Source organism: Mustela nivalis (genome assembly GCF_964662115.1).
Source record: "Mustela nivalis genome assembly, chromosome: 17".
Taxonomy (NCBI): domain Eukaryota; kingdom Metazoa; phylum Chordata; class Mammalia; order Carnivora; family Mustelidae; genus Mustela; species Mustela nivalis.
The window spans coordinates 44,877,837-44,948,404 of NC_139036.1; the positions used below are offsets into that span (position 1 = coordinate 44,877,837).

At 50.9% G+C, this 70,568-nt stretch overlaps 1 protein-coding gene across 1 annotated transcript; it reads right to left on the bottom strand.

Moving 5' to 3' along the window:
* Positions 1 to 5,495: 5,495 nt before the first annotated feature.
* On the bottom strand, positions 5,496 to 48,669 carry MAP3K14 (mitogen-activated protein kinase kinase kinase 14). The gene is made up of 16 exons (XM_082706456.1): positions 48,542 to 48,669; positions 24,838 to 25,113; positions 23,667 to 23,736; positions 21,664 to 21,874; positions 20,935 to 21,540; positions 19,836 to 19,973; positions 14,373 to 14,502; positions 14,004 to 14,135; positions 13,434 to 13,538; positions 11,625 to 11,788; positions 11,073 to 11,223; positions 9,191 to 9,574; positions 8,917 to 9,023; positions 8,367 to 8,511; positions 7,467 to 7,567; positions 5,496 to 7,150 (listed from the first exon to the last, which is right to left on the bottom strand). Exons 2-16 carry the CDS (start codon positions 25,091 to 25,093, stop codon positions 6,986 to 6,988), a joined length of 2,865 nt encoding a protein of 954 aa, XP_082562582.1. The 5' UTR covers positions 25,094 to 25,113; positions 48,542 to 48,669; the 3' UTR covers positions 5,496 to 6,985.
* Between the last annotated feature and the right edge of the window lie 21,899 nt (positions 48,670 to 70,568).

Below are 70,568 nucleotides of genomic sequence, written 5' to 3' on the forward strand. Positions count from 1 at the left end.
CTCCCAAATCAGCTTTTTATGATTTCACTCTTAAATATGAACAGCTAAGCATGACCACACATTTGAGGAAACTGTGCACATGCAATTGACAGACCAAGAGAAAAGATGACTATAATACCAGAGGTTATTTGGGAAACAGAAAGGAGCTTTAAGTATACTCTAAAATATTGAGATTCTGAGATGTAGATATTAAGCAATAGGTATTACATCCAAAAAGCAAGAATGAGAGAAAATGTTTAAGAGGCAGTCAGTTCTGAGTTATAGAAAGGGGATCTAGAAAGAATAGAGAACATGGAAAAGGAAAGAGAAAAATTTTCATGAGCTGAATGATATGTCATTGGCTTAAGAGGGTTCACCGAAAGCCCTGCACGATAGATGTCAAAAGATCCTCTGTCAAAGTTCATTGCCCCAGGAACAAAGAATTCTTAAATGTTTCTAAAGTGGAAAAACTAGTCACCTACGAGGGGAGGGGGGTCAATTACACTGGCAGCAATGTTAGCAACAATGGCTGTCTTTAAAATTCTGAGGAAAAAGTTTTTTAACCTATAGGTTTATATCCAGCCAAACTATCATTTCAGACATGGAGGGACTCAGGAAATTTACTTCCTCTTTTTTAAAGGAAGTTATTTGAGGATGTGCTAAAACAAAATAAAGGTATAAAACAAGAGAGCCAGGAAGGAAATAGGGGTCCACCCCAGGAAATCAACTAAGTTCTGGGATTTTAACTGTATAGAGGCAAGATGATGAAGGGTTCTGGACAGTAGATTTCTGAAACAAAACCTGACAGAACAATTGATTAGATGGAGAGGGTGGAGAAAACTAAGACTATGATAAAACCAAAGAGCATAAGGAAAAGGCAACGAGAAACTCCAGGAAAAACAAAAAGCTGTACGAGAAAGAGAAGGTAACTGTGGTACCTTTCCCAGTTCTGCTGTGAACAGTAGTTAGGAGTCACAATAATGTTAAGTCCAGTTTTCAACTTTCAGAATTAACAGATAAATATCAATTGGAAGATATATTTGTGGCTTTAGGACAATGTAAATGTTACCAACCTTGAAATTTAAAAAATAAAAATACAAAAAAAAATGCAGGTTAGCATCCTTGGGAGGCAGGAGGGAGTAGAGCTGAAGGGAAGTGTCAAGGGCACTAAAAACTTCATCTTACTATGTGTGGTATGAAAAGATATTATCTAAAGTGATGAAAAATTAAGACGTAAGTATATTAAACTTACAAAGGCACCAGCAGATCTAAAAATGATGTTGGGAGAATGGAGGAGGATGGCTCCATTAGAGCAGGAAGGTGATAATGTCTAAAACTGATAAACCAAGAAAGAGTCCATGAGCTTGCAGAAAGATAAGAAGGTAATTAGGCAGAAAATGGTTCTAATGAAACAATCGTGGCTGCTCTGAGGAGTGAGATTGGGAGTGTGTTATAGGGGATACTTGCTTTTCATCACTGAATATCAAGCTTTTCTTTAATCATATGCATCTATTTCTTTGATAAAATTAAATATTGAGGGTGCCTGAGTGGCTCAGTTGGTTGAGCAACTGCCTTCGGATCAGGTCATGGTCCCAGAGTCCTGGGATCGAGTCCCACATCGGGCTCCCAGCTCCATGGGGAGTCTGCTTCTCCCTCTGACCTCCCCTCTCATGCTCTCTCTCACTCTGTCTCTCTCTCTCTCTCTCTCTCTCAAAATAAATAAATAAAAATCTTTTAAAAAATTAAATATTGGGGCACCTGGGTGGCTCAGTGTGTTAAGCCTCTGCCTTCCGATCAGGTCATGATCTCAGGGTCATGGGATCGAGTCCCACATTGGGCTCTCTGCTTGGCAGGGAGCCTGCTTCCTCCTCTCTCTCTCTGCCTGCCTCTCTGCCTACTTGTGATCTCTGTCAAATAAATAAATAAAATCTTTTAAAAAAATTAAATATTGAACCCCTGACTAAGGGCCAGACACAGTGCTAGGGCACACACACAGTTTGTGCCCTCTTGGGACTTCCAAGCCTGTGGCTGGGACCATAGAAGATCCTCCAATCTCTATTTCTTATTCTTTTTAAGATTTTTAAAAAAGATTTTATTTATTTGACAGAGAGAGAGAAAGAGAGAGAACACAAGTAGGCAGAGAGGCAGGCAGAGAGAGAGAGGAGGAAGCAGGCTCCCCGCTGAGCAGAGAGCCCGATGCGGGGCTGGATCCCAGGACCCCGAGATCATGATCTGAGACAAAGCAGAGGTTTAACCCACTGAGCCACCCAGGCACCCCCTTCCAATCTCTATTTCTTATTCCCACTTCTCCAAAGCTCTAGATCGAACTCCAGTCACTGATAGCACATTTCTCCCTAAAGGGGTGGGTCTCTCCCTTGTCAGAGACTTGGATGTCTCCTATTCCTGAAATGTCCCTTGTTTTCTATTGGGAAGATGCTCAGTACTCACTTCTTCCCAAAGACCTTCAGGACTCTACCCCATGGCATCTCCTCCAGTTGCCGCCACCCAGACCTGGTCCCTGCAGACCTTTGAGTGCAGGACTCTTGTTGATTCCTTATCAGAGGCGGGCAGACTGTATGGGCTGCCCACTTTTTTTTTTTTTTAAGATTTTATTTGTCAGAGAGAGCGAGTGCACAAGCAGGCAGAGTGGCAGGCAGAGTCAGAGAGAGAAGCAGGCTCCCCCGCTGAGCAAGGAGCCCGATTCGGGACTCGATCCCAGGACCCTGGGATCATGACCTGAGCCGAAGGCATCGGCTTAACTGACTGAGCCACCCAGGCGTCCCCAATGGGCTGCCACTTTGAATCTCTGATCCCCTGCAAATAAGAGTCTGCAAGGTGGATTCTCAGCAAAAGCCTGTGCAAAGAAACGAACTCTTCATCCCTCTCACCCTGCCAAGCCACGTGGCTTGTTCTCCATTTTTAACCACAAGTTCATATCCTGCGTGTCTAGACTCGAGTGTGGCCAACTCGCCTGTATGCCCGATCCATTTTCCTTCCTAATCACTAGGATCGTGATTACCCCCTCTCCCCTGGTAATCGCCCGCTCCCCGATAATCCTTCATTCTATCACCCAAATTAGAAACCTGTTTATTTGTGAACCCTCTCACTTCCCCAGCTTCTGACCTCCCTACCTCTGATATTGACCTTGCGCAGGTCTCTTTCCCCACCCCCACTCCTACTCATCTCCTAACACCAAACTCAACACAAACCTAGGACTGATCACCTGCCGGCACTCCATGCTGAGTGGTTCCCATACATCCTATCCTCTTCGCCACTTTATGCCCAAACAGTCACGACTCTGCTCTCATGGATGGGGAAACTGCCCAGGACTCACATGGGCTAAGAGCAGTGCCATGACTGGAACCCAGGTCTGACTGGCTCTGAACCCCATGATGCTAACCACTGTGTTGTTTGAAATTTTGTTAGGCTTCTAGCTGGACCACTGCAACCATATTTCCCTCCAACTTGGGCTACTTAATGACCCTGGAGTGACCTGCCTTTGGTCATATCCAGACAGTAGAGTGGCTTCAGAGATCCTGTATGGTCTGACCTCTGCCCTCTTATTGCAGTTCCTGGCATCCAGCTCCCTCTTTGCTCTAAGCCCAAGCTTCCCCAGAGCACAGCAGATCCTTTTGTGCCTCGGGGCCTTTGCACCTGCCTACACTTCAGTTACTTAGGAAGTCTCTCCTCTGGCAAAACACTAATCCCTGACAGGCCAACCCACCTCTCCAATGTCATCATCTGTGTAACACAGCTAGCTGTCCTAGCCATATTTAATTTTTTGTTAACTCCTCAAACTCAGGGCCCAGCACAAGAGTAAAAGCTGAAAGAGATGCACCAAATGTCACAGGGGGGATTTAAGGCATCTGCATCAGTGGGTCACCCAACGGGTTTGGGAAAGGAAAAGCTGCTCTCCGGTTGTTGGTTCTTGGCACAATTTAAATGCTGGCCCATGTCCTCCTGGGTGAGAAGGTCCCGAGAAGAAAACCCCCACTTCAGTGGAAATCTAAGGGGCAAACAGCTTTGCTCAATGTTACAGATCAGATTGCAAGGGAGGAAGGAGAATCTCAGTATTTGTGGAAGCCAACTGCTTCCTTCTGCAAAGGCTCCAATCAACCAGGAACAACTGAACGTGATTTTGGGGTTATCAGCCGTTTGGGACAATTTGTGAGTCGTTTCCTGGGCATAAGGCCACGATTCTTTCCGTGTGCCGAGAACCCCTACAAGAGTGGGCTGAATCTGCAGCCTTTACTCCAAAGTATACTCCGTGTGCAGGGCACAAGCCTGTGCACCGCGCAGGGCCGAGGCTGGCCGCGGCAGTCTGGGGACAAGGCCATGGACGTCTGGGGTCGACCTACCTTCCCCGCACCCGGGAGCGGGGGTGGGGTGGGGTGGGGCCCCGGGCAGATTCCCCGCCCCGCCCCCCGACTTTCACTATCCCCGCCCCGCCCGCCCCCGCCCCTCGGGGCACGCGCCAGCCTGCTCCCACCTGTCACCCCCATGCTGATCGAGGCTCTGTCGGGGAGGCGGGGAGCGGGCTGGTGGCTGCTGCCCCTCCGCCTCCAGTGCGCTCTTTGGTTGGGGGCCGTGGGGGGCGCTGGAGAGCCTGTGGGCGCCTGCGCCTGTGATGTCGCCGCCTCTGTGACGTCCCTGCCCCCTACCCCAAGGACGGAGAGGTAAAAAAAACAAAACCAAAAACCAAACCCGCTCAGGATTCGGGGCGTGTGGGCGGGGCAGCCGCTGTGGGGTGTCCTGAGCAGGCTGAGCCACCCGAAGCGTACTTTCCAGACGTTGGGCTGCTCTGCTCTTCTGCCCCGCAGGCCCAGAGGGAGCGGGAGCCGCCACCGGTAAGCTTGGATGGCCTTAGCACCTGCCCCTTCCTGGGGGGCAGGACCCCTCCAGGAAGCCGCTGAACCTCGAACCTGCAGCCTGCACCCCAAGGTCTGCATGTGCCCACGTGCACACAGCTACCTGAGCAAGGCTTCAGGGGGTGTGGAGCCAGACGTGACACGCGCTCCCCACTCCCCCCCAAATAGCTTCCATCCTCAGAAGGGCGCCTGTCCTGGAAAGTCCTCTCTGCTAGCTTAGGGGTGGGAGTCTCAGCTGGCTCCCAGTTCTGCTCCTTGGAAGCCAGGCCTCAGGGACAGGAGAGGATGGGGCCGTATTCATTCCAGGCTCCTGGTACACCCCCACCTCTCCACGGCCGGCCATTGCCCGGCTCTTGGCGCCCTGTCCTCCTCAGCCTGGCAGTGTTTGGCCTGGGACTTCCCTGCTGCCACTGGATGGGCTATCTTGCCTAACTGGTCTGAATCGATAGGCCAAAAGTGGGATTGGAAGCGCCCACTGGGAAGGGTGGAGGGAAAAGTGACCTCATTCAAGGGTTGTAAACAGTCCTTGCCCAAAACAAATGGCAGAAGTGAGAAGATGCCCCCCAGAAGGCAAAGGGAGGCAGCTGTTAGGATCGGAGGTTCTGAAAGCAGGAAGGCGAGAGTGGGGAACAGCCATGGCCTAACACATTTGTCATCACCCCAAACTTTATTGCTTACAAAGAGTACCACCCAAACTCTGCAGTACGGAAAGGCTGCAGCTCTTCACGTGCTGGGGGCTGGTGGTGGGGGGGGTCTCTCCCTGGGGAGCAAAATGGCTTAATGTGGATAGCTGGACAGAGGCCACTTTGGCAAGAAACCGGGATGAGCTTCTCCCGAGGAGAACTCCCAGGGGACACCCCTCACCTCCAGGAGGAGAGGCTAGCCAGCCGCCCCCACACAAGGATTCACAGTTGATTAATGCTACATGAGTCCTGATCAGCCCTGCCATCGATGAAGAGACTGGGCTGGGGTAATGGGGTATGGTGTGAGGGGGCTCATCTTAAAGAAATCTGGAGGTTTGAGGGGTCATGTGCATGGAGACAGGTCAAGATTCGAATCCCTTCACCCCATCTCCCAGCCTGCTGATGTGTGTGCAGAGCCACCGACCTGCCCTCCTGGAGGGCAGCTGTGAAAGTGCTTTGAGGTCATCAGAGTGCAAAGTGCGGTAGGCAATGCCCCCCAAAGAGAGGGGCACGGCAGGGCCAGAGTGAGTGTGAGGCCCGGTCTGTGTCTCAGGAAACTGGGGTGCATGATGTCTAAAGCCACTGCCGGGCGGGGACAGGAGGGCCGGCGCCTGCCACTTTCTTGCACACGGATCACAGCCCACTTGTAGGCCCATCTGTAGGCCCAGCTCCTAGCGGGCTGGGCTCCTGCCACCCTTCATTCGGACAGACCGAGAGGGCAGAGGGCCAGTGAGCCATGGGCCATGCCGGGTCTGTAGCCACGGCTCAAGGCCTGCTGCTCTGGGAGAGACTGGTGGCTAGCAGCGACGGGACACGTGCTTGGGGACTGAGAACCATTTCACTTAGACACCTGTGGTCCTGGCGGAAGCGGAGTCCGGCTTCGGACCTGTGCTGCTATGCCCTGATGCTGTGCTGTGGTCTCCCAGGAAGACTTCCCAGCGTCATGAGTCCCTGACTCTGTTGGGAAAGTTCCTAGATCAAAAAGGGGCTTCGATGGCCACACAAGGGGGTCAGAGGGCTCCCCGTTCACCCCACGGTAGGTACAGATGCTGGTCCGCTCCTGTACCAGACCTGGGTGTGGGTCCTCAGACACTCGACAGCCTCCCATCTGCTCGGAGGCTGCGGGACTTGCCCACTCCTTCCCGATCCAGGCCGGAAGCTACGCTCCCCTGACAGCCAGCAAGGGGCCACTAATAGGTCAGGCCAGCTCACGGGACCAGGGCAGAGCAGACCCTTTTCATTCCCCACTTACAAGAAGTGGTCTCCTGCTGCCCTCCTCCGCCCCAGGGTGCTCTCCTGGCGGGGTCAGGCAGGGCACGGGACAACCTTGTCCCCCTACTGAGCCAGGGGGTGGGAGGTCCCTGGGAGCAGGCTGAGCCCGGGTGCCAGGGGCAGAGCCGAGCACCGATGAGGCGGCTGCCTCCCTCGGAGTGGAGTCAGAGGTGGGAGGCTAGCTCAGGGCCTGTTCTCCAGCTGGCCGTGCTTGACCCTCCAGCTCCAGGCAAAGCTGCCGTCAGGGGCCAGGGTGCAGTGTAGGTCAATGCCCGAATCCGGCACCTCCATGTCATAGCGCACAGGCTGCCCGTCCTTGGTCACCAAGCTGAAGGCTGCGGCCGGGATCTGGGGGCAGAGCAGACCAGTGAGTCTGAGACTGTGGCACCGGGCTCAGAGGGTACCTAGAGGTGCCTGCTGAGGTCTCTCGCCAGTTAAGCAGGCAGTCCTGAAGGCCTAGAGGACTCCGAGACGTTCATCTTCATCCGGCCCAAGTATAGGTCCTGAGGACCTCCACTGCCACTGCCTGGCCTGCCCTGGCACCTCGGGGGAGATCTGAAGCCAGCCACTCCCTACATGCCAGTTCTCCTTATTCAAAAGCCTTCCTCCCAGGGGGCTCGGCCAGGTACACGGGCTCGAAGTCAGCGTGTACCTGCCCCCTTACCTGGCTGCTGATGCCAGTCGCGATGTCCCCCACCTTGACCCGGTGAAACTCCCGGATGTGCAGGTGTTCGCCATTGAGAGACTGTATCTGGATTTTCACACCTAGAAGGCAGGCAAGGTGACAGTCAGCAGAGTGGCCGGTGGTCCCTATGAAGCCCCAGGCAGAGGGACACAGGCCAGCCTTGAGGAAGCTGACATAACATTTAGGCTGGAGTGGCCCTAATGTCACACACCTGCTGGCTCCTCCTGGTAATTTTCTGTCAACTCTAGAACTAGGCTTGCACAACACAAAGAGCTAAGGTTGGCTCTTTTGGGGAACTAGTATTCCAAATTGCACACAAAGCAGAACGGAAGTGGAAACGCAGACTCTTAAATTAGCTTGTGGTCAACTCAGGCTGTAACGTTCTCTGAGTTGGAGAGGCCATCGGGGAGGCCATGGCGGCCTGAGGCTCCATGTCACACCGGTGCTGGGAAGAGCCGGGGAACGGGGAGCTGCTGAAACCCTCATTTTATCCAAATCACAGCCACGCTGGAAAATATCTCGTCTTAGGACTTGAAATTCCAGAGGAGGATCCCAGCAAACTTGCTTGCTGCTGATTCTTATCTTGTTCCTTGTTTCCCTTCCGAAGACATTATTTCTTGACTCCAGGCCAGGAGAGACTGCTTTGTGCCATCAGCAGCTCCTGGAGGCAATGGGCCTTCGCTGCCTGACCAGGAAAGGTTCTTGGCCAGAGAGGGCCTTTGCTCTAAACCGACCTAATGGCCACTCCAGTCTGGGCACCAGGAGCCTTCCTCCTCCCTCGCCCGCCAGGGGAAGGGAGACCTAAACTCCCTTGGACTCGCCAGCCCCAGGTGGCTCAGGTCTCGTGGAGCGGCTGAGCAGGCGAGAGCTGGGCTGTACCGTTGAAATAGCTCGGCGTGTCAGTGGGCCGCCCCCGGGCCAGCACCATGTTCCAGCTGGAGCTGCGCGCCTCGGCCTGGCTGTTCCACGAGTGCACGCCGGAACTCAGGGTGTCCCGTGAGCTCTGGGAGGCCTTTGATGGGTTCTGAAACAACAGTGGGTACGACTCAGGCCTCTGGGCTCAGGGGGCTGTCTCCGGCCTTTGGTTGGATTGGGGGCGCAGGGGCTGTGGGCCCTCCCCTGGGGGTGAGGAACTGCTCACATCCTGGGCTGGAGTGTGGCTCTACTGGGCACTTTTGGGGGGTAAACAGGGGGCTGAGCTGAGGAAGAACCCGAGCCCAAATCTTCTTCCCGCTCTCCTTACTAGCCAACCATTCCCCAGTTCCCAGGTGGGCTGAAGATGGATTGTCTCCTTCTGAGACACCATGAACCCCTGCCCTGGTGGGGAGCCCTTCCGAAAGGAAGGGGTGATTCCCTTCAGCTTCCCTTTACCACTGCTCGCACGCAGCCCACTCACCAGCGGGACACAAAGGGTCTGTGGCCAGCTTACCTTCTCACTGTCGTCGGACAGAGAGAGGCTGTCGATGCTGAGGCACGAGAGAATTTGCTCCTGCTCCTCCAGCGAAAAGGGCTGGGACAGGCTGTTCAGAAATAGTTCTGCAGAGAGACGTAGAGGATGGCTGTCAGCCGGGAGCGGATGGCCTGTCTGGGTGTCTGGCCGCTTGGACTGCAGGAGTGGACCTCCGGGGGCAGGTGCGCAGGCCCTGGGGGAGGTCCGGGCCTGCGCCCAGGGACCTGGGGGCTGTAGCCATGGCTGCCCGTACCCATTTCCAGCTGCTGCAGCTCCTGTTCAGGGAGCGTAGCCTTCCGCTCTGCTGAGCTGGGGTTTTTCACAGGGGCCGGGTCCAGGGAGGACAGAGGCATTGGCTCCCAGGTCCCAGACTCCTCCTTGCCCCAGTTCAGGCTCGGAGACTTGTTCCGCTCCGGGGGTTCTGGGGGTAGTGGAGGTTGGAGCTGAGGGGCCCCGCCTGTCGTGTCCTCAGTTGGCTGGGGCCCCGGAGTCCCAGGCGAGAGCTCCCTTGGCTGGGCGTGCGGGGTCTCCGGGGTCCGGGGAGAGTGGCCTTGGCTGGGCAGTGCCTGGGCTGGGAGTGGCGGCGGATCTCTCGGCTCTTTGCACTCTCCCCTCCAAGGGCTCCTCAGACCTCCCACTGCAAAACAGAGCACGCTTGGTGAGGGGGAAAACAGGCCAACCCAGACTCTGGGCCGGACCGGGTGGCCCTTCCTGAGCAGAGGGCTGGGAGCAAGCAGCGAGGGAGAACTCTGGTCCCACTAAGGGACACAATTTAGGAGGGCGCTGTGTGGTCTTGAAGGAGGCCTCTTCCATAGGATGGCCTTCCACGATGGGAATACGACAATATTTCTATCTATTCCATCTTCCTTCTAGGTAACAATCATAAATTTAAAAATGACAGCAATGGCTGCAGGAAAGGACTCTGTCACTAGTAAAGAGAAGATTTAAAAAACAGCCCTAGGGCACCTGGATGGCTCAGTGGGTTAAAGCCTCTGCCTTTGGCTCAGGTCATGATCCTGTGGTCCTGGGATGGAGCCCCGCATAGGGCTCTCTGCTCAGCGGGGAGCCTGTTCCCCCCGCCCCCCCGCCTGCCTCTGCCTGCATCTCTGCCTACTTGTGATCTCTCTCTGTGAAATAAAGAAATAAGAGCTTTAAAAAATAAAAAAACAGCCCTGAGGTCACAGCGACTTCAAATTCCCATGTAAACTGGCCTCCTCGACCTCCTCCTGCTCCCCCCGTCTCACCCCCCACCCCCGACAGTCAGTCTCTCCGGGGGAACTGTTGCTCTAGAGTGCGGGTGGGGGCGGCAGCTCGTCTGTGTGTGGGGGGGGCGTGTGAGGTCTCTCTCCTGTTTTGTTTATTCCCGTGATCCCCATAACCACTGCCTTTCCCTTGCCCGCCTCCCAGTGACATTCTATTATGTTTGATGTGTCCCTTAGGGTCTAATTATGTTTCTGCAAAGTGTATGTTGTTTTTATTTATCAATATTTAGTTTACAAAAAAGGGATTGTTCTGTTTACAAAAAAGGGCCTCGTTCTGTCCATTTTCCTGGCACCGCAGTTTGAAAATCCCGCCAGGCTCCTCCCAGAACACTGTCTTGCTTTCACTGCCCTTTGGAGTTCCACGGGACACACCCTGTGCGCCACCCCTTGCCCTTGGCCCCTCCGAGCTCCCACGAAGGGATGTGCCCCTGCACCCTCCTCCCCTCCCATAAACGACTCACAGGTCACCTGTGTGCAGATGTCGACAACGTGCTGTGAGGTGTCTGCCAGCAGAGCTAAGGGCCCCTGCCCCACACCCTCCCTGCCACTGGGTGCTACTGAGTTTCTGCCTTTTCTCACTGATTGGCTGGGAAGTGCCACCTGGCTTTATCTCACAGTCACTGATTCCTCATCAGATCAAGCCCCCCTCTCCATGTTGTAGTCTCTGGCCCCCTTCGGCCGAGCATCGAGGCACAGCACAGAGCACTTCTCTCCACCACTGGTCTTCCAACAAGCCCACGGTGGGTGTCATTCCCATGCTTTAGATGGAGACACCCAGGCCACCAAGGTGCTCAGAGATCAAGTACCTTGCCCCTGACCACGACACCCCACTGTCGCCTCTCCCCCCCGCTGCAGCCAGGGGTGGACTCTTACCGTGGTGCAGCGCCTGGCTGACCTTTCCCCCCAGCTCCACCGCAGAGGCCCGGCGGCCAGGCTCTTTCCTCAGCCCCTCCTGGATGACCTGGGCAGTGAGCGGGGTGCAGGAGGGCGGGATCTCCCTCACAGGCGGGGGCTCGCTGGCGATCTGTGGGTCAGAAGGCGACATGGGCGGCCTGTCTCCCCTCACTCCCAGCACCCAGCTTCCAGTTCTGGCTCTTCTCCACTCTCCCCTACCCTGTGGGGCTGGAGTTGGTCACAAAGACTGGAGAGGGCTGGGACTTTGCCAAGGAAAGGGAAGAAGGGGGCTGGGCAGACCGGGACAGGGTCAGGTGGCAAGGCCCGACCTGCCATGAACTTGAGGGGATCCCTCCCTCAGGATCTCCCCTGGAACCCGCAGACTTGGGTGGCAAGTATTTGAGTCAGGACCCCACATTTAGGATGAGGCCTCTTCCTGTTCCCATCTGCCGCCAAAGAGCAGCCCAGAGCGAGGCCACTGCAAGCCCGAGGCTGGGTGTCCGTCCTCACCTCTCAGGTGCTGGCACTGACCTTGAGGCAGAGCGGCCCCCTGAAGTACTGGGTCCACGGGTGGTAGCCATTGAGCATGTGCAGCATCATGCAACAGCTGCTCCAGATGTCCACCTTGGCGTCACAGGGCTGGCCCATCACCACCTCCGGGGCCATGTGGGTCTCCGTGCCGGGGATGTAGTCCCCTGGGAAGGCAGTGGGAGACCAGAAAGCCAACTGTGAACTCGGGTGGGCAAGAGCCTCGGCAGTGACCCCCACCCCGGGCCCCCAGCCCATTCCTGAAATACCTGGAATTTGTCTCTGTTCAAGTACCTTGAATAGAAAGGAAGCTTCTAGACCAAACTTGCCAGAGGGTAAGCTAAGTCAGGGGCCCCACTGGGAACTGGTGCAAAGGCTGTATCACTCAAAACAGGGACTCGAGGGACACCTGGGTGGCTCAGTTGGTTAAGCTGCTGCCTTCGGCTCAGGTCATGATCCCAGCGTCCTGGGATCAAGTCCCACATCCGGTTCCTTGCTCAGCAGGGAGCCTGCTTCTCCCTCTGTCTCTGCCTGCCTGTGCTCGCTCTTGCTCCCTCTCTCTCTGACAAATAAATAAAATCTTTGAAAAAAAAAAAAAAAAAACAGGGACTCGACCCTATGGACCCCATCCTTAGAATATTTTTTTTAAAAAATGGGGAGGGCCCTGGGCATTGAAAATTAGGTTGTAGGAGACTAATTAATGGTTTGATGTTTCTGAAATTTTAGTGAGTGAAGAGGAAAAAAAAAAAGAAAACTTAAATGCATAGAAAACTAGATGGATCAATACCAGATGTGAAGATTTTTTTTCCCCCTCTGGTGATTTGTATTTTTTATTTTTGCTTAATTCTACTTTCTGCAAAAGATTTTTAGAATAGAAATTATTCTTATAATAATTTCTAAAATAGAAATATAAAATTAAAAAACTCCACTAGTTATTTTAAAGTGACAGGCGGGGGTCCGTCTTCAGTCTGTTTCTTCAGAATTACCAAGACAGTCCTTTAATAACCGAATCACTTCTAAAAGACTTTTTCTTTTGGTCAAGAGGAAATAATTTTATGCTTAATGCTATAAATGAAAAAAGCAGGGCACAAAACTGGGTTATATCGGCCTTAACTACGTACAGGGTTAAAAAAGAAAAAAGTTGGCCTGGAAGGAATTACTTAAAATGTTCATGATTGTCTCTCTGGGCAAGGGGAGTGTGGAGGCTCCTTTTCTCCTCCTCTTCTATAGCACGTAACTCTATAATTGCCAAAAATTTTACAGTGGATGTGGATTATTTTAATAATCAGAAAACTGGGGGCGCCTGGGTGGCTCAGTGGGTTAAAGCCTCTGCCTTCAGCTCAGGTCATGATCCCAGGGTCCCGGGATCGACCCCGGCATTGGGCTCTCTGCTCAGCAGGGAGCCTGCTTCCTCCTGTCTCTCTGCCTGCCTCTCTGCCTACTTGTGATCTCTGTCTGTCAAATAAATAAATAAAAATTAAAAAAAAAATAAAAAATGTGAGTTAAAAACAAGCATTTCTCCAGCTACAGAGCCTAGGTCCCTCGGTCAGCCATCCTGCTGTGCTTCCAGAAACTGTGCTCAGAGGCCTAGGAGGGCTGAGGCCACAGGCTGGGAGCACAGCTCCCCATATAGGCGGTACAAGTGGGTTGGAACCATGGGGCTCTAAGGAGAAGATCTGTTGTCGAGGGGCTGAAATATAATGGAGGACAAAATGTGCTCCTGTCTCTGACTGCTCTTAGGGAAAGCACGGGAGAAGATATGGGGCCAATGCAGAGTCAAGGATGGGGAGGGTGGTGGGGGGCGGGGCTTACCCGTGACCAGTGACTTCCCCAGGCCATCAGGTTGAAGGCACACAGCATGGCCGAAGTCGCAGAGGGCGGCACGGCTCCCGTCGCTAGACAGGAGCACGTTGTCAGCTGCCAGGCCACCCCAGAGAAGAAGAGGAACAGGTGAGTCCCTTCCGGCCCCAGCCCAATCAGGACCTCCAGCGAGGCCACTGCTGGCTGACCCCAAGTGGCAGCTGCTGTTTCTGCTGAGTGTCCTTACTCATGAGGAAGGCAAGAGTGTTATCGGTTCCGGCTAGAGGCAGGCAGCAGGCGGCTGTCTGGGGTACAGGGACAGAGTTTACTCCTGGGACGCTGCCACTCAGCTCTGGTGTCCCCACCCTCCCCCAGTGGTCACCAGGACGGAGGAGCTGTGTGGGCAGCGCTGCCCACTGGTGACTACGGTGTCAGGCTGAGGGCTTGGGAAACATACTTGCCCTTCCCAGCCTGACGCAGGCCCTGCCACGGGGAATGGCGAGGCAGGCCCAGAAGGATTGGGAAGGGTAAGGTAAGGAAGGAGCCCACTGGGGACCAGAGTGGTTGGGGTGTGAGCCTCACCTTTGATATCTCCGTGCAGAATTCTTCGGGTGTGGAGGTATTCCAGCCCTTCCAGAGCCTGGCCCAGGTAGTAAAGGGCCCGGTCCTCCGGCAGACAGCCCTTCTGCTTTATGAGCTGGCCCAGCGAGCCACCTAGGAGACCAATGGCCAGTCTCTACATGGGGCATTTCCAGGCCTGTAGGCAGGCCAAGGACAAAGGGCTTCCAAGGGCAGGTGGTCAAGAAAGTAGGCCTTTTCTGCCCACGTCACAGGGTCAAGAGGTTAAAAATGGAGTAAGTGGGGACCAAGGTCAACCTGGCCAAGACCCGGGAAAACCCCAAGTCTTGGCTCTGAGCTGCGAGGGGGAAAGAGTGGTGCCTGGCTCCGTACCTTCCAGCAGTTCCATGAAGATGTTGACCCAAGGACCTTCCTTCACAGCTCCATACAAAGGGACGATTCTGGGGGAAGTCAATCCTGCACATGCCACCAACTCCTCTGCCCGAAACACTTCAATGCGCACCTGGAGGGGCCCAGAGGTAGCTGTGAGTCAGGGTGCGTGCCCAGGCTGTTTCCCTAGCATCCTGGCAGGGAGACTCCCTGCAGGGAGACTCCCAATCCCCCGTGTCGATTCTGAGGCCAGGCAGGGCCCTGGTGGGCCCACTGGACCCTCAGAGGCTAAACTGTGCACCCTGGGGGTCATGTTCAACTTCTAGTAGTTGGTTAAGGTTCTGCACTGCGGATGTGTGTGGAAACACTTAGAATCACACAAAAAACCACAACCCTTATCCAGGCCCCTGGCATGCTGCCCACGCTCAAATCTGCCAAACACAGAACTTCCCCCCCCACACCCAGCCCAAATGGCTGGGCCATTTCTAGGACGTGGGACCTTTTGTTTATCAACATCCACATCTATTTTCCCCAGAGGCTGGGTTTCCATCGTATCTGCAGCCAGAGCTGATGTAGCCAAGATCCTGGCTCTTGTCAGCACCCTTCTCAGCGCTTTTCTCAGCTCCAAATTATTTGTCTTTTCCCCTGAGGACGAAAATGTCCATGTAGACGGAGCAATCCTTGTTTATTCTGTTTGCAGCTGTTTCCCCAGGATCTGGGCCTAAGATGAGGCTTCTCAGGGGGAGGGGTTTGGCCAAGGCCCCTCCTGCAGGGACCACAAACTCCTCTGTGTAGGGGCCAGCATAGTATGGCAGGAAGAAATAGGCCTGGGAGAGACTCTGGCTTGGCCGTTTCCAAAGGTAGATCACTTTCCCTAAACTCTCTTTGCACAGGCAAACGGTGGTGACAGTGGTATCCGCTCCCGCGTAGAGTGAGGATTTGGAAGGATGATATTCAGCACCAGGCCTGACAACCCGTAGGTGCTCAGGAAATGTAAGGCACCCCCTTCCTTCCAGCTCAGATAAGAGCAGCTTATTAAACACTTAGTATTCCTAACAGTGCCGTGTCCTCCTTTCTGGCTGGTGCTGGTTCTCGTGTTAGCCTTGAGAGGCACCACCAGGGGGCGCCCGTGGCAACCAAACCAGCCTGGAAGAAATCAGTCAGGACCTGGCCGGGCTTGGCTGGGAGACCTGCAGACTTGGCAGGAGATCTGCCGAGGTGGGGCTTTTGGGCTTTTGGACTTTCGCCTATCAGTGGAAAATGTCTTCTGGTTACAGAGTATCTGGTTTGGTTCATCAACTCGCATAAACTTTGACTCTTTGTCAGTGTTTCCAGCTCTGAACCTGAGCTAGAAAGAATTCACCCTACAGGACTTGGATTAGGCGATGTCTTTAACTCTCTGGCTCCCGCAGCGCGAGTAGGGGGAGTCTGGGGCACCCCAGAGGACTCCGCCGGGCACTGCAGTGTTTGGCATTGGAGGGAAACAGTGGTGATGGCTGGCCGTGGGGCATCATGCAAACTACTAGCTCCAGACCGTTCGGTTTCGGCATCAGCTTGTGCTCCAGTCTTTAGGGAGCTGGGTTTCTGGAGGCTGCTGTGATCTAAGTACTTCAGGGGGGATAACGTGGAGCAGGAAAGGAAGGTGAGGGTGTCTAATCAGATTTCAAATTTGAGAATTGTGCAGTGCCCACTGAGGCATACATTCCATAAGTAAATAAGGTTATGAACAGAAGAAAAATTTTCTTTCCACTTTTGCATTGTTATTCAAATGACCACCAAGTCGTCAGGCTAAACACTTCTGTGTGACCTAATTACTCAGTAAACGGAACTTTTAGGTACTTGTTTTGACCTGGGATGCCATGAAAGATGACTGACACTAAAAGTTGTGAAGAACATTTGAGAACCTCTGCTTTAACTAGGAAGACATCCCTAAGTCCTTGGGAGTGTCCCAGTAATGTTAAAACAATGTTAAAAGCATTCTCACCCAGGGGCACTTGGCTGGTTCAGTGGATAGAGTGTGCGACCCTTAATCTCAGGGTTGTAAATTCAAGTCCCAATGTGGGGCGCAGAGATTACTTAAAAATAGAAATCTCTGAAAAAAAAAAACAAAACTACCAAACAAACCCAGATACAAGGGGGTCAGAGGGGACACTTCAAAATATAATGTGCATTAGGGAGAGGAAGCAGAAAGGACAGCCCTGAGAGGGGGTGGGGAGAATGTACCTGGCCTTCCTGCTCATCCCTGGACTTCAGTGCCCTCATCGGGGTCCTGGAATGGAGCCTGCATTCAGTGGGAAGTCTGCTTGGGAGTCTCTCTCCCTCGCCTTCTGCCCCACCCCCCACACCTGTGTGGTATGTGTGTATGCGCGTGCGTCTGTACGCGTGCGTGCATGTGCTCTCCCTAAAATAAATCAATAAATACCCCTCCCCCCAAACTAGTATTTACTGCCCACTTCACACACGCCGGGTCCGGTTCTAAGTGCTTTGTAAGCATCAGTGTTTGCATCTTACAGTAGCCCGTGGGGCAAGGAAACTGAAGTCCAGACAAGTGACTTGCCCAAGGTCACTGGCAGTCTCAGAGGTGGGAGTTTTGGTTATGGAAGCCTGACTCCAGACCTGCCAGCTACCCTGCTCCACTGAAGCCCTTTCCAGGAGTCTAAGCTTTTATATCCAGACTGTTTTGTTTTTTTTTCTCCCCCACATCCATTCAGGAGTGAGCATACCCCGGGGGTGGGGGGAAGTGTGGTCAGCCATTACCTAGCTGCCAAATCCACAAGCCACCTCCCTCGGCTTAGCGGCCTGCATGCTGACCTTGGGCATTGATTTCTCCTTCTTGAGAGTCTCCCCTCTTTAGTATCTGTATCCATTTTATTTCATCCATAAAAAAAGTATTTGTATCCATTTTATTTCATCTGTATATTGTATCTGTATAATCACGATTCTGTATATTCTTTTAAAGATCTCAGGAACATAAAATAGGTGAAAACACAATACGAGGCCCAATGAACAGGAGTCCAGTGAACACAGGGCTCCCCTCTTATTCTTCACCATGGAGCTATTCTCCCCTTAGTCCTGGCTCTGCTTCCTCAACATGTGTCCGGGCTGCCCTCACTCACGTACCTTGCTGATGGCGGCTTCTACCATTTTTAGGCCACGGAAATGTCCCTGCCCCATTACACCCCCAGCTCCTTTGGGGCAGGTGCATGGATTCTGCCCTTCTGTGTCCAGCCCCTGGCACGGTGGGCTTTGTTAACAGCTGGCTGGATTTGACCAAGGCCACACTAACCCAGATCAGTGGCAGAGCCAAAAGGAGGCACCCAGAACTCCACGCTTGAGCCAGATGTGTGTGTACACACACACCACATACAAGTACGCCACAGAATAGAGTTCCAGGAGCTCATGCGTTCTGTAGCTTCAGCCACTGACTTCTGCATTCAGGAAAAGCAAAACCTTAATAAAACCGCCTACATTAAACCCTGTACTCAGGGCCAACTGGCATCTGACCTGAGGCCACTAATGTTCTAGAAGGAGGACCAAGGAAGTGCTGTTGTACCACGTGCTGGGTCCTCCTCAAGGAACACCGGAGGAGGGTGCGCAGACTTTTCTGACCCCCTGTGCCCCCTGACCTCCGATCCCTGCCCCCTCCCCCAACCCTACCCTCTTAGCCGGAAACTGTTTTTCAAATCTTCCAGCTGAAAATGCTAAAGGATGCCTGTGCCTGCCCCACTGCTCCCCTCAAGCCCCCGCTGACCGCCTTGCTGGCAGCTGTGTGGGCCGTCAAAGAGCCATCCCACTTGAGGTCGTGGGGCAGGGTAGGGGACAGGGGGCGGTGGACAGTCCAGCATTGGGAGCCCACTTGGTGTGGCTGGAGCTTTTCCGCCTGCCTTGAGGAGGTGAGAAACGGAGTATCTCTCCTCTTCTACTATATCAGGGTTGTTTACCTCGTTGCCTGGACTCCGAGAACCTCAGCAGGGCAACAGCTGAGCAGCCCAGTGACTAAGCTCTCCCCAGCACTGGGCCTAGGTTTCCAGGACGCTTCACACTCTCACTGTCCTGCCACCCACCCCTCAGGAGGGACAGCTGAGCCTTCTCTGATGGCCTGTGTGTGGGGTGGGGCTGTGGCTGAGGAGGTCAGGCACGGAGCCCTGGCTTCCAGAGGAGGAGGCTGACCCGTGCACCACCAGACTGTGCTCTGGCCCAGGGCGGAGCCTGCTTGTTTGACAGGGTATGTCTGAAGTTTGGGGTAATACCTACGGATAGTCCCCTCTCGGCCTGTTACCCAGCGACCCAAACCCCCAGACTTGAACATCCTGGCCCCACACACAAGCCAAGGAAGGCAGGTGATTCACATCCCCACGTGTGTCCTCAGCGCCGAGAGCCACAGCAGTGGTGTCCCCTGTGCACAGGGCCTGAGCGGGCGGGCGGGCTCAGCCTGGTCTGGCTACTTGGTTCTTCTTTCCTCTTGGAGAGCAGAGTGTCCCTGACAAAACCTACTTGAAAACCAGATCCATCACTACACTAGCTTATGTCCCTTTATTGTGAGCCAAGAACGTGTCCCAGGGAAGGGTTTCTCATTTCTGCCTCCTGTGGCCCTGGGCACTAGCTCTGAGGCTGAGTTTGGGCCGGGGACAAGGTCAACGGAGCTGAGAGCCAGGGTAGGATAAAAGACATCTGAAGGAGAGTAGGCCCGACAGCAAGGTCTGCATTCTGCTGCAGGGCCCGGACAGGGTCCCCTGACCAAAGGAGGCCTCAGTGCCAGGCCTCGCTGTGTGGCTTGAAGCCAGGCACACGATGCTCTCTGGTCTCAAGGTCTATCACTGGGGAAATGAGGGAGCTGGAGAGGTGATTCATGCCTCTGCATCGAATCCTAGAACCACGAGCCTTCTCCCCCAGCCCCTTCCTAAAGACTGGTTCACAGCTGAACTCTGGAGACAGACAAGCCTGGGTCTCTCGATGTAGGTCGCATTTCCTCATAATGTCCACCTCCCAAGACCTCTTATTCCTGCCAATGGGAGGCAGAGCCCGGACCCAAATCAGATCTGACTCCCCAGTGCTCAGCTTCACGCAAGAGGCACCTGTTAGGTACAGGCTACTGCTCTGGTCATTACTTTCTGGCCCAGATGCGAGCACCCCCACTGTGCAGTTTAGGGGTTTCAGCTCAACATGAATCCCACAATGCCAACTGCCTTCCAGGTCTGGACTTGTCCCTGAAGGCCCTGGCAACAGGAGTGGCCCAGGACGTGGGTGCACTTGCAGACTCCCGACACACACGCACACCAAATGCGGCTCCCAGGCTGGGACATGTGGCTGACACCGCTCCCTTCCAGGGCCAGCTGACCCCAGAGTGCCCAGCAACAGCCAGCCTCCGTTAACAAGTCAGACTACGGCTGCCCGCAGATTGCCCTTGCAAGAAAGGCTGTTCTGCAGCTCCCAGAGCCTGGCCATAGCTTTTTCTTTTCCGCGTACCTTTTTGACGGCGCACTGGAAGCCGGTCTGCTTGTCTTCCATCCTGTGCACTTCTCCGAAGGAGCCTCTGCCCAGGCAGGGCTGGCGCGTGACCCAGTGGACCTCCTCTCGGTACTCATAATCCACCGGCTTGAGTTTCTGGGGTTGGCAGGAGAGAGAGGCCTGTGTCAGTGGCCAGGGCAGCAGAGGGACGAAGGGTTACAGTGAGGAAGGCTCTCTGGGCGGCAGTCCTTGCCAGGCTGCAGGGGTGGGGCCCTCATAACCAAAAACATCACCAGGTCTGAGGCAGGGCTCTGGAGGGGCAGGACCAGCGGGGGTCACAGGCATAAGGTGAAGGCAAAGGAGAGCTTCGTGGGTGGCCCAAGTCTAGCTGATCCTTGTGATGAAAGATCCTTCTCCCCAGGCTTTGTGGTTGTGGGACAGAAACAGAACTGTCAACAACCTTGACATTGAAAAAATATAGCTCAGGAGCTATAAGGTAAAGGAAGAAGGACTGTGAAGAGGGTTAGGGGGCAAATGATCATGTCACAGATGGATGGAAGAAGGCCCCCAAACTTAAGTCTGCTGAAATGACTTAAGATTAACAAAGCTCTCCAGCAGAGAACTGGGGTGGGGGGAGAAGGCAGGTTTCGGGGTTAGCACGGATGCGCAAAATCCTTGTCTTTCATAGCGGGGGTGGGGAGTGAATGTCTGAGGTTGACAGAGCTAATTCCTGTTTCTCAGAATACGCATCACTGATACAACACACACACGCACACGTGTGTGCATGGACACATACATGAGAGCGATAGCAACAATGAGCTAACCAACCAGAAGAACTCAAGATAGAAACATCTAGAAGGCCTGAGAGCGACCTGGAGGTGGGGTGGGGGATACTGCCTCTTGCCAAAGCCTCGCATTTTCCTACTGTCAGATGTGTTGTCACGCGCACGAGTGACTTCCATTGAGAGTGAAGACCCTCCCCCCACCGAGGAGAGTGGATCTGGCAGGTTTCCAGCGAGGCTCCTTCCCCCCCCAGTGGGTCCCACTTGACTGCCAGCCGCTGCTCTTGGCCCCAGAGTGGGTGTTCCATGGGGCAGGTGCGTGGGCGCTCCCTTACCTCGGTCAGCAGGACCCCCTCGCTGTCTTCCGTCTCGGGGCTGGGCTTCCGGGGCTTGGAACCCCTTGCCGACCAGGTCTTGGCCAGGCTGGCCAGGCTGTGGGCCCGGCCGGAGCTCACGCTGCCCTGCAGAGCATGCACAAGGTACTCCTCCACGGAAAACTTCTCGCGGGCTGGGCAGCTGGGCTCCAGGCGGGGGCCAGGCACCGGCTTCTGACTGTCCGCACAGGCCAGTTTGCCCAGGTGAGGGCCAGACAGGGGCTGCTGGTTATCTACACAGGTCAGTTTGTCTAGGAAGGACTCCAAGGGGTGAGGTTTCCAGGGCTGGAGAGGGTGGAATGGGAAGGGATGGGGCAGTCTGCTGTAGGGGAAGGGGGGAGCGGGCTGGGGCAGGGGGCCGAGATCCTGGGGGTGGTGGAGTTTCCACACATGATTCAGACATTGCAAGGGGCTGATGAGTTTGTGGAGTTCTGAGCGAGGCAGGGCTGGCCGTAGGCCCTCCTCGAGTTTCTTAAAGCATAGTTGGCCGAGGCCTGGCTCCTTCAGAGGCTTGGTGAACTGGAGGGCGTTTCTAACATACAGAGGGCCTAGGGGGGATTCATCCTCCTGTGGGGAAAACACAGGTGTTAGGACACAGGGCCAGTTAGGACACAGGGCCAGAGCCGAGGCCCGGGTACCAAGCTGAAGGCCCTGTGAGCCTGACATCTGGGCTGTGGCGATGGCTCTCACCTGTACGGGGACTGTGCAGCTCTCTTGCTCCGGGGTTCTGGGAAGCGGTTTGGCCAAGGCCACTCCGGCCTGAGCCAACGACTTGGAGCTCTTCTTCCTGCGTTTCTTCTGGGCTTTGCTGCGGCGCTTCCCTTTCCAACACACACGGGCCATTTTGCCCTCCGTCGCATGGGCCACATTGTTGGGGATCTGATCAAGGCTCTCGGACTGGCTGTCAGAAGGGAGAGGTACGCATGTTGACAGTGTGAGGAGGCAGGGGGATGTGACGGCTCAGGTAACTGTGGTCAGAGTCCTCAAGACCCAGAGGTCAGATCCCTGCTTGGCGAGTACTTGTGTGAATGTGGGAAGGTGCCTAAATCCCAAGGAACCTCAGTTTTCTCATTTGTAAAATGGGCATAGGATTTCCTGCCATGCAGACAAAGCTGGGGTTTAAAGGAAAGTGCTCATTTAAAAAGCCTACCTCAGCGCCTAATCCCCAAGCAAGCTTCCAACACACAACGGTTATTACCACCGTAATGGGGCGCACGGCCATGATGGGGCGCACACCGCTCTTTGGCGGAAATGGTTGGATATAGGGTTCCCTCACTGCTCTCCAGGGTGGGCTGTCCCTGGAGAGGTCCTGGGGGGCTGTGGGGGCGCACACAGGACTTGGAGGGCCACACTCCACACCGGGCATTCTCAGCTCTGACAAGGGCTTGTTTCCATAGTCTCTGGGTGGGGGACAGGGAGTTTGGGCACCTCCACCCCCATTGGTTCCTGGAGACACCTGGTTTCTGGGAATGTAAGTTGCTGCATAAACACAGACACTATGGGGGCACCGGGGTGGCTCAGTTGGTTAAGCATCTGCCTTCAGCTCAGGTCAGGATCCCAGGGTCCCTGCTCCATGGGGAGGCTGCTTCTCTCTCCGCCCTCATGCCCCCATCATGCTTGTGCCCCCTCTCTCTCCCTCTCTCTGAAATAAATAAAATCTTAAAAAAAAAAAAAAATCCCAACAACTCAAGTCTGGGCTGATGCCCAGTAGCAGGGAGCCTTCCCTCCTCAGATGGCCTAGAGACTGCCTACCACCATGGACACAAGGCTCTTGGTATTAAGCCACCAGCCACAGATAAGTGTCTGAAAAAGCCATGCTGAATGGCCGTGCAGCAGACCACAGCCTCAGCTGCCCTCCTGTGGCCTCACTGCTGCCCCCCACAAAGGAGGCAGAGTCACACCAGTCCTAAGGGGCTGCCAAAGGCCTAGGGGCTCTCAGGCAGCTGGTCTTTTGGCTCAGGCCCCTCAGAAACCCCCGACCCTGGGCCAAAAGGCATTGGGGACAGCGCAAGGCTTCCCATCAAACACTGAGCAATTCTTGGTTCAAGGGCAGCAGCCTTCCCTACAACCTTTTTCCATCACTAGCACTTTCCAAATCCCAATGATAAAAAAGTCTGCCTGTTGGTAGAGGCAGGAACTGTCTCCGAGTTCAGCCTGCAGCTGGCCAAAAAAATCATCTTTGGGGATGGGGAGCCTGGGAACAGACTGAGCCTCACTCTGGCTTCCTTTCCGTGGGGCTACCCAGCTGCGAATCTGTCAGTCCCCCTCCTGTTTCCAAACCCTCATCCCTCCTTGGATGTGTCTCGCAGGAGAAAAGGCCCCAGCAGGTTTCTCCCACAGTTGGAGCGGGCCCCAGGGCGCCTGCATTCACGGTCACGCACCAGCAGGAAAGTCACTCCTGTTCCCAGCACCCTCCCTGCTGATGGGAAACAAGGGGGAGCAGCAAGGACTCTGAGGAAAATAAAAATAAAATGTCAAGCTGATAGGACCCAGAGGCAGTCATCCACACGCCGTGAAAAGCTTTTGAAAAGCTCCTTTGGCTGACAGAGCAGTTCAGCCAGGAAAACCTGAGCAGGTTCCAAGAGCCGAACCACAGGTGCTGGAGGAGGGAGCCAGGGGTCACTGGGGAGAGCAGCTGGGGAGGGAGGCCGCGGTTTCGGTTCCCTGGGTCCCACGCGGGCTGGCCTCCTCACCTGTACTGTTTGGACCCAGCGATGAAGATCCGCTCTGAAAAGGTGGGGCTGAACTCTTGGCTGTTCTCACCTTGCGAGTGAAGGACAAGAGGTTAGATGAGCAGGAAGGAGAGGAAGAACAGGAACTGGGCGCTGAGGAGAGACGCGTCTCGCGGATACCTTCTCAGACCACCTGCCTGCCGGCCTGCCCCCTGCCAGCGCCAGCTTCCCTCGCCCCACCTTCCCAATGAACAGGAGCAGAGGGGGTGCTGAGGGGTGCCCTCCTTGCTTCACTATCCGTGCTGCTTAAGTGAGATCCATGGAACACACCCAACGCGGCAGCCGGCACATAATATCGGCTCAATAAACGTCAACGGTCGTATCCATCAACGTATGTGTATATGTGTACTAGGACCATCACGTCCCCCAGGGTTTTAATTTGTATTCTCTCATTTCTCCTCAAAAGCCAGCCAGACAGGAGTGGAAGACAGGGGAAGGATGTGGATATGTGGGAAAATGCCACCGTCTCCCCAGGCTGTACCCCAAGAAAGCTCCTTGGAGGGCAGGGGGTAGCAAGGAGCACTTCCGGCCTCAGCCAGGCACCTGGGAGTCACAGGCTCTGGTGGCAGCCACCATGCCGAGTCATGCAGAAGTACTGGGAGTGGAAGCAGAGACGACCCGACAGGCCCCACCCTGCACTGGCCTATGTCCCCGTGCTGGGCCCTGCAGGCCGAGGAGCAGGTGTTCATTCTCTGGGGCGGGGCCACCTCAACGTGGAAGGTAGTGAAGGGCCTAGAGGCCCCAGAGGGGCTTTCCAGAAGACCTGGCCTTTCCTGTCTGGGGCTTCTCCAGAGATGCTCGGGCTGTCCAAGGTCACAGCACAAGGCCGATGGCCTGCTTGACGATCCTGCCAAGAGCCCTGGGACCAGTGAAGTCTCCCGGCTCTCCTTCCCTGCTATGGTCATGATGGACAAAGGCCTCCACGCAGTCCCCAGCGCGGTGACAGCTCCCACTTCGACTCATTCTTAGCTTACCCCCCACCCCAGCTGTGTTTTGTGAAAATCTCTGATAGCAGTCACCCTGACCTCCCGCCCCTGTGCCCTGCCACCTTGGCACAAGGACTGCTCCACACCCCCCCCCCCCAATGACCCCGCAGGCCCGCCTGCCCTCTGTCACCAGCCCCGGCCCTTACATTCGGCCTGGGCAATGATGGAGATGGCGGCCAGTCCTCCCTCAGAGCCTTCCTTGGCGGTGCCTTTGGTAATCACGTCGTTCAGGATGTCCCACTTCCCGCAGAACACAGGGCTCTTCTCCACAACCTCGAGCTTGGTGACAGGGCCTTGCTTCTTCCCCATTGCCTGTGTCTTCTCCTTGGCTTTGGCAAGCTCCTTCTGCTGTCCGGCAGCCGAACCAGGGGCGCCCGGGCAGGCCATTTCCATCACTGCCATCTCCCAGGCTCACGCTCACCCTGAGGGACCAGAACAGACTAGGTTGGAGGAGAAAAGCAGGGGAGAGGCTTTTAGCCTCTTTCTGCCTCATATACTGATCTTCTAAACACCCCAAGTGGCCAAGGAGTCAACCCTTGGCATGAGTCTGCACCCCGGCTCCTCTTCCTACTAGCCACACTGCCACAAGCAGACTCCTCCACTCCACCCAACGAGGCGGGTTCCAGCCCACTTCCTCCAGGACGGCCACGGCGTGGACATCTGGGTTTGTTCTTTCTTGTTTTTATAAATAACGGCCGAATCTCTTTCTGTTGTTTTTTAATGCTGCGTTTTGCTCCCCTGGAACGCGGTGGTAGAATCCATACTCCAAGACTGCCAGTGACCTCAGGGACTCTGCACAGACCTTGCCTTCCTAGAGGACATGTCTACACCGGCCACGGTGGCTTTTCTCCAAATGGGGAAAATCAAGTTTTTGTTGCGTAGCAGGAGGTAGATACACGTATGTGTGTGTGTATAGAGATTTACATGTGGATATATACATTTTATACATTTCACATATGTGACATAATAAGAGGATTTGTAGAAAATTTGTAGAATATTTGTAGAAAGATTTGTAGAAATCATCATGCAAATGGCAGTGCCTGCACTCAGCTCCTCTCCCAGGACACATCTGTCTGTGGCCTTCCAGAAGGAACTGACAGGCTTCCTTCTGTAACGTCCGCGCTCGTTTGCTGAAAACCCCTCCCAGGTATCATATTGGTAGTGGAGCTTAATAATTAATTAGCGCGCCCAATGCCAACCTACACCTCTAGGACTCTGAAGACAAAGCACAGGGCTTCCCGTCTCCCTGGGTTCTATGTCCAGCAGTCCTATGCGTTCCCCGGAAGCCCTGGGGGAGAGTAAGCCCAGGGCTGAGACAACCTTGTGCAAACAGCACGCAGACTTGAGCTGTCATGAAAGAGATCTGCACCAATCTGGGATTGCTACCACGTGGGAACCTTTTGAAACGCTGGGCCTGCGTGCTCCCGAAGCGTAGGTCCCTCCAGGTCGGGGCTTGCTTTCCGCCAAGCCTGAGAAGGCACCACATTCGGAGAGGATTTTAATAAGTGCTCTCTGCTGGCAGGCTGGTCTAAAGCTGTGGCTAACAGATGGAGTGTCCCCTGCTGGCCGGGCACTCAGCCCAGAACACAGCTCTATTCGCTCTCGGGGCAGAAAGGCAGGCCGCGTGAAGGCAAACCATCCACCGCTGGCCCTTTGCCCTGGGAGGCTAGGAGCTGACCTGGGACGGTGGGGTGCTGGGCCTCGCTAGGCTGAAGCCCTTTTCCTACGGAGTCCATGGCCCTGCAACAGCCACGAGGCACTGAACCAGCCCGACTGGAGAGCGGTGGGTAGGGGGGTAGGAGAGGGTGGGATGGGCTGGCTGGTCACTACTAATTTGATCCTTCCAGCTCTGCCTTCAAGGGTCTGCCGATTCGGAACTCAGAGCAGCACCAGCTTTCAGCACAGATGTCCAGGCTTCGCCCTGAATGCTGGATGCTGGGGAGGGGCATGGGCAGCCTCAACGTCACCTGATGACCTTGAGAAGTCTAAGGGGTGCTCTGGCTTCCAAGTGCCCAGCTGTCTCCAGCCTCTTATTTTTTTTTTTCTTTTTAAAGATTTATTTATTTAAGAGAGAGAAAGAGAGAGGTAGTGGGGCAGAGGGAGAGAGAACCCTCAAGCAGATTCCTGGCTGGGTGTGGAACCAGACATGGGGCTCAATCCTAGCACCCTGAGATCAGGACCTGACTGAAATCAACACTTGGTCACATAACCAACCGTGCCACCCTGGCGTCCTGTCTCAGCCTCTTTGCCAGGGGAAAATGGGTCTTAAGAAAAAACCCCAAGCCCTCAGAACCTAACACTATTAAAGATGGGCAGAGAAGGACCTCAGGAGTGCTTTAATCTCATTTTCACTCGAACAAACTGAAGCTAATTAAGTGGAAACTTGCTCAAGGTCAGCCAGTCTTGTGTGGCACTGCAGGCCCAGGACACAGAATAGGCCCAGGACACAGAAGCCCTAGCTTCAGGCTGTGGCACCCCGTCCCAGAGTCTCCTGGGCTCCAGGCAAGCCCCAGGGGGAAGCTCATGCCCTGTTTGGTCAGAAGGCTCCTGAGGGCGGGGGTGGTGCCCTCCTAGCAGGGCACGGATGAGATGATCAATGTTGGCTGGATGCGGGTATCCCAGGATGACCTTCAGGGACAGGATGACCCTGAGCACCACGGATGAAGAGAAAGTCCCAAGTGAGGAGCGAGAGAAATGAGGCCAAGCCGTCAGGGCTTGCTTCGAGGGCACCAAGCTGGTCTGAGACCCAGCTGTTGTGCGGTTCACACGGCCTGTCTCGGTTGGACAGGGCTCATCCTGAGCTATGGCCCTCCGGAGAGGCTGCGGGGCTGCCCCTCACCCCCCAGGAGCCATCATGTTGCCTCGGCAGTGAGCTGGGCTGCTGGCCAGGGGCCCTGATCCTTGTCTCCAAGAGCATGCCGGGCTCCTGGGGCCCCCTCTGCAGTGCCCGGATGACTCACCCAAGAGGCTGGCAGGCATACAGAGGAACAGGCAGGCCGCTGAGAGGCTAACCCAGCAGCTGGCAGCTGAACCTGTGAAGGGCACGGGAAAACAGGCTGATCCTCACCTCCCAGGGGCACAAAATCACAGCCTGGGAGCTGTACAGCTTCTCCAGTGCCACATGACCATGACTCAGACCCTCCCTGATAGCCTCCAAGTTCAAGAAGCTATTCTAAGGATACTCTGGCCTGACAGCAGCTCTCCTACACATACACACGTCTGCTCCGTCCCTCCTTCCCCACTTCTACAAGGGGGCTGGCCTACAAAAAATAGGGTTCTGCATTGAGCCTGGGACTGCTGGCCAGGCGGCCTTCCTAGACCGGGTCTTTGCCCCTGGCTTGTTTTCTGGGGCTTGTTGCCCCAGACCACTTCCCTGCAGCTCTGCCCCTTCATTCTCCTATAGCCTGTGGGGTGTGAAGACTGAGCCAGTTGTGTCTCTGCCTTTGAAGGTGAGTTCAAATCCCAATCCGTTACTCAGTCTGGACGCTCGCCCCGGCTCCACTCTGGCCTCAAATGCATCCTGCTCCTTTGCTTGTTGTCAGAGCTGAAGATGTGGGCACTGGTAATAGCCAAGCCCATTGAGTTCACTTACAAGGCCATGGAAACCAAATGGGAAAGGAAAGGCGTGTTACTGGTTCAGTATTCTTTTAGGGCATGTACACTGCTTGTCTGTTTTCTCTGGGGCCTCGATGATCCCCTGGAGAAGTCTGGGCATATCTGTGATCTTTGGGCTTATCTGTATGACATGCCTGCTGTGGGCAAGGCTCCTGGGCCTGAGACAAACTTGGCTCCCTCACCAGCTAGTAAACCTCTGTTGTCTGTGTTGGGACTTTTTTTTTTTTAAAGTAGGCTCCATGCCCAGCGTGGAGCCCAGTGTAGGGCTTGAATTTACAACCCTGAGATCAAGACCTGAGCTGAGATCAAGAGTCAGATGCTTAACCAACTGAGCCATCTGGGCACCACCAAGTTGGGGAGTTCTTCATGTGGGTTCAAGGACAGCTTCAGGATGGTCTGTGACTCACAGAAACTATATACAGTTTGTATTTTTACAGGGAAGAGGTCCACAGCTTCCATCACATTTTCCAAGGGTCTGACATTCCCCAGAAAGTTGCTACAGTTGCTTCAGAAGATCAAGGCCATGATTCTGGCACTGCTCTACCATGACAAAGAAGAGCTCAATAATGTAGCAGTTTCCCACCTGACTGCAAGTCAAAATAACCAGATGATTCTAAAATGCACTTGCCCTAGACCTCCTGAAACAGTTGCTAGGCAGTAGGCCCAGAATCGACAAGTTCTCTGGGTGATTCTGTGCCAAGGGGTCAGAGACTACCATCTGATCCCTGGTCTATACTGTAAGGCCATGCTGTCCAATATGGCAGCCATTAGCCACATGTGACTATTTACATTTAAATCGATTAAAATTAGGAGCACCTGGGTGGCTCAGTGGGTTGAGCCTCTGCCTTCGGCTCAGGTCATGATCTCAGGGTCCTGAGATCGAGTTCCGCATCGGGCTGTCTGCTCAGCTGGGAGCCTGCTTCCCCCTCTCTCTCTGCCTGCCTCTCTGCCTACTTGTGATCTCTGTCAAATAAACAAATAAAATCTTCAAAAAAAATTGATAAAATTAAATAATACTTAAAAATCAGTTCCTCCATTATACTAGTTACTGTATTAGTGCAGATAGAGAACGTTTCCATCACTGCAAGAAGTTTGATGAGACAGTTCTTGTTTAAGGCTATGACAGTAACATTTTCTCTGACAGCGAAATTTCTGTTCCTAGGATTCTGTGACAGGACTGGAATTTAGGCTAAATGAATTGCCGATTAACTGGAAGCTACAAAAATATGTTTTATTTTGATCTTCAGTGATGATAACCTTCATATTTCAGTTCCCTTTTTTAGTAAGTGCAGCAAAAACACCAGACTAGGAACCAGAAGATCTGGGTTCTAGCCTTGGCAACTTTAAAAAAAAAAAAAAGGCAGTGGGACCGTTTCTGTCAAATGAAATCATAGCTCAACGCCCAATATATAAAAGAGCTAGAAGCACGCAAATGACATGTAACTCACGTGAGAACCAGCTGCTATGCCAGAGAAGGTGGGCAGGAGCCTCACATCCTCAGCTTCCCTTCATCCACCAAGGATTTCTGTGGAACGCTAGGTCCTCTTCCGAGGAAGAGTTTGAAAACCAGTGGCCTAGGAAACCTTCTGAGGTCTCTTCTAGTTCCCCAAATATAACCGATTTGTCAGGATCATTTGAGGGCAGGATGACCAATTCAGAACGATCACTCTTGATATTCACTAAGCCCCTACCATTACTGCCCTCATTTTCAGAGGTGAAGACTGAGGCTCGGAGAAGGCCAGGGGCCTGCCAGACCAGCCACACGGTTACAAGTTGCAGAGGTGGGTCTGGACCTACGTGGCTGTCCCCAAGCCTGCACACTCAACCTTGAGCAAGCCGCTGAGAATTCTTCTCTCAGCTGCTTCCGACTTGTTCTGAGGACTGGAAGAGGCAGATTATGCGAAATGCCAGTCGGTCTGCCTGGCCCACAGAAGATGTTGAATAAAAGTTCATTCTCTTGCCCTTCATCTGCCTCATAAATGCCATCATTGAGACAATGGGACTTCGCAGTGTGGGCGCGACAGAGTCGAGGTGTTAAGCTATAGCTAAAGCATTCAACACACTGAGCCTCGGGTCTCTGTATATAAAAGGCAAATAAAAATCTCTGTTTTACAGGCTCATTTTGGAAATGTCCACCGAGAGACTAGGGCAGACCATGACTATTTCATCTGGAAGTAAAAACTTGTCCTCCTCTGAATGCCCAGAGGGGACAAATAGCAGAAGTAGAATGACTCAACTTCCTTAATAAGATATTAGTTGAAAACCAATCTTATTCTGATGCTTCCTCTTTTAAGCCGTGAGCTTGCCTGGCCACTAGGCCACACTGGGCTGGCTTCGCCTATCAAGAATGAGGGGCTGAGCAGGAGGGGAACCAAGGTCAATTGCAGGCAGAGTGAGCTGGCCTGGCAAACACAGCCATCCGGCCCAGCAGACCCAGAGATCCTCGTACACGCTCAGCGCTGGCTCCCCTTTCTGACCTGCCTACTCTCCCCAGACTCCCCCACCCCTGGCCTCTGTTCTGGCCAGTCTGCTCCTCTCACTTGCCTGAGCACAGCAGCAATGGGTAAGCCTCAGATTCTTTTACTTTGGTCACCTTCTTGCTCTGGTAGAGAATGCCTTCTTCCTTTATTACTATCCATCCTTTATCACCTAGCCCCTCAACGAAGTTCCTGCATTCACTGCACAAGTGTTCAGGGAGGGTCCCCTAAGTGCCAGGGCCTGTACTAACCGGGATCATTCATTTGATGTCATCTGTGCGTTGGGCATGCGTAATATGCTTTATCCATTTCGATAACTCACAGAAACCTTGCAGGGTGGGTGATATTATTTCCATTTTACAGATGAAGAAATTAAGGCTCTAGGAGATGAACTTCCTGCAGGAAAAAACGAGTGCCAATCTATACAACTAGAGTAACTACCATGGGATTAGAGCTAAAGCTTCCTGGCCCTTTCCTCGGGGACCCAAAGATTCCCAGTTCCATTCTAGAAGAAAAGCTTGTTGGCAAAGGCCCCTGGAACATCAAGGGCCCGAGCAGTATTACTACCATGTGGCTATTACTGCTCCCATTTTGCCCACAGGATCTGCTCACTGTTCGTAGTTAACTGCTTGGCCTGTATAGGCAGGAAACACAAGAACTAAAAATGAGGGATCTCCTGTAAAAGCCAAATCAGTGATAAACTGGTCAGACTTCTAGGTGGGTTACCACCACATGTTCCTGAGATGTTAGAATGTTTGACTTGATTAGTTTTAACAGGTCATTCCACTTTCTTAAAACAACAACAAACACCGCCACCCCCCCCCCCACCCACATATAAGGCACTCATGCAGGGTTTCTAAACCAGAGGGCAAAAAAAGAAAAACAGAAACCTTGATCACTCTAACAAAAGGCAAGGAAAGAAGGAAAAAAGGAGCAAAGGAAAAGGATACTAAGTATAAAATGAGAACAGAAATGAAGGGGGCAAAAGTAAGTTGAAGTATTAAGGCAGGATTAATCACAAATAGATTAAGCCCAGCTATTAAAAGACAGACAATCAGATAAGATTTTAAAAGATCCAGCTAGATGCTTACTAAAAGAGACAAAATAAAATTATATAGAAAGACTGAAAATAGGGGCGCCTGGGTGGCTCAGTGGGTTAAAGCCTCTGCCTTCAGCTCAGGTCATGATCCTGGGATCAAGCCCCGCATCGGGCTCTCTGCTCAGCGGGGAGCCGGCTTCCTCCTCTCTCTCTGCCTCTCCCTCTGCCTACTTGTGATCGCCCTGTCAAATAAATAAATAAATAAAATCTTTTAAAAAAAGAAAAAAGAAAGACTGAAAATAAAGGATGAAAAGAGATATGCCGGACCAATACTAACCAAAGATATGTAATATTCATATCAGACAAAATATTTAAGATGAAAGGCTATAATTTATACGCAACCAATAAAGAGCCTCAAAATCCTAAGGACGGAGGCAAGTTGAGGCTTTATGGATGAGTGAGGCCTCTGCTTTGAGTGTCCTGTCAAAGAGAGCTGCAGGATCTTTATTTATTTATTTATTTATTTGAGAGAGAGACAGTAAGAGAGCATGAGTGAGGAGAAGGTCAGAGGGAGAAGCAGACTCCCCGTGGAGCTGGAAGCCCGATGCGGGACTTGATCCCGGGACCTGAGCTGAATGAAGGCAGTCGCTTAACCAACTGACCCACCCAGGTGCCCAGAGCTGCAGGATCTTAATAACACAGCCTTCTTCGAGCATGGGTTGGGTCTGCTGGAGACTGGGCTCTGTGCTGAGTACTGGGTGTATACTGAGGAAGAAGACCCAGTCCCTTAAGGAGCTCATAGTCTACCAAGGGAGAGACATGGAGTTAGAAAATTACAGTACAGTATGGTCACACAGCAACAGACACAGACACGCAGCAGACACAATGGGAACACTTGGAGGGACATCTAGCTCAGCCTGGTGGGTGTCAGAAAAGGCTTCCTAAAGTCCTCAGACTAAGTCTCAAGGGGTGAGCAAAAACTACCCAAGAAAAAGGAGAAGGTATTCTAAGTGGAGGGAATGGCAAAAGTTAAGGCACAGAGAGGTGAGTCTGGAAGAATCAAACAGCTCCAAGTTGCTGGTGGGCAAAGTTCGGGTCACGCGGGGGTTAAATTCTTAGGAAGAGGGGTAGAATTCGGAGGCAGAGTTCCAGAGGGAGGAACCTACAGGGTAGGGGCAGATGGGGATGTGGGTACTGACTTGTAAACTATGCCCTTGGGACAGAACTCTCACCCCGTATCTCTAGCCTGCGCTAACAATACTCCACGCTCTGGGAGCCTCGCTGAATTTTTCTCGCCAGGTGGAGAGGCCGAGTGAGGCTGGAGGCATCTCCAAACCAGCCTGGCAGGCCAGCTTGAGGCCTGCATCCCAGGAGAGCAATTTCTGGTTTAGTGTTTCCCATTAAGGATCATTGAGGATAGGAAACGCGAATGCACCTCAATCATTAAAATCTTGCCGATCAATTTTAAAATAAAGACCTGTCATGCCCACAGAAACTCAGTCTTGCCAGTTCCACAGGTCAAACTGCTTGGTGAATGAAATGTACAGAACAAAATTTCTGACTGTCCTCCGGCTGCCACCACATGCCCGTCCACGCTGGCTAGCCCCACACGCACACAGAGACCCTGGTGTCTACAGGCCCCTTCAAATGTTCTAGGCAATCATGTCTGTCTATTCTATTAGCACAGGCCTCACCCACTTCCAGCTTCTCCCGGACCCCCTCCCATCCCAAGCTAATCTGAAAATATCCTGTCTTTAAGATAACCTCAAGTTCAAAGACATCTGGTAGCTCTGCATTACTTATGGGCCCAGTATCAACTCTGTGGTCCATAATCTTTCTGACCACTATTTCCCTAAAAATACAGGGTCTGGCTGTGGCCAGTCCGATCTCTCCACATCAGTCTCGCTCGCTGCTCAAATCTATAGGTCTCTGTGTGTCCCATGTCTTGTGGGGGCCGCCCTACACACCCAGCCTGTCCTTCACCCCCAAGCTGGACTTAGGTCTCCAGGAAGTCCCTCCCAATAGCTTCACCAAACTGTCACCTCCTTTTCCACTGAGCCACCCAGGCGCCCCTGTCACCTCCTTTTCTGACTGCCTGTGGCACTGGCTCTCCTCACTCAACTTAGCCTCACCCAGGCCCCCACACCATCACCCTCCCCTACTCCTCAAATGAAATAACGGAGACGAAAGAACTCTGGAAACAAGACGCATTACACCAAGAGGAGAGAGTCATTTCTTGTGTGCACAGCTCAGAGAACTGTGTCTAGATAATGGAGCAAACAGAATTATGGAAAAAGATGCCTCATCAGAGATGCTTAGTGTATTTTATAATAGTAAAAGCTGGAATAAAAATGTCTGATTACAGAGGGAGGATAATTATTAATTAAATCATGGTACATCCATTAATGATGTTTACAAATAATTTTTAATTATATGGAAATGCTGATGGGACACAGTATTAATAGAGAAAAGATTAAGAAGTATATCTAGAGTATGATCCCACCTAGCCTGTGTCTGTATACTACATCAACCTTTATAAAAATGTAACCAGGGCTTGTGGATGGCTCAGTCTGTTGAGCTTCTGACTCTTGATTTTGGGTGGGGTCATGATCTCAGGGTCCTGGGAGCGAGCTCACGTCAGGCTCAGCAATTAGCACGAGTCTGCTTGTCCCTCTCCTTCCTCCTCTGTCTGCCCCCACCCTGTGTGCATGCTCTCTATCCAAAATTAATAAATAAATGAAATATTTTAAAAGGGACACTAACATGACTCAGCCAGTTAAGCATCTGCCTTCAGCTCAGGTCATGATCTTAGGGTTCTGGAACCGAGCCCCACATTAGGCTCCCCGCTCAGTGGGGAGTCTGTCTCTCTCCCCCTCTGTCCCTCCCCTCTCCCTGCTCATTCTCTGTCTCTCAAATAAATAAAATCTCAAAATGTTTAAAGAAATAAAAATAAATAAAAATGCAGACACCTAGCACAGACACGCAACGGTGTTTTAATTTTTTTATACTTTTCTGATTTTTCCATGTTTTTTCCAGACAGCAGGTATTATTTTTCCCAGTTTTCATTTTGTAACAGATCATGTTTCCAAGTGTTTAAAAAAATACAGAAAGGCTATACAGTGAAAAGTGTATGGCCTTCTCATCCTTGCCCCATCCCTCCGAGGGGATCTCAGTTACCGGTTTCTTATGTGTCCCCCCAGAGATGTCTTTGGGGGAGTATTACTTTTATAATGGAAACAAGCGATCACTCAAAAAAGGGTCTCATGGTATGGGAATTGAAGAGGCATCTGGTTCACAGCGTGAGTGGGTCTTAATAAATACGTGATAATAAATACTCCCAACCCACAGCCTCCCGGAGGCGTCATCAGAATCACTATGGCTGGTCAGCGAGTTCGGGCGGCAGCGCTACGGAAACAGAGCGCTGGAGATGGCAAGCCCATCCCTCCTGGTTTTGGTTTTTATTTCTGTCTCTTTCTTGTTTCCCACTGGGGGCTGTTATGACTCAAGAAGTAGGAAGGTGCTCAAAGATGGCCCTGTCAGCCGTCCTCAACTCTGAAGGCCATGGCTTCCTTGCTTTTATGTATAATCACCGAGGCCAAGTGTGTACAGCGGTGAAGACCCGCGCTAGGGCTAAATATAAGAAATGCCCGTGGGCACAAGAGGCCCCATAAAGAGCGGGACACACAGCAGAACTGGCCCCGAGACAAAGCCACCAGCCCCTCCTTCCCTGCTGATGTCGTCGAGGGTGGGACCTGAGGGTTGGTTTTGAATCTGGAAAACCCGAAGGTGGCAAGCTGTGCTGGTGAAATCTCTCCTACCTTCTTTATATAATATCTGACCCTGTTTCTTTTTTTCCTTTAAATTAGAGAATTAAAAAAAAAAAGATTTTGCTTATTTATTTGACAGAGAGAGAGAGACAGCGAGAGAAGGAATACAAGCAGGGGGAGTGGGAGAGGGAGAAGCAGGCCTCCCGCTGAGCAGGGAGCCCGATGCAGGGCTCGATACCAGGAACCTGGGATCATGACCTGAGTTGAAGGCAGATGCTTAATGACTGAGCCACCCTGGAACCCTGTTTCTTTTTTTGATTTGTATTTTGTTTTCAACTACAAAAGTAGTATTTGTTCACTGTAAAAATGTCAACCATACAAAGTACTTAGAAGGACCAAAAAAAAAAAAAAAAAAAAAAAAAGAGAGAACTTGGCCTCATTCCCTCCTCCCTACAATGTAATTTGGTGTAAATCCTTCTAGTTCCACTAGCATATTTATATATAAATATAAAATATTTGGGACTATTTTTAAAAGAAACATGGGCTTATAGATAGCTAATATTCTACAAGTTATATCTTTGACTTAACAATAGATTATGGAGAGCATCTGGGTGACTCAGTCAGTTAAGCATCCATCCAGCCGTTGATTTCAGTTCAGGTGGTCATTTCATGGTTGTGAGATCGAGCCCCGACTCGGCCTCCATGCTGGGCGTTGGAGTCTGCTAAGGATTCTCTCTTTCCTTCTCCTTCTGCCCCACCCCTCCATTCCCTCTCTAGAAACAAAATTTAAAAACCCTAAAATACAACAAAAAACCCACAGTGGATTATGGACACTGTCCTACTTCAATTGTATGGAGATCTCTTTCATTTTTTTCTCATGGCTCCGTAAGATTCCATGGTAGAGGGGCGCCTAGGTGGCTCAGTCAGTTAAGCATCTGCCTTTGGCTCAGGTCATGACCTCAGGATCCTGGGATCAAGCCCTATGTGGGCTTTGTGCTCTATGTGGAGTCTGCCTGTCCTTCTCCTGTCCGTCGGCCTGTCCTTCTCTACCCATCCCCCGACTTGCTCTTTCTCTCTCTCTCAAATAAATAAATAAATCTTAAAAAAAAAAAAAGAAAAGTCTTCCATGGTATAAATGTCCAATCATTTCTTTTTTTTTTTTTAAAGATTTTATTTATTTATTTGACAGACAGAGATCAGAAGTAGACAGAGAGGCAGGCAGAGAGAGAGGAAGGGAAGCAGGCTCTCCACTGAGTAGAAAGCCCGATACGGGACCTGATCTCAGGACCCTGAGATCATGACCTGAGCCAAAGGCAGAGGCTTAACCCACTGAGCCACCCAGGTGCCCCTGTCCAATCATTTCTCCTCCTATTCTCCTATGGATGTTCTTGCAAATTATTCCCAATTTTTCAGTCTTACAAGTATTACTGCAAAAACAAAACAAAACAAAACCCAAAAACTCTTTATTCACTTTTTTGTGTACTTTTATAGGTAAATTCTAGGTGGTAAACACCTAGAACCGGAATTTCTGGGTGACCCTTCGCATAGTCACTCTTTTCTCATTTCTAGGAGTTAGGAAAGTGGGAAGCATTGATTAGTCCATGACAGGTGGTTCCCAAACATTATATGTCATTTGCTAGAAAGATGCGATCCTTGCCTTCCAGATGCCCATAATCTAGTAGGGGAGAGTGGCTGGCTGGATGAATAAAGGAATCACAAAATGATCTTGGGATCAGAAGGGCCTTTGGAAGTCATTTATTCCAACATATCACTTAATAATCCCAAGGATGGCCACCCAGCTACATAGCAGGATGGCCTTGGAGTCCAAAGGTCTGAGCTGGAGCTGTGGAGTCTCTCACACTCTGGGGAGTGATAGGTGAAGATCACTTACTCTGGAGACACAGCTGTCTCATTTGTAAAACAGGGATGCTCAAACGGAAACAACAGGATTTTACAGGACAGCTGAATGCAAGAAGCAATCTTTAAATGCCAAGTACTGTGCCTGGAACATAGTGGGTGCTCTGGTAAACATTAGCAAAACCTCCAACGAGAAGGAAGCTGATACAAGATGAGCAGTCCTTTCCGGGACTGGAAGTACCATTTGTTTGAAAGTCCTTGCTTCTGTAGAGCTGAAATCTGCCTTGCAAAGCCTCTAGCCAGCAGCCCTAGCATCAGGAGGAAGGTCTGGAATAGATGCCATCAGAGGAGGAAGGGAGAGTCCCCAAATCAGAAGGGTAGAAGCATTAAGCAAGGCAAGGTTAGCCTACGAGGGAGATGTTCTTTGAAGTGCATTCTGCGTGTGCCGTCTACCTTCTCCCTCTGTTGGCAGTGCCCAGCTCCTAAGGGACTGAGGAACGAGCTGCCGGTGCATGAGGAACCAGGACCCAGAATTCCTTGACAGCTCAAGTTGAAATTAGCTGTCCCGTGGACATCTTTGTCCTGTGGACAGCAAGAGTCTGCTACTATGTGTATACATGCTAATTACGTGCCAGTGTCAATAATAATAGAAATAACGGTAGCTATTACAGTTTGCTACATATTAGGTAATGCATGCACTGTCTCTTGAACCCTCTCAAGAATTCCGTGAGCAGGGCACTAATGTTGTTCCCTTTATACAGAGGAAGAAACTGAGGCTCAGGAGCTCAAGTAAATTAGTCTGACACTAAAAAAAAGTCTGATGCTACTCTGCAAGGAATTGGCAGAAGCCAGATTTGTGCCCAGGGGCTCTTTTGTCAAAGTACGGACTCTTAACATTAACATTCTGTTTTCACATGATCTAAAACTTTAAAAAATTGAGACCCAAACACAGAAGCTGCCACAAGTCAAAGGTTTGTTAGTGAGAAACCTAGGGACTGACCCAGGAGGGAGCATCTCCATTAGGGAGTATAAACGCAGCCAGCCTATCTTGTGCAGCAAAGCAACTTTAAAATGGCAATGGGAAGCAAAGACTTCAAGCTGGACACGGGGCAGCCCCATATTCCTTAGTCTCCCCATGCCCAGCGTGGGTATCAGGTCAGGCACACGCAGGTCTGTTGCAAGGACGAACTCTACAACAAAGTTCAAATGTGCCCTGCATTTTAGAAGGCCTGACTCCAGGCCTTCTGTGGTTTTTGTTGCTGTTTGTCTAATAGCAAAGCCTTGAGCATCAGCTAGTATCTTCTCAAATATGGTCGGTACTTTGTCTCCAGGGCCCTGATAAAGGGCATGGCATAAGCTCTAAAAGAAAAGTGTTACAAAAGCATTTTCAATTCAACTTTTAAATCCTTTGCAATTTAACTTTTGAATCCAACAGCATACAGAACATGCCACGGGGCATCACTGATCCACACAGGCGATTATGGAATTGGTAGGCAGGAGAATGGAGGGGGGTGGGGAGGAGTAGTAGTGAGGAAAAGAAAACAAAACAAAAAACCAAAACAGGGCACCTGGGTGGCTCAGTGGGTTAAGCCGCTGCCTTCGGCTCAGGTCATGATCTCAGAGTCCTGGGATCGAGTCCCGCATCGGGCTCTCTGCTCAGCGGAGAGCCTGCTTCCCTCTCTCTCTGCCTGCCTCTCCATCTACTTGTGATTTCTCTCTGTCAAATAAATAAATAAAATCTTTAAAAAAAAAAAAAAAACCAAAACAATCATATGCGTGTCTCATTTTATACAATAAGCAGCAGGGAATTTTTAATGTATGTTAAGTCAAAAAAAATTGCAAGTGTGTTCTGTGGGGTATTTTGTGTCATTACACATCTTGATTAAGCGGGGCTACAGTATATACCATTTGGTAATGATCAATTTCCAAAGATTACAGCGCCATGAACTGCCCCAGACACAAAAATCACACCAAACCCAATCAGCTTTCTTTTGATGAGTCAAAATGTACTTCTGGATCTTGTCAATCTTGAGGTCATCATTACAAGCATCATTTGGTTATGAAAAACAGTTCTTATTTAACCTTCTGAACTGGATTCTGAGCAAGGAGCAGTTCCCTGGGCTAAGGTGAATCTCACGGAAATACAACCACTGCCTTCCTCTCTCGCTTGGTAAGGAACTCTGTTTTCCCAGGTGGAACTGGCTTCAAGCAGGGTCTACCTGTACTCAGAGCAGACGGAGAAAGACAGGTTCAGCCTCCCTGTGAGGGAGGAGGCTTCAAGTTCATTGTAGTCACTGGTGACTGGTTTTGAAATTGAGGAACTAGTTTGAGGAACTTCAGAATAAACAAGAAACCCAAACAACTCGGTTTTCCACAGAAGACTTCCAACGCATAGGGGTAATTGGAAGGAAGCACACGGTCCAGCTCTGCTTTTTGGCAGTGGAACCCTGACCATGGCCTCATTTCAGACGCTGCCCTACACAACCTTTGACAGATTGGCCTGAGTGACAACTGGAGGACATGAGCAACAAAGGTGACTTTGACATGTCCCTTTATAATACAGGGTCACACTCTTGTCCTCCTTTAAGAAGGGAAGAAAGGCCTGGGGCCTGTGCTATAACAGGGAGAATTCAGAGGCTCTCAGAGTATTCCCTGGTCAAGGAGGGGAAACCATGAACAGCCTGTGGCTCCTTCAGCCTCTTTTGGGCCAGGATGGCCCAGCAGGAGGAATGTGGATGCCAGTCTTGTACTTTCCCTGGACCACAAATCCTTGGCCGGTGGATCCCACGCTCCAGGTGCTGTGCTCTGGCCAGCAGATGCCAGATGCCACGGTAACCAAGACAGACAAGGTCCTTGCCCTCACGAGGCTGTCACCATCATAACCCTGGAAAGGCTTTTTTGGAACGCTGAACTTAGTTACGAAGAAGCACAGTCATGGGTCAGGCTTTGAATCATTTGCCTGCGGACCTGTGTCAGAGCGGCGCCAAGCACATGGGATCGTGTCACCGCCTTCTCTACTGCAGCCGGGAAGGGTGGGCTAAGTCAGCCCTATCTTCAACAGCTGGCAACCTGTTGTCTGCTTCTGCTCTGAACTATGTGAGCACACATTTCTCCCGACAGCGGCTTCACCTCTGCAAATACATTGCCTTCCTCCCAGACTGCTGAAGTTTCCTGACTGTTCTCAAGCTCCTTTTCCAAGCTGACAGATCCCACCCAGGTCCCCGCAGAATGGGAGTTGGGGCTCCTGCCCTCCAAGGAACTATGTGTGTGACAGTGCTGGGTCAAGCTGGACCAGGAGGACCACCAGGCCGCGATGCCTTACTGGCTCCTCACCAGCCCCCAGAGTCGTGGTTCACGATTTAGCACCTTCAATGTCTATCCCCTCCCCCGCGCCCTGCTGCCACAGCAAGCTCCCTGAGAGAAGCATCTCCGTTATTCTTTCATATTCTAGCACCTGCCAGAGCCTGCCATATGTGACATTCCTGGCAAAGGCTCACTGAAAGGATGACTGATACACTCCTAAAGAACACACTAGGGTCCCAGCTCTAAGAGCCTGTCTGGTCTGGCATCTGACTGTCCCGTTCACCTGTCTGGTCTGGCATCTGGTCCAGACTGTCCCGTTCACCTGGCGAGCAGAAGCAGGCAGAGCCTGGTGACCAGGGGTGGCTGTACTCTGACTGCACCCCAGCAAGAAGGTGTCACTCAAGCTGGCAACCGAGCCGCCCTCATCCCCTTTCCTAAATGCTGACCTTGAGACCCAATTACTTCAATTCTTTGAGAAGAAGACCTTCCTGTGCCAGACAGCATCCATCTGGGCTCCAATGTGCACAAATATCCTCGACAGGAGGTGGTACGCAAATCTCCAGCTTTTACATTTATCTATTTATCTCTAGAAAGCTATTCCTGCCTCCCAAAGTACATCTGCCAACACTACAGTCCCAACAGTAGGCTGGGACTACTGGGCACAGGCTCAAGGAGCCTGGTTCATCCAACTAACTTCTTGGGCCAAAGTATTTCTAATCTTAACTTTTAAGAGCATCTTCATCTGAGTTTGGCTAAGGCCCCCTTTCCTCCTAAATCTCCCAGTCATCCTTAGTATTGACCAGGAGACCAGTATTGACTAATTCTGGCCCAGTGAAAGGAAATGTCAATGACAGCAGACAGTGGGTGGTGAGTCTCAGATACAACAGTTCTTTGCATGTATAGGGGCCATCATTCAGATGGGACATCATGCTTTGCCCACAGGGAAGAGCTTCTTCACTGAGAATTGCTGGCTGAATCCAGTTGGAATGAGCCCTGACTACTCTGGCTTTTCTGGTCACCTACATCCCATGGGCAACATGTCCTTTCTTCACAGTGGAAAGATGCAGAAGAGCTTCTTGGTGCCCAGTGGGTTTGCACCATCACGGTCAATCATAAATAGGATCTGAATGCCCACTCTGTGTAAGACATTGCTTGGGGAGGTAGGATGGTGCCCTAAAGGTGCAGGCAACCTTTGAGACTTCCGGGTAACCCTGCCCAGAATTGTTTTTTCTTATCAACCTTGACCTCCTTTTGGTTACACAAACTCATGGTATAAGAGAGTGTCAAGTGAATAGCTTTCTGTTGACTTTTTCTTAGGCTTAGAGCAGCTGCTCTGGTTCCACCCTTCCCAGATCTGGCAGAGCTTGCAGCAAGACTGACAGTGATGGGGTCAAGGGAGGGGAATAAAGGAGGAACTAGTTAAAAAATCCAATTCCTACTCCGAGAGTAGTTCCTTTGCTCAGTGGCAGCATAGCATGGTGAAGAGATCTGGACTTTAGTTCAGATTCTGCCATGAGCTAGCCATGTAACCTTGGGCAACCCACTCAGCTTCTTGGGCCATCATTTTCTCTTCTGTAAAGTAGTAGAGAATGTGAATGGTAATGGTCATTTCCAGGCTGTAATTCTAACAGCTTTTTCTTGACAGAGTGGTTAGGGCCTAAAGGTTGCTTAGCCATGCTTGCCTGGAAATGATGGCTGGCTAGTTTGGATTGACAGGCTGTGGCTCTGGGGCTGGGCGGGGTGGGGGGGGGGTCTAGTAATACTTTCTATTAGTAGTAGTTCTAGTTCTAGTAGTTCTAGTTCTAGTAGTTCTAGTAGTTCTTTCCCTGAGGCTTCAATAAAGTCAAGCCCACTTTGTGGGTAACCCTGGACATTGCCTATAGATGTCCCTGACCATTAGCTGTCAAGTTCAACACCAATTACATGGGTCCAGAACAGAGAGTTTTGAACAGATCTTTGTCTTGGTGGATGCCTGGTCATGGCCTTAGTGGGAAGAGGGTGGCCAGAAGCCATAGCAGCCAGAAACTAGGGGGGCAGGGATGGCTCAGGACTTTCCTCTGCTGCTTCTTTCTGAGTCCAAACACCAGCGCTGGATGCGTAGACAACTGAAATGGTGACAGGCTTGGAATGACAGTAAAATGACAGTTTCTCGAAGTCCAGGGTTTCATCTAGCCTTTTCAATCATTGGAGCGCTTCAGAGCCTTCCAACTCAAGTGGCAAAAAGCAAGGCAGCAGGTAGAAAAGGGCTCCCTAAAAGGCCTTTCACACCAAAGCATGGTTTGCACTCTCTGCTCTTTGCCAAGGGGTTTCCCAGCTCCCCGGAGCCAAAGCTCCCCTCCTGCTTCTTTGCTGACTGTCACTGGAATGGGGCCATTTCCCACCCTCAAGGTGGCTGGACTCAGGAGCGCAGTGACACCGCTGATCTGGGCTCTGTGCCTCGTCCACATGACCCCCTCCCCCAGCCAGGGGATCCATCTCTCTGTTGGCTGGCAAGCCTTGGGAGCCTCCCATTTGTTTCTTTATCCCTGCCTCCAAAGCCCTTCCGCTGAAATGAAAGTGATCTTTGGTAGAGGGCTTTTTTTTTTTTAAGTTTATTTATTATTTTGTCAGTAATTTCTAACCCTACCATGGGGCTCGAACTCACGCCCCCCAGCTCTAGAGTTGCATGCTCTTTCAACTGAGCCAGCCAAGCGCCCCGCGGCAGAGGGCTTCTGGACAAGGTCTGGTTAAGACTTCCTCTGCAGTTGTGCTGGGGAATAAGTCGCCTGTCACCTACACCCCTGCATGGGTGACTCACCTTCTAGAGAAAGTGCTCTGCTCACCTAAGCAAAGCTGCCTGGAAAATGACTAAGGTACCTATCAAATGCACTCCGTGAGGCCAAGCAGTTAGTGAGCCGGGCTCAGACGCTCAGCCTCTCACCTCCAGCCTGAAGTCAAGTGTGAGGCTGCCACTCCAGGCCTGCTGGTTTCATTTTCATCTGAACCGAGCTCCACATGAGGCTTGACATCCGGTGATCTATTTTTTCTAAAAACTAGGTTCACTTTAGAAATGACTCTCTGGCCATGAAGACAGCTTCCCCAAGAGAAAACAAAATGTTATTTAAAGGGAACGTCAGCCTGATGAGAGCCGGTATTTTTGTTTTGTATTAAGAAGAGGAAAAAGGAATTTAAAATGTAGTGCGAGACTTTTTTTTCCCTTTGGGAAAAAAAAAGTCACCAATTCTTTGGGTGATTTAAAGGAAGATCTGCAAGCCCCTGACTATAGATCTAGGACCCCCAGATCCAGGAGTAGTAATAAGCTGACAAAGCTGTATATGTAAGGGGGAAAGGGCGGTGAGCTGGGGGGTGCCACGCAGTGGCAAGAACCTCACCCCACAGAACCAAAATCTTCCTCTGAGTCCCTCAAAGAACAAGTCCTTGCTGACTTATATTCTATACAGTATTTTCCCATTTTTCATCTCCAGAGCTTTAGCTCTGGGATCTGCTTCCCCGTATGAGGGTGGGAGGTGGGCAGAAGGGAGTCCTAGGAAGGCTCGGCCCAGCTCCTGGCTCAGAGTCCTGGGAACACCTAGGGTGCCCTGGGTGTAGGTTCACCAGCTCTGATCGGGCAACAGCCCAGGCCTCTGTTGGCTCCTCTGGAGGGTGGTGAGAGCAGTGTTTAGTACACGACAGGGAGAACGTGACAGCGAAACCCTAGCCCCGAAGAAATGTCCTCCGGAGGTCCTCCTGAGAGAATGACTCTCCCCTGTCAGGTGGTCTGACCCTTACAGAGGAAAGGCAACCAGGACTACTGCTATTACCACCACGACCACCACCACCATTTGTAGGCGTCATGTCCTGGGGCTTATTAGGTGCCAGGCACTGAGCTCAGCACTTGACATCTATTCTCTCATTTTCTACTCAAAACAATCCCATGAAGTATTTCTGATCCCATTTACAGATGCGGCACCCAGTGCCCAGGAAGTGAAGTGATTTGCCTGAGTCACACAGGTAGATAGTGGCAGACCTGGACCTGACCCAGGTCTGTCTGACTTGACAGCCGAAACCCCCGCATCTGAAATTGGAGACACTGTGGACTTGCCCTATCAATTCCGACCGATCACCTGACCCCTCCGCGTTAATTTCTGCATCTGTCAAACAAAAAGAAGCAGACTTGTGTGTGGGGGGTGTTCTTCACCTTTCAGCCTTTTATTCATAAGTAATTTTTTTTTTTAAAGATTTTATTTGTTTATTTGACAGAGAGAAATCACAAGTAGATGGAGAGGCAGGCAGAGAGAGAGAGAGGGAAGCAGGCTCTCTGCTGAGCAGAGAGCCCGATGCGGGACTCGATCCCAGGACTCTGAGATCATGACCTGAGCCGAAGGCAGCGGCTTAACCCACTGAGCCACCCAGGCGCCCTATTCATAAGTAATTATGAGTAACCAATGGCCCTTAATAATCATCAGCAATACTTATGAATATTAATACTTGTTAGCATAAATAGATAAATAAGGCAGCCACCCTGTTTAGTTACATTCACAATTGACATGTTTTGGGGGAAACAAAACAAAACAAAACAAAACAATTTATCCTTTCATGAGTGGGTTAGTAGACAAAGCAATGAACTAGAGGTCCAGAAATGTGGGCTTAGATTCTGGGTATGATAGTGATGTCCTGAATAATCTCATCTACTTTATTCCTCCTAATGAGGATTCCCTCTCCTGATCTTTGGTCCTGCCTTCCTTTACACCAGTACCTCCTAAAAATGGTTACAGAGTACCATGACTCTTGATGCCATGTAATCTTAAGGGATTTCTATCAGGATGATAAGGGGTTAAAGGACGTAAACCAGCAAGCCAGGAAGAGGATCTTTTAAGACTAAGAAGGGCACACCAGCCACTGAGGAAAAATGACTTTTCTCTGTAGTGTCACTCAGGTAAATAAGACAAGCCCAGAACTAAAGGCTCCATACCCAACATACTGGATCATCTCACTCAGCTCAACTGAAATGCTCTACTAACCAAACTGCCCTAAGTTTAGCCTTCTATTTCTAATCTACTGTTTCAGCATTTCAGTCAGCATCACCAAGAGCATGCAAAGCCTTCACACGTGCATCACTTCAAAGGCTCACTTCAAATGCTCAGCCCCCACTCCTTTCCCTTCCTCCCATCGTGCACAGAGGCCAGAGGGCCTGGCTTATCCGTACGGTTTCCCAAATCCACCGACATGGAATGGTCTCCCTTCCCGCCAATTTTACACCGGTGCCATCAAAAGTGCCCATAAGGCTCAGATGTTTCCAGTTTAACTGAAATACTAAAATGGGGCAAACAGGAAGCATCAGACACAACTGCGGTAGTGACTTATTAATCACGAAAGCAGAATTTTAGTTGCATTTTAACCTTTTGCCAGGAAAAAAAAAAAAAAAAACAGCTTTGAGGTGATGGAAGCCATCGGTACAAATATGCTGCCTAGACGAGTATCAGGCTGACTTATATATTAATTTAGGACTGAGTTTGGCTCTATCATTTTCTTAACTATTGTCCCAGAAAGAGCATCTGTCAGGCCAACCAATATGAATCTGTCAGCTCTTCATCAAGGCAGGCAGACCTGCTAGAAAAGCTCATGTACTGTCCACTGAGACAGGAAAAAAAATAGGAAATTCAAAGTGATTTCACGGGCCAAAGTGATAGAGGGCTCTTAAGAGGGTGCCAACAACGAAGAAAACAGCCCTGGATGAGGCTTTGCCTTTCCCATCTCTACAGATCTCTCACCAGGCCTTGGCTGCAATGAACTGTTACCATAAACCAAAAAAAAAAAAAAAAAAAAAAAAAAAAAAATCACAACAGTTGCCTGGAGTTGGGCAACCAATCAGGGCAAGCCTGCTTCTCAACATTAAATGATATACAAACACTCCAAGCAGATCACAAAGGAGTCAGTGTTCAACAGGAGAACCAAAATGAGGAACCAAACCTCCATCTGTTGAGGCGAAACGGCCAACCAGACATTTTTGTTTAATAGATAAAGGCTCATTTGGCAGGGTCTCCGTCTGTGGTGCCGCTCCCACAAACCCTAACAGACAATACCAGGGGCCAAAAAAAACCCCCTTCAGAACTGCTCCTTATAATCTGGAAACAGGCAGAAGGTAACCTAAAGCTTATAATCTGGAAACAGACAGAAGGTGACCTAAAGCTTAGTAGCTGATTGCTGTCTGATTTTACAAAGGTGTTGGAACACACACCTGGGTACATATCTCTAAAATTAAAGTCTGAGACTCTAACTTTTATTTTGAGACCTTCTGAGAAGTTCACCACACCCTTCAAAATAAATGAGGATGTCTTCAAGGTGTCAGAGGTCTGGCATCACTGCACCCCAGGAACCGATTTTGACATCACTTAAAAAACACCAAGAGTAAATTCAAACACATCGCGGCATGACAAGCAGCTGTCCTCTCATGGTGAGGGCAAAAACACCACACCAAACGTCTCCCTTCTTCTTGCAACTAAGTCCCATCACGTGGTCCTGGTCCAGGGGAAGGAATCTGGGTAAGACTCCAGTGGCCCAGGCTCTTCACCCTGAGTCCCAGCTATGATGTATACCAAGCACCCCCCCCACCCTGCCTCAGGTACCTCACCTATAAAACAGGACAATACTGTCTATGCTTTCACCCAGACATCTCAAGGAAAAAGGAGGTTACAGGTAGGAAGATACAGAGTAAAAAAAAAAAAAAAAACACATCACTAACACATCACTAATGTTAAGATATTATCTCCCTCTAATCTTTCAGACAGACCATGTTTCTAGTCAAGGGGTTTTCAACATTTTTCCTGGAATGAACTTCAGACTGCTATTCTGTACTGGGCCCCACTTCTCAACATTTAATTTGACTTGCTTTTAGATTCCTTAATCAAGTCACTGGTGCTCACTGTCTCCAGTGGACAAAAATAATTCTGCCATTTACACCACAGATTTCTGCACATTTTCTCCATTCATTCTCTTCTCCCCACAGTACTTCCCCCATCCATTTAAGACCTGACGCAACATTTAAAACTCCAATTAGGAAGGAAGCGCTTTTTTCCAAGTTACCCAGTACCAGGGAGGCTTCTGAGCAGGTGGTACTCTGCACTGGACAAGGGGCCTCTTTCTGCCTGGTGCCCCACGGGCTTCCAAGATGGGAATATTATACCAGAGCCCACAGATGAAGTCCCGAGTGGAGCGGAGAGGATTACAGAGGGTCAGGGTAAGAAAGAGGATGCTGAGAGTGGCCAGCACCGGCCCTCTGGTGTCAAGGGCAGGCTCTGCTCCTTCTCCCCGCCTCGGGGTGTGACCAGAGAACTTCCCAAGGGAAGGCCGAGGGTTTCACTGCCAGGGCAGGTGGGAGAGCGCACGACAGGAGCGCTTGTGCATTGGCCACCTTCCGTCCCCGACGGAGGCGAGTTCCCACCCTGGAGGCACCAAGGGAGAGGAGCAGGAGGGGCGGGCTTCGCGACGGGGCAGGAGAGCGCGGGGCTAAAGGGGGTGCTGGGGAAGGGGAAGCAGGGCGCCCCTTGGCACACTCTGGGCGCGTGTGCGGCCTGCGGGGGTGCGAGGCGAGCAAGGCGTGCGACCTTGGCCCTGGCAGCGTGGTGTCAAGCGAGCGCTCGCGGCCTGCCGCCGAGGGCCCCCGCGCCAGCGGATCTGACCGGCCGCGCCGCCGACCCCCACCACTCCGGGCGGCGGGCCAGGCCGCGGCCTGGCCCCAAGCGGAGGGGCGACTCATCCCAGCCGCTCCCTCGACGCCCCGCTCCGGACCCCGGGGTCCCGCCCAGTCACCTACCGGCTGAGCGCCGATCTCCCCAACCAGCGAGTGTCTCGCGCTCCTCTCGCGCCTTCTCCCGCCGCCGGCCGCCGACCGCTGGGCTCCGGGACTACGGTCGCCCCGCCCCGGCCTCGAGCCCCGCCCCCTCACCGCCTTCCCGGCCGCCCTCGGGGCCACGCCTCCCCCGGCGGCTGCAGATTTGCCACTCTTCGCGCCTCCTTGCTCTGGCCGCACCTCGACCCTTGGCCCCGCCCACTCCTCCAGTCTGACCAATGAGTCGGCGCGTCCCGGCTGGTCCCGTCGTACGGCCCCTAGCAAAGATTGGCTAGGAAGGCCTCGTTTCCAGAAATGGGCATTATTTCCGGGCAGTGTTTATAGAGCAGAGATTGCTAGGCGGACGGACTGACAGAGGCGGAGGCGGCCGGGGTGTTGGTGGAACCACACATGCGCATTGGGCTTCTGGCAGTCTTTTTACGGGTTGCGTGCTTCTGGAGGTTACGGGAAGGAAGGGCGAGTGTGCGCATGCGTGGGCTCCCCAAGCTAGGGACTCAGGTTACCTTGGAGACGGCGAGGCGCTCTCTCCTGGGTCTGGTTCTGCTTCCACTCTCTACTTAGCCTGGGCTGCTGAGGAAGGTGTGGCGTTGCGGGGGGGTGGTGGTGGGTAGCGGAGAGAAGGTTAGAAACACTTTTATTGAGCACTTACTGTATGCCTGGCTCTGTAGAATTCCCGAGTACGAGTAAGACAGGTTCAAGTGCCTTTCCTTGAGAAGCTTGGGGAGCCCCAAGTCTGATGGGTCAGACTTGTATGTTGAAACCCAGGTCTGATGAGAGAGCTTGCGGATGGTTTGGTGCAACCTCTTTCTACAGCTGGAGGAGCAACGTGGTGGGAGCGCAGCACGAAGCATCTGCCAGCTGGGTTTACTTGTCACAGGGCCAGAGAGTAGACTGGGACTTAATCTATGCAAGAAAAGGGGCTTGGACTATGACTATGCTCCAGGGTGTCACCAGGGGTTCCTTCTGACGGGGGCGGGGGGGGGTGGGTAGTGTTAGGGAGCTGTGGGTAGTTTTTCTTTTCTAACTTTTGCGTCTCTGTACCACGGCGAGTTTCTGTTTTATTTGTAATAAACAATTACAAACTTTTAAGAAACAGTTTGTAGGGACCTGGGCACCCCATCCCCTTCAGTGGTCCATGGCAGGTAGGTCTGGTAACTGGCTCCAGGGGTAGGGGTAGGCAGGTCCCATTCCCAGGTGGTCTTGGGAAGTAAGGATCATCCCATTCCTGGAAGTTTTAGAGCAAAGACCTGTTTAGGAGTTCTCATTTTCAGACAGTCGGTGGTAGCTCAAAGCTTATTTTTGGAGATCTAAGTTGTTGGCGGGTAGGGAAGACCATTTATTTAGTCAGGGGTCGAAAACTTACAACCTAAGGGCCTCACCCACACACTCAGGCCACAGATATGTTTTGTTTGGCTGGCTGAACGCTGGTTTTTGTGTTTTTTCTGTGTGTGTGTGTGTGTGTGTGTGTGTGTGTGTGTGTTTAATTTGAATGCCTTAGAGCACAGCCTGCAGTTCCTCCCAGCCTCTGCCTGTGTTATCTTATACCCAACCACTTAGCTTATGTCATCCTTCTGGCCCCTGAAGCATTTGAGGTTGTGGTCCTCAAAATGCCCAGGCTTTGGAGCTGGATAGTGTCTGGTGCCTGACCGGCTCTATCTCTGACCTGGAGCGGGTGGGCAAGAAGGAAGCTGGGGGGGTCCCTAAAACTCCTTCCAGCCCCAGGGTTGTTGACATCAGTCACTCCGGGAGAGGTGGAGCTTGGGCAGATGGTGGTTTACAGGTCGGTATCAGTAAGCCTCGATCCTCAGCTCCCCTCTCCCACCACCTGTTCGCCTCTGGGCACAACACTTCTCAGGAAAGACGTGGGCACAAGCCAGAGTCTGCAGACGCTCCCTGGCTTGCCATCATTCATTTAAGACACCCCACGCCCACATACTTTACCCAGATTCCCCTGACACTTCTTTGGGTCCCGGTTCCCTGCATGCATCCAGTACTCCATCCAGATGATCTGACCTTATATTTTTAAATTTTTTTAAATTAACATGTAATGTATTATTAGCCCCAAGGGTACAGGTAGGTGATCTGACTTTAAATCTTTAAATACACTCATGTGTATTAGTGGGAGAGAGTTACTTGTTGGCCCAGAGCTGCAACTCCCAAGAAGGAATTTCGAATCCGGTTGCAGCAAAGGGACAAATCCCTACAGGTGAGGAAGGCATTTGGGACAAGGGGGTGCTTCGTGGTTTCGGCTACCTTTCTCAGGCCTTTCCAAGCCCCGATGTGTGTGGGGTGAGGTAATAACACAATTCCCACTCCCCGGTGAGCACTGCGGAATCTTTGAGCCTTGAGATGGCTGCACTCCTGGAAGGAGAGCTCCAGGGCAAAATTACTTGCTCCCGGTCTAGCTAGTTAAGTCACGATAACCTGGAAAGGCTTCTAGCCTTGAGTCACTTGCGCAGCCCTGGCTCTGCTTTAAATAAAAGAAATTGACATTTGCGGAGTGACTCACACCTGGAGAAGTGAGCCAGGTTCTCAGCATTTAAGGATTTCCACATCCTGCCCCAATCATTCAGGTTTAGAAAAGGGGTAACCTGTGCTCTTCCTCAAACGAACAGCAGCGTCTGTTTTTTGAGACCTTGCAAAAGTGTTAGCAGACCCTTCTGAGTGCTTCATGTGTGTGCGACCTCCCTGAATATTCACTCTAGTATGGGCCTCCTCAGCCTGGCACTGTGGATGTTTGGGGCTGGGTAATTGTTTGTTGTGGAGGGCTGTCATCCGCATTGTAGGATGTTAAAGAACACCTCTGCTCACTAATCTCCAGTAACACCACCCTCTACACCCAGTTGAGACAACAAAAGATGTCTCCAGACATTGCCAAGTGTCACCAAGGAAGCAAAATTGCCCCCTTCCCAGTTGAGAAAACTTACAGTCAAACCCCACAGAGTATGTACTATTATCACCCCCATTTCATAGATGAGCAAACTGTGGCTCAGAAAGTTGTGACTTTCATAAGGTCACTTTGCCATAACAGATGAGCTGGGAGGCACCTGGGTGCCTCAGTTGGTTAAGGATCCGACTCTTGGTTTTTGGCTCAGTTTGTGATCTCGGGGTTAGGAGATGGAGCCCTGTTTTGGGGCTCTGTGCTCAGCAGGGAGTCTGCTTGAGATTTTTTTCCCCTCTGCTCCTCTCCCATCCTCCCTGTGCATGTGTATGCTCTCTCTCTCCCTAAAATAAATAAATACATCTTTAAAAAAAAAAGAGAGAGAGAAAGAGATAGCTGGGATTCAAACCTGTGCAGCCCCAGAGCCCTGCCCCTCTGTGTGCAGGACTCTGCAAGGAGACTTTGGGTTTCAAGTAGCCATTTGCCCACGAGTTCTGTAGAAGACTGCCTTTCGTGCCTCAAAGAGACAATGCTTGGAATTCCTTTGATCATTTCTCCTCTTCTGTTTGCTTTGGAAAAAAAGGAAATTATATTATGGGTTTTATTGCCTTAGTCAGCATGGTTCATGGTGTCCAGCCATGTCTGGTGAGAAAGTGGCTAATGAATCATCTGAGTATCTGTGGGTCTCAGGCCCCAAATTCCTGTGAGATCCTGGAGCTATACTTGAGAAGAACTCAGATGTGAGGCTAAGATCAGAGATGATGGGGGGCCGGGGTGGATGTTCGCGGAGAAGGGGCAGTTGTATCTTCCTGATCGGAGCGTGCCCAGGGCCACAAGCGTGGTGCCATCACAGCCCTCCCTTGCTTGGACATACCATGGTGGACACCCAGTCTAGAGGTGTCTGGGGGGCTAGGGAAACAGGAGAGGGAATGGATGCAGGCAGTGGTGTGCTAGAGCTCTGTTCCTACTCTGCCTCCAGTGACCTCATGTTGGTAGCTGAACACTGGATGAGAAGAGAGTATTTACATTGTGGGGATTGGCAAACGGTTTAAGCAGTGTTACCCACCCCCAAGCCGGTTATTAAATACTTATCCGCACACCATTGCATGCAAGTCCTGGACCCTGGCTGCCTCCACCCAATTCTGCCACACATAGGAGCTGGAAAGGGGCATGGCGAACCATGGAATTATTGGGGAAGAGGAGGAGCCATGGTGATGTGGGTAAGAAGAGGTGCCCATCTCCGCAAAGGATGGAAGGAAGGTTGGGGGGCTCTCTGTGGGGCACTGGGCAAAAATGACCTTACCAAGAGTAGGTCCCAGACATCCTTTCTGATACCCCTCCCAACTTGGGAGCCCTTTTAGGGAGCCCTGGGTTAAGGCTTGACACAAATTCTTCTTACTTCCTAACTGGTTACCCCTCTTAACCCCCGTTCCTGCCTCCAGTCTCGCCTCCAGTCTCCCCCCAACCCTTCTGGTGGCTTTAATCCTCCTAAGACACCACTGTGGTCATGGGTTCCGCCCCACTGTGTCCCAGCTTCTCCTGCCCTTGACCTCCCTGCCTTTAGCTTCTTCCTCTCAAACTCCTAATGCGATCAAGTCTCCCCAGCCAAAAGCCAGACAAATTATAACCGAAAAACCTTTCTGTCCTGGCTTTCCCCTACACTGTTGGCCCAGTCTTCTCTCCCCTCCCAACTCCCAAACTTCTTGGCACGCTGGGTGTCTGCTTCCGCTCCCACTTGCATATACCCCTTGCTGTCTGGTTTCTGGCCCACCATCCCTTATCTCCATGGACCCCCACGCGTTGCCCCCTGTCAGATGACCTCGTCCCAGGTCCCATCTGCAGACACCACAGATGTGGTGCTCTGTGTACCTGCTGTTTCAGGTCCTGGGGAGTGCAAAACCTCCAGACCTGTCCCTGCCCTTCAGGAGCTTCCCAGTCTAGTGGGTGGACTAACCTTGACCAAGTGACTCCAAATGAGGACTTGAGTCATTCTAGGTGATGAAGGCAACTAGAGGGAGGACAGAATGTAGTGTACCTGGCAGGGCCCAACTAAGAGGCAGAAGTCACTCTGAGCTTTTAAACATGCGAGGAATTAATGCAAGGAGTTGGTTACAAAAGGGATGGAATTGCTGAGAAGCCCGGAGGAGATGACAAGGTAATCAGGAACCCACTGCTATTCCTGGGCTGGAGGTTCTTGAGGGGGAAGCAGCATAATCAGTGGCTGGGGACCAGGGTCTCTTGGAAGAAGCTGGAACCAGCAAGGAGACACAGCTCCTTCCGTAGACATTACTCAAAACCAAGAGGGACGAAGAATCTCCTTTCCTTCCACATTATACCCAATGGCCTTCTACCAGGGCCTCTAATTAACCTGGGAAGTTGCAGGGATCAGTCATCAGTGCAGAGAAGAGAAGGTGAGCACCAGATAGGAGGGCACATAGCCCAGGACCAGAACAGGTATGGGATGGGAGAGGATAATCGGTGTGTGTGTGGGGGGGGGGCGACCGACAGAGAGGAGAGGGTCAGAGAAGGCTTCCTTGAGGAACCAAGCTAGGACCTGAAATGTGGAGAGGAGAAACTATTTCCAGACATCACTGGAATTTTTTTTAAAAGACAACATTTTTAAAAAAAGATTTTATTTATTTATCTGAGAGAGAGAGAGAGAGAGGATGCATGCATATGAATGGGGGTGGAAGGGTGGTGTTCAGGGCAGAAGGAGAAGGAAAAGCAGACTCTGCTGAGCAGGGAGCCCGATGTGGGACTCGATCCCAGAACCCTGAAACCATGACATGAGCTGAAGGCAAACACTTAACCCACTAAGTCCCCAAGGTACCCCAAAAAGACTTAACTTTTTTTTTTTGAAAGATTTGATTTATTTATTTGACATAGAGCAAGAAAGTGGCAGAGAGAGAGGGAGAAGCGGCCTCCCGAGACCGGGACCCCGAGACCTGAGCCAAAGGCAGACACTTAACCCATGGAGCCACCCGGGTGCCCCCAAGACTTAACATTTTTAAGAGCTGTTTTAGATTCACAGCAAGATTAAGCAGAAGGTGCTGAGATGTCCCCCATGTACAGTCTCCCACAGTATCAACAACCCCCACCCGAGGGGAATTTTTTAAACAACCAATGAACCAACATTGACCTGTAATCACCCAAAGTAAGTAGTTTACATTAGAGTTCACTCCAGCAGCTGTATAATCTATGGATTTGAAAAATGTGCATTGACAAGTATCTATCACTATGGTATCATACTGAGTATTTTCACTGCCCTAAAAATCCTCTGTGTTCTGTCTATTCATTCCTTCCTTCTGCCTCAGCCCCTGGCAACCACTGATCTTTGTACCGTCTCCATAGCAATAAATAAATAAATCGTGATCTATCCAGACAATGAAATATTATTCAGCACTAAAAAGAAATGAGCTATGAAGCCATGAAAAGACATGCAGGGAACTTAAATGCTTCTTACTAAGTGAGAAAAGCCAATCTGAAAAGGTGACAGACTTTGTGATTTCAAGTGCATATTGTTCTGGAAAAGGCAAGATGATGGCAACCGTGAAGAGATAACGGGCATTTGGGGCCAATTCTCTTGCTGGGCTTTGGAGATGCTGTACGTGCTCCTTTTCCTTCCCCCACTCCTCCCTCCCCAATTTTTTTTTTTTTTTTTTTAAGACGGGGAGAGACAGAGGGTGGGGAGGGGCAGAGGGAGAAGGAGAGAGAGAACCCCAAGCAGGCTCCACGGAGCGGGGGGAGCGGGGGGCTCCATCTCATGACCCTGAGATCATCACCTGAGCTGAAATCAAGAGTTGGACACTCAACTGACCGAGCCACCCAGGCATCCCTCTTTCTCCCACGTTTCTTCTTCTTCTTTTTTTTTTTTTTTAAAAAGATTTTATTTATTTATTTGAGAGAGAGTGAGAAAGAGAGAGAAAGCACGAATGGGGAGGGGGAGAAGGAGAAGGAGAAGCAGGCTCCCTGCTGAGCGAGCACAGAGCCAGATGTGGGGCTCAGGGCTCCATTCCCGGCCTCCAGGATCATGACCTGAGCTGAAGGCAGACGCTTAACCGACTGAGCCACCCAGGCACCCCTCCTCCTCCTACTCTTAAAGACTGAGGCACTCCCAGGTTTTAGTCCCAAGCACCCCAGTTCTCTAAACTTTCTCCCTGGGAGTTCTCTTCCACTCCTGACTTCATTTAATCATTCAACAAACATTAATTGAGCACCTGTTATGTGCCAGGCCCTTGATTAAGCCCTGGTGACAGAGAGAGTTGAATAAGTCATGAAGCCTACACTAGAGGAGAGAGAAGGTTGCCATACAATGTAGAGGGTAGAAGGAAGCCCTGGTAAGACAAGAACACATAGAAGAGATCAAAGAAGGCTTCCTGGAGGAGGTGATGCTTGAACCTATTGCTGCCAAGTATAGAAGCAGTAAGCCAGGTGATGGAGGTGGAAAGAGCATTCTGGCAAAGGGATAAGGCATGGAGACAAGGAACATGTCAAGACACAATGAGGGGTTGGGTGTGGGGTACAAGTACGAGGAGAGCAAGCTTCTCAGGCTGGTCCTTCTGGCTGCGATCTCGATTGCAGAGGGCCTTGTAGGCCAGATTTTGTAGTCTGGGCCAGAGGAGAGACAAAGAACATTTCCAGGACAAAACTGTAGAGACATTTCTGTCTGCAGTGTGAAAGGTTTGGGGATGGGGTGGGGGATAGGCTCTAGATTCAAGGCCAGTTGGAGGGCCTTGTGGTCGACCAGGTGAGAGATGGGGGGGAGGGGGGGACTAGGGCAATGCAAGGGGATGGAGAACCAGGAGAGATTAGCAAAATAGAGAGAGACTCAGAACCGAGAAAATAAATCAGATGATTGGGCGTGCCTGGAGGCTGGGAGGGCCAAGTCTGGGATGCCACTGTTGCTCAGGAGCCATAGGAGAGAGGTTCTGGGAAGAAGAGGTGTGCCAGCTTTGGACATAATATATCTGACTTCCCAATTAACACCTTCATCTCTGACCTTGATCTTGAGCTCCCAACTGGAATTTCCAGGGGCCTGTGAAGTATTTCAACTTCTAGCCACCTGGCAACTCCAGCTCCATCCAGACGTGCCCCAAACCTGCTCCCTGCCCATCGCTCTCTGTTAATGACTACGCCTTGCACCCCAGGAGCCTCCGTAGCCCCTTCTGTACTGCTTACTGTTGTCCCAAACCACCCCATGGGTGGTGCAGGCGTACCTGTCTGCTTCTGTCTGTCCAATCACACCCATCCCTCAAGGCCCCCATGAAATGCTTCCTCTCTAAGTACGGCATTTCCCAGCTGATTGCCTGCCTCACCTCCTTCACAGACAGCAAGTGCCTTGAGGCATCGCGTCATTGTTATCACCACCTGGTGAGTTGGTATTCAGTAAATGTGTTTTTTTTCCATCATGATTACATCTGTTCAGTTTATTTCTTTTTTAAATTAATTTTTAAATTAACATAGAATGTATTATTTGCCCCAGGGGTACAGGTCTATGAATCATCAGGCTTACACATTTCACAGCACTCTCCATATCACATACCCTCCCCAATATCCATAAATAAATGTATTTTGAACTGAATTGGCTCACAACCTTTCCTCAGATCTAGAACCTTCTGTGGCTCCTTATTGCCAACCCCTTCAGAAGCCTGTTTCTCCTAGTGACTTCCCAGGTTCCATTTTAGGGATCTAACCTCGCTCCACCACCCCCGCTCCCCAAAAATATGTCCCACATTTAATTTCCATTCTCTGCTCAAAGTGTGAAAAATTAAAACACAAAAATGACGAAAAGACATCCTCTCTGCCTTCCCTAATCTACCAGGGTGGCTAAGCTGTGCATACTTTGTTACTATAATAGTAGTTTTAAATGGTATCTTTTGCTTGCGGGTTCTCTTGCCTCTCCTTTTTTTAAAGATTGTAATTCTGGGGCACCTGGGCGGCTCTGTTAAACCTCAGACTCTTGATTTCAGCTCAGGTCATGATCTTGGGGTTGTGGAATCGAGCCCCATGTCCAGCTGTGTGCTCAGCTCGGCAGTCAGCTTGAGGATGCTCTCTCCCTCTCCCCCTGTCCCTCCCCTTGCTTGTGTGCTCTCTCTAAATAAATAAATAAATAAATAAATAAATAAATAAATAAAATCATTAAAAAAAAAAAGATTGGAATTCTAATTTTGCTCATGGGGTACCCTGTTTTTAAAGGCTCCCTTGCAGCTAGGCGTTCGTGTGACACAACTCTGGCGGGCAAGATGTACCTTTGAGTCTCTGGGTGGGGCTTCTGGGGAAACCTGCTAAAAATGTCCAATCCAGTGGGCACATGCTGTTTTTTGTCTTTTGGCTCATTATCCTTCTTCAGTGTGGAATGTGGTCCCTCTGCCAGGAGTTGGAGCAACCGGTGCTTGCCCATAAGAATGAAAACCTCATTCTCAGATGGCAGAGCAAAGAGGGGGACAGGCTGAGCCTCCGATGGCCTCCAGGAACCACGGTGCAACCCAGGACTGCCCACCTCCTCCGAACTGCTGTCTCTCAGCTCCTGCTCCCTGGTAAAGCCCCTGCGGTGGAGGTTCTGTTACATGCAATACCGACTTGCAGGCTGAGATTCATAAAATGCAGCCGTCTTGAGAATTCCCAACCATGAAAGATGGTCCGAGAATAAGATCACAGTGTCAAAAACCCTCCTATGTGATAAGCTTGTGCTCACGAGGGATCATGTACCACGTGGACGTGGTACAGAAGACGGGTCTGTAACCCAGGTCAGTTGAGAGGGCCACTCCCATTTTCCAAGAAAGGGAACCTCTCCTGGCAAAAGCTGTGCAAGGAGATAAGTAACTTGATGGGCTAAGAGGGAGAGAATGCCAGAAATTTCAGTCGAGGACTATGTGATTCTGCTGCTAATGGGCCAGTCGGGACCAAGATGTGTTTTACTTAATTAAGATCAAAGATGCTCAGATAAGTTGGAGGGAAAACCCAGACGTTGAGATTCAGAGATTAGAGCAGATGTCAGCCTGTGGAGATGAGACCATTTTCTCAGATCTCTGCCATCCAGATGGAGCTTTCCTATAAACCACAGCTTTCCAAAGCGGGGTACCCGGTCCCGCAGTGGTGCACGGGACCCTGTGTAGTGGCGTGGAGCCCTAAGTAACATTGATGTCATGCTGAGAAAGTTGTTCTCTTTCCAATTCGTTTTTTTAGATTTTAATTATTTATTTATTTGTCAGAGAGAGGAGGGCACAAGCAGAGGGAGAAGCAGGCTCCCTGCTGAGCAAGGAGCCCAATGCAGCACTCAATCCTAGGACCCTGGGATCATGACCTGGGTCAAAGGCAGACACTTGACCAGCTGAGCCACCCAAGCAGCCCTTCAATTCTTTGTTTGATTTGTCTATTCCTTGAAGAGTTGATGTGTGATGTGGGCACTTCGTACAAATTTCAGAAGACGATGTTTCTCCCATCTCTGGCCACGGGTTATCCTCTTTTGAAACAGCCATTCTTACTAGTGTCTGGGGTATTTTTCTAGACCTGTTTTACGCATCTACAAACACATAAAGCCTCTTTTATTTTTTAAAGATTTTACTTATTTATTTGAGAGAGACCACGAGAGGGAGCAGAGAGAGGAACAGAGGAAGAGGGACTAGCAGACTCCTCACTGAGCTCAGAGCCTGACTCAGGGCTCGATCCCATGACCCCAAGATCACAACCCAAGTCAAAATCAAGTGGTGGACTCTTGACCAACTGAGCCATCCAGCCACCCCCGTATAGCCTCTTTTAAAAAAATTAATGGAATACATGACTGCTCTGTTCCTTGCTTATTTCACTGTACATATCAGTGAGTTCCATGAAGGACATAAAGAGTCGCCTATTCTTTTTTAAAGACTACATCCTATACCATTGTGTAGCATGTAATTTACTTGGTCCCCTAGTGGTGGACTTACCTGTTTCCAACCATCGCCTATGATAAGAATTGTTGCCTTATACGTATTTCATTTTACGTATTAATTAATCCATGTATTCAATGAATGTTTACTGACCACATACTTTATACCAGGCCAGCTCTAGACACTGGGTTTAGAGCAGTGAACACAAAGACCCTTGTGCTTGCCTCAGGGAGCTGCCATTCCATATCGGAGAATAGACATAGGATGAAATCCCCAGGAGCAGGTCACACTTCCTGTCAATCCTTCTAATTAAGTCAGGAAGAAAGTCTCACTTTGGTGCCAATAAATCTTTAACACCTTTTTCTAACACTTGCTAGTCTTTTTAGACAGAGTACTGGTCCAAGGATTAGAGTTTTTGGCAGACCACAGAGCCTAGCTAGAGTTTAATAACCATGTTTGGTTTTCATTGGATTTATTTTTCATCGCAAAGGATACTGGTTTTCAGTCTACAGTCAAAAGACGAAGGTTCCTTTCAAAGTAGTTCAGTACCTTTCGAAAGAATCTAAGTTAAGAAAAAAAAAAAAAAGAGGAGTCAACTTTGAGAAGAGTGTTAAGTAAATAATAACACAGGTGGAATTCAGGGGTAACCCCATGAAGGTGATATTCAAATGACAGGGGTGAGGACATCACTGATGGAAACAGAACACAGAGAGAAGGTGAGGCTCTTCAGGCTGTATTAGATGTTTATGTTTGTGTCCTCACTCATTTTTGGTGTTGAAAGGGTCTTGCCTCTGTCTCTTTCTTCCCAGGCCGTTTATTTATTTGTCATTTATCATTTGCTTCGATTTCACTGAGTTTCCAGTCACAAAGTTCTCTGTGTGTTTGTGTATGCGCGCGTGGTTTAATGAACTGTGGGCAATTTGCCTTCCTTTTAGAAAATCTCTTCCATTTGGATTCCCCAGATGCCTGGGGCCTCTTTTCCTTGCTGGCTCTGGAGATATTTGGAGACGCCCCTGCTGGGGATGCTCATGCCCTACACTTACTCAGATATTCCTAATCTGGCTGAGACTTGCTCAGTCTCTTAAAATACACTGCGATGAAATAACCCAACCCAAGTAGGCCGTTGAGGAGATTTCAAAGCCAGAACCTTCTGAACAAGTCCCCAGCCATGACTGGGTCTGTCATTACCCACTAGCTTGTTAGCTCAAGATGCAATTAGCTTGGTGGTTGTGAAGGTAATTTCATAAATGTACACTTTATGCCAAGTAGGTTGCAGTGAGTCTCTACCCCGGTGGTCAGCTATGTTCGGAGGGTGGGTGGTACCTCAAGGTCCTGTGGCCGGGAATCCCTGTAGTGGGAGATAAGAAGGGCCAGGGTTAATGGAGGGTAAATGGGTGGGGAGGAGGGAAGGGGCACCTGGGATCTTGGAAAATAAGAAACAATGAAAAGACCATCTGTTAATGGTTAAATCCTTGAGATTTGGAAGCTGGTGGAGCTTGACTACTAATAATTGATTACTGAGGACCCACCACAGAGGAGATGACTCCTGACTGAAACATTTTCTAAGTGCTAACTCAGCGGTTCCCAAACTTTTTGTCTCATTCTTAAAATTTTTTGAGGACCCCCAACGAGCTTTTGTTTCTGTGGAATATAGCTGGTGGTGTGATGTTGAACAACTGGTTCTCTGGGGGAAAAACGCCTGATTGGTAGCACTTGCCAATTCCCATGGTGTAAAGACTTCCGCTGAGGCCACTTTGAGATTCCAGCCTAACATCACGGGACATGAAATGCGAAGACATGTGCACAGTAACTCTCAAGTCAGAATAACTGACTCTAGTTGACTAGAACGTTTATCACTACTTAAGGTGTTAGAAATGAAAACTGAGGAAATTTTGAAATATGCAATTCACTAAAAATAAGAATAACAAACCCATTACATGCAAATAAAAATAATATTCTTTGTGAAAAAACTGGATTTTCCCAAATAAGAAAAATCTTTATTGAGAAAAGTGACCTTGCTTTTTTATATTTTTGCAACTCCCTTTAATGTCTAGTTTAATCAAAGGCAGATGGAGTCATACATTTTCTGTATTCAGTCTATTGTGATGTCAGACATCATATAGTCTCTGGAAAACACTGCAGAGCAATAAAGGTTAATAATGTCTCACTATTGCTCTGAAAATAGTTTTGGTCTGTTGGTCCCCACCCCCACCCCATAAAGAGTCTCGGGGTCTTCCAGGGGTTCTGGGACCACACTTTGAGAATTGCTTTCCTATTGCATTTAATTTTTCTAAACATCCCAATGAGGCAAGTTTCTTATTATTCTGATTTTATAGATCAGAAAACTGAGACACAGAGACATGACGTGACTTACCGAAGGGCACTTAGTAAGAAAATGGCGAAGTTGGGATTCAAACAAAGTCAGTTTTTAGAGAAGGGATTGAGTTGGTGACTGTCATTTACTAAATGAATGTGTGATCTTGGGGAAAATAAGCCTCTCTGAGCCCGAGGTGTTTCCATAACACCCATAACCCATTGTCATCCCCAGTTTGGTTTAGACTTGACTTTCCCTCACTCTCAGGTCTTACTCATGGGTCCCTCGTCTATGCTTCCTTAGCATTCTTTTTTTTTCTGTCCACATAACCTTTATCCCACATAATTGTGGCATTGTGTAGTGGTCCTCATTGGATTGTACACTCCGTGAGGGCAGACACCAGGTCTACCTTGTCTCATCAGGATCTGAAATAGGTGCTTAAAAATCTGCTAAAGGAAGAAGTGAGTAAATAAATGCATTGAGACTTCACATGAAGGCAGGCTACAGTCCATCTTACCCAGAGATCTGCCCTGTGGCTCCAGGGAGAAAGGGAAGGAGGAGTGGGGAAGGGAGTAGTCTGCTTATACACTCAAGCTTCTGGCATTGTCATAATCACAGGTCAGACCACAGGTTAAGAAAAGCCACCTCCTGAATTCTCCAAAGCAGTTCAGGTCACCCACTTTCTGCCTGGAGTCAATTCTTACTCAATCTTCCTATCACTTGGCACTTAGACACTCAGCTGAGCAGTCCCTCCAGATGGTCTTCATTCTTCTAGAAAATTTAGCATCTCTGCCCCCATGCTGCTGGGGGTGGGATGGGGAACTCTCTGCCTTTTCCCTTCATAGCCTGGGTTTTGCATGTCATCAGCAACCCCCCTACCCGTCTCTAGAACAATTAAGCCTTTTTATGTCATCATCTCAGGGAAGGGTCAGTCACGCAAGAGTGAAGTTGTCTTGTTCCAGTGCCCCATGCCCCTGGCGCCTGATTAATGGCTGCACTTCCTGAAGCTGGGGACCCTGAGGAGATGCAGCCTGGCAGGTGGGGCCAGTTAGATGGAGGCCATCTTCCTGGGCTGGAGCCGTTCAGCTTCCTCTTTCACTATCTATAACGGTCCTTTCCAGCGGTGACCTTCTAGGATTCTCAGAAGCCGCTGAGAAGTGTAATTGTGGGGGGAGGGGGCAGGCAGCACAGAGACAATCAACCAGGATTCGGCCTGGAAGGTCATGGGACATTGGGCAGGCTGGAGACCTTTAAGAAGCAAAAAGGAACTGAGAAAACAGCCAGGAGATCGCCCAGCCTGGCGTTCCTGGAATTCTGCTTTGTGTGTGAGCTTCCCAAAGCTGCCAAGGCCCCTCTGACTAACAGGAGATGGGACTGGGAAGCAAGAGGGTGGGTGGAGAAGCGGCTTGGCCTGAAAGCTCGCTTGGGCACTGCCGTCTGTGCCGACAGGCTCCAGGTTTCCTCCAGGGGCCAACGTGGGTCTCCGGAGAACCTCACCCATGAAGGTGGGTGGCTGACTGCCAGCTGTGCAAGAGATGGGGCAGGTCTACGGGTTGGGTTATCTTTCCACCCAGGACAAGCTCTCTGCCCACCTAGTCTGGAGCAGGCAATCAAACAGGCTGTTACCTCTAGAAGGCCTGCTTTAAAACCCGACCCTCATCCAGGAAGGAACAGCTGACTCTACCACCACTTTTATGATTCAGTGGTTGTCATCTTAAAAGGCACTGTGAGCTCGACTGATGGATTTCGGTTGGAGGGGGAGGACGAGGGAGTGGGAGGAGCAGTGAGGTTGGGATGTGGGTGTGGGTTCTTAGGAAAAGGTACAGATGGGATCAGAGCCAGCCCTGAGGATGCGTACAAACCCAGGGATCCATTTCCTCCCTCCACCCAACATTCGTGCAGGGCAAGTCTCACTAGAATAAAAACCAAGGGCAGCCTTGGTGTGTACCATTGTATCCTCACACTGCATCACAATCGTTCACACATCTGTTCCTTACTCTAACTTGGGAGCTTCTGGAGGATGGAAGGTGGGGTTGTACTCACCTCTGTACCCCATAGTCCCACCCTGCACCTGACACGCAGGGACGGCTCAGTAGGCATTTAGGTATTACATGAATGAATGAAGGAGGGAGTGAATGAATGAGTGAGTGAAACCACAAATACGGAAGCCCACAGTCAGGGTGCAACGTCACTGGGAAGAGCTAAATGCAAAAGCAGTTGATTGGGGTGCATATGGGGGGTGGGGTACATGTGTCCTGCTGTTACTTTTCCTTTGGAGATTGGAAGAATCTTCCCCTCCCAACCCTCAACTCCCTAGCTGCTTTGCTCTCCAAATGCTCAGATAATGTGATTCATTCATCCATTGGACTAATATTTACTGAACACCTGCCATGACAAGCCCTGGGCTGCATGACTGGAAATGAATGGGCCCCACACATGGCCTGCTTCAGGAAGCCTGCCCAATGTCACTAAATATGTAATTACAATGAGCTGTGACAAGGGCTGGGAATCGGGAAGTTGCACAGAGCGAGAGTGACTGTGTAATTTAATATCCCTCCTGGAACACTATCGACAGTACAGGTGAGTGTCGCGGGTGGCATCCTTTGGGAAGCAGGTTCTGAGATAGGGATTTGAGTGCAGGAAGCTTATTGGAGGTACTGTGGGGTCAATGCCTGTGGAAAGAAAGGGCCAAAGCCAGACGGGGCAGAGGGAGAAGCTGAGATGTGCGACAGTCTTGGCGAAGGCTTCAGCCAACCTCATAGGGAGTTCAGAGCTCAGATGACCCTTTGGCATCAGATCCAGTTGGTGTATGTGGCCTGGCTTTTATACCATCACGTTGATTGGTCATTGGATACTTGTTGCCTCTGGAAGGAGGTGTGACCTTGGGTGAGGCTGTCCCCAAAGAGGGCTGACAGCTGAAGGCACCTCTTGGCAGCTTTCCCAACAACTCAGGATTGGGCTTGGGCCTCCTAGACCTGCTGCAGGCATACAGATGACAGCCATGCCCAGGCAATAGGCTGTCCTCAGGGGCCCATGGTGGGATTTTCAGCCGGAACCCTGTAGCAATGCAGGGAGGCGTGAAGCTCAGGCCTTGTTCAGTCTGTAACCTCTTTATCGCTAGCTCTCTTCCCTTGTCTCACCTGTTTCCTCTGCTCTAGGGGACAGTTGGTAACTTTTGCATGTGTCATATCATTTCACATGCATACCGTCGCTCGCTGCAGAAGCATCGTTATCATTTAATTTGCGGTGAGGTAATTTGTAATTACAAATTACAATAATTTGTAATTATTTTTCTCAGCCCCACATCCAAACTATCAGGAAGCTTTTTCATCATTAACTCCAAAACAGAGCCCCAAACCATTCACTTTCTCCATCCTCAGCACCTCTACCCTAGTGCAAACCGCCACCTCCTCTCTCCTGACGGCTGCTCTTGTTTGGATTTTGAACCAAGATGGCCGACAGCATGGAGCTGCTGGAGGAACGGTGATAATTTAAAGAAAAGAATCAGAAGACCACTGAGGGAGCCTCCAGCAGAGCACATGAACTCAAAAAGCCTGAGAGAAGCCCTCTTCAGAATAACCTGAGAGGCAGAGAGGCAGTGGTTAGGTCATAGCCCCTGAGGCCCAAGTGCCTGGGTTTACATAACCTCAGGCCAGCATCTTGATTTCTCTATGCTTCTGAAGCATAGAGATGATGGTCATGATAACAGAACTATTGGGGTATATGTGAAATGCCCCTCTGGGGTGAGCTGTCGGTATTGCCCTGTGAGCTGCCATCTTGGTCTGCGTTCAGCATGGTAGATGTGGCTGTTGGTGCCCTTCCTGGGCTTCATCTCCTTTTAGCTCCTCTCTCTAACACGCCCTACCCCCACTCCCACATGGAGTCATTTATCCATTCGACAAATATTTCTTCAGTTGCTACCCATGCATCAGGCACTCAATTCTTATTTTATTCTTCCGCATCCCACAAGTGTTTGAGCTATTGGGCAGGCAGCCTTGGGCTTGCTTTTGCCTAGATGGGAATCCCTGTCCCCTGCCATTTCTTGTTCATGTTCAAAGTCACCCAAATGGAAAACCAGCTTCCGTTGTGGTCCAGCTACTACCTCTTGTCCTCTGTTCTGGACCTTCAGCTGCTGGCAGAGAGTGAGCATCATGAATGACTTGAATGACCCCATGAATGGCCCTTCCTCCTGGACCCAAGAAGCCCTGGTGGGAGATGAGGCCCTTGGCAGCTTGGAACCCCACTCTCTCACAAGGTTGCATTCCCCACCTCCATCTTACCTTGGCCATGGCCTTGTGTACTCCTGGCCTGTGTCTCCTTTTTTTGGCTGCCTCTCTGAAAGTCAGGAAAGGGTCTGGAAGGGATGAGGGAGGGGTAAGGCAGAGAGGGCAGGGGGCAGGGCAAGTGGATGAAAGGAGCGAGGCCCCAGGAGGCAAGAGAGGTTGAAAAGATGGAAGTGTGAGAGGGTACTGATGACGACATTTGTCGTGAGTTAATGCACGAGCGCCTCCGTCGGAACAGGAGCCCTGTGAGGTCAGTATAATGATCATTCCTATTTTCTAGGGGATGGGGCTGAGGCCAAGACAGGTTATGAAACTTCAGGAACTCCTCAGCCACCTTGGTCAGGGCCCTCCTGTCCACCAGCCAGAGGGAAGCTGGATTCCCTAGTTCTGGGCTGGCATCTTCCACACCAGCTCAAGGAAGGAGAGGGCTGTGGTGTGGGGACAGCTTGACATCAGTCCCTTCCTACCCCTGGCACCCAAGGGGAGGCAGTTAGCCTCACTTTCCTCAGCCACAAAATAGGAACATAGGTCCATCCTCCGTGTCAAGGTGAAGACGAAAAACCGTATCAGGGAGGCGATGAACGGATGCTGGCATGGTGGCACCCTCTCGCCAGCTTTAGTGCGCTGATGGCTGATGAGCTCCTGGCAGTAGACAAAGCTCTTTCCGCTCCCATGTCAGCCTGAGTTGGATCCTCTTAGTGGGTGGACAGACACTGCAGAACCTCCCTGTCTGTTTCACAGATGAGCACATTGAAGCCCAGGAGGCCAGAGAGGACTAGGAAGCCTTGTGAAGGTCTCTAGGGACCTGCGGCGGGGGGAGGAGGGGGTGTCAGGAAGAGAGGGCGTCCAGGAGCCCAGTGTGACCAGCCTGCTGTCCCCCGCCTCCCTCAGCCCCCAAGCCCCTCAGCGCCGTTAGGATCTATTGGCCCATAACTAGTCCCCATGTCCCTGTCCAGCAACAGCCTGACCTCGTTCACTTGGAGAAAAACAGGAAGCTGGGCTCTGCCAGGAATCAGAACACACCCTTCCTCAGCCCTGGGCTGCGAGGACGCTGGGGGGCTCTGGGGTCAGGTCACAGGACGGGGTGTGGGGTAGGGGCTCTGCCGGCCAAGCCAGGGTGGCCTGGGCCTGGACAGATGGGCTGGGCTCTGGCCAGGCCTTGCTGAGCTCCCCAGGGGCCAAGAGGACGTGGGGAGGTGGGGAGCCAGGAGCAGGAGCTCTTGGCCTTCCTCTCCCGTGTGGGGACAGAATTATAGGGCACTGGGGTCACATATGACTTTTGCCTTCATGAGCCCCTTCTTCTATAAAAAAAATACTAAAAAGTATATTCCACAACTATATTGATATAAAGATAAATATGATTCAGGCTGGACTCATGATTATGTTTTCATGATTGTTTTATCCTGTGGTTTTTTTTTAAAAGATTTTATTTATATATTTGACAGAGATCACAAGCAGGCAGAGAGACAGGCAGAGAGAGAGGGGGAAGCAGGCTCCCTGCTGAGCAGAGAGCATGATGCGGAACTCGATCCCAGGACCCTGGGATCATGACCTGAGCCGAAAGTGGAGGCTTTAACCCACTGAGCCACCCAGGCATCCCTTATCCTGTGGTTTTAAAAGATGAAAATGAAAACATTTTCCTGTGACCCTAACAGTATTGTGGGCCCTGGGCCTACAGGATAAATCAGCCCTATGGGGGAAGCTCCTAGCACTTTCCCATCCCACAGAAACCATGTCTTCCCACCATGGCCAAGAAGCACAGGGATGAGCTTTTATAAATCGTATGGGAATCGCCTGCTCAGCCTGGCATGGAAACTGTTTCCTCCTCTGTAAAAGGGGGACATGAGGGCATCTGCCTCCTGAGTCTCTTATGAGATGATTTTTTTTAAATAGATTTTATTTATTTGACAGAGAGATCACAAGTAGATGGAGAGGCAGGCAGAGAGAGAGAGAGGGAAGCAGGCTCCCCGCTGAGCAGAGAGTCTGATGTGGGACTCGATCCCAGGACTCTGAGATCACGGCCTGAGCCAAAGGCAGTGGCTTAACCCACTGAGCCACCCAGGCGCCCTTATGAGATTATCTTGTGAGAAGTGTCTGGCCCAGGGCCTGCCTCAAGGGAGCCCCACTCTTTCCTTTCTGGCAACACAGATTAGCCACCTACTGGATACAGAACCCAGGAAAGAAGGTGGCTTAACGGAGCACCTATTATTTTATATTCAAGTTCAGGCTCATCTTTCATTTTTAACTTTTTATTGGAAAACGATTTACTACCCTTAAGTATACATAGGGTCACAAATAGAGAAGTGTGGTGAAAATCAGCTGGTGGTCGTGTTTGATTTCAGTAAAGAAGATTTAGGCCAGGGATGGAGTCCCAGCCCATGAGTGTTGTTTCAACCCCAAAACTGACTAGTGGCTTGTGTACACAGAACTCTTTTTTAAAGACGTTGAAAGCGAGAATGGAACTGAATTTCCAACTGGCAAGGATTGTTCGTGTTAAGATTCTCATTTCTCTGATGTTTCTGATTAAAACCTCCCAGCTTCTCTGGCTGAGTTTAGGTCACTCTGGTCTCTTGTTATTTCGGTATTTCCTGAGAATCTGAGCTGGGGCTGTCTGCAACCGTGCTCCTCAGTCCGTTACCCATGGGCTCTGTGGGCTTGTGGCCTGAGGTGCCGCTGCTGTCACCCCTCCTTTGTGGGCTGGGGGCGGGGGTGCTGGGGCGGGGGAGGACAGGTTATCCAGCTCATAGGGGCTGAGACGTAGAATGAATCCACTGAACGGGTGATGGTCTCTTAATGACCCGAAGCTGATCCTGTCACTGTTCTGCCTGAAACCCTCGGGGACCTCCTTGGGCTCTCCCAGGAGATGGGGGAGACCTCCTGCCTCCCAGAACCAGCCTGGCTACTTCTCAGGACTTCCTGCCACTCTGACCCGTAGGGGAAGCAGCCCCCACCCTTGCTCCCAACACAGCCCGCCTGGTGGCCCCCTTCACAGCCACGGCCTCTGGAAATGACCCGTTTCTATGCATTGGGTTGTTGGAGCAGGGTCCTAGAATAGAGTCCATTTGGCCCACTGGGCGGTGAGCTCCCTGAGGGCTGGGCCTTGCCCTGTCCTGCTCCTTTCTCTATGCCTGGCCCACAGGGGGCACCCAGGAAATATGTGTTGAAGCCATTATTATATTTAAGCATACAGTATTCATCCATACAATAAGGACTTCAGAAAAATATTTCCCGGAAGAGAGGCTTTGGAGTCACACACACCCGCGTTTCTGTCGCATTGAAGCAAGTCTCAGCTTTGTCATCTTCCAAATGCCGATAATAAACGCACCTGGCTTGCTGGGCTGCTGTGGGGAAAGGAGGCTGTGCCCAGAGAGCTGCAGGGAGAAGATTCCCTGTGGTGACTGGGACGGGCGAAGGGGCAGGCCCGGGAACCCCGTACCAGATCACATGCTTTGTCTCCAGTAAAAAAAAAAAATCCTGAGATGAGAGTTCAATCTTGGAGAGGCTAAGGTGATCGATCTGGGGTATGGCCTGGACGTTGGGCCCCAAGTGGGGCTCCTGGGGGGCTCAGTCGGTTAAGCGTCTGCCTTCAGCTGGGGTCGTGATCTCAGGGCCCTAGGATGCATGGAGCCCCTCTTCACCCCCCCTGCCCAGCAGGGAGTCTGCCTCTCCCTCTCCCTCTGCCCCTCCTGCTCCCGCTTGTGCCCGTGCATGCATGCTCTCGCTCTCTCAAATATATAAATACATAAAATCTTAAAAAAAAAAAAAAAAGTAAAAGAAGAAGAAGGAAAATGACCCCAGGTGATTGTACCGTATAGCCAAGGGTGAGCACTTTGGCCTTGCCCCAGAGGTGACTTCAGGACCTCTGCCTTCCTACCACTCCTTTCCCACCTGCCTGAAATTCATTTGACACGGCTCGAAGACTTCCATGGCACAATTGAGATAAATGGCTTAAAATGCAATGACTAATTGAGGAGAGAGAGCGGCTGAACCTCTTCTCACACGCGCTCTGCCATCGGCAGTCAGGTTCTTTTGCACCTTCCTGGCAGGGAGGGGATTAGAGCAGAGGGGCTGGGGCCTGGGAGTGGGAAGGAAAAGGGAGATAGGATCTGGGTGTCTGGAGACCAAGGTCCTAAGCTTTGCCACTGTGTAAACATACGTGGATGTAGCAGCTCTCTCTCCTGCTTAGGGTCTTGGTTTCCTGCTCTGTGAAATGACATTCATTTGAGAGCCAGCATCTCAGAGCTAGGGCTGATTTCACAATCCCTAAGAACCAGCCTTCTAGCCAGCCTGAAGCCCGCGTGTCCATGCAGATTCCCTGGCCTCGAGCTGGCCCCACTTGCTGAAGTTTATTTGTCTAGCACAATCACGTTATGATGAAGCTCAATTCCCAGAAGACATCATTGTCATTTTGAGGCAATGAAGCAACTCAAAGTGAACTTATGAGGTGTTGACAAGTAGAGGTCATGGGGGAATCAGTTTTTTACTGCATAGTAGAGCATCTTATGTGATCAGCTAGGGGCTTATCTGCAGCTTGGATGTTGCCTAAGAGAGTGAAAACATTTCATCTCTTGAGCAGGTCGGCGTGGAGACACTGTAAAAACTTCTTGACACCCAACATTTTAAATGGAACTCTGTTCTTGTTCCTGTG

Excerpts from the sequence above, each read along its gene's own strand:
- MAP3K14 (XM_082706456.1), bottom strand. The coding sequence starts at position 25,093 with ATGGCAGTGATGGAAATGGCCTGCCCGGGCGCCCCTGGTTCGGCTGCC. Across the intron at positions 21,875-23,666 it reads GCTGGGTCCAAACAGTACAG|CCAGTCCGAGAGCCTTGATC; the intron begins GTGAGGAGGCCA and ends CCCTTCTGACAG. Across the intron at positions 9,024-9,190 it reads GCTGCAGCAGCTGGAAATGG|AACTATTTCTGAACAGCCTG; the intron begins GTACGGGCAGCC and ends GTCTCTCTGCAG.